Source organism: Mustelus asterias, chromosome 6, assembly GCF_964213995.1.
Source record: "Mustelus asterias chromosome 6, sMusAst1.hap1.1, whole genome shotgun sequence".
In the NCBI taxonomy this organism is placed as follows: Eukaryota; Metazoa; Chordata; class Chondrichthyes; order Carcharhiniformes; family Triakidae; genus Mustelus; species Mustelus asterias.
Genome location: NC_135806.1, coordinates 141,181 through 213,269, shown reverse-complemented (window position 1 = coordinate 213,269; position 72,089 = coordinate 141,181). Strand labels below are relative to the sequence as shown.

The 72,089-nt window shown below is 44.8% G+C and overlaps 2 protein-coding genes across 2 annotated transcripts in view; one reads left to right on the top strand and one right to left on the bottom strand.

Annotated features, from left to right (window-relative positions):
- The window catches only part of LOC144495233 (ADAMTS-like protein 1), a 425,167-nt gene extending 406,177 nt beyond the window's left edge, over nt 1-18,990 (top strand). Inside the window, exons 23-29 of the mRNA XM_078215301.1 lie at nt 3,847-4,059; nt 5,782-5,916; nt 8,570-8,753; nt 9,572-9,779; nt 13,790-13,899; nt 15,520-15,740; nt 18,800-18,990. Of these exons, the coding sequence (XP_078071427.1) occupies nt 3,847-4,059; nt 5,782-5,916; nt 8,570-8,753; nt 9,572-9,779; nt 13,790-13,899; nt 15,520-15,740; nt 18,800-18,912 (1,184 nt within the window). The 3' untranslated portion in view covers nt 18,913-18,990. The remainder of the gene's footprint in view (nt 1-3,846; nt 4,060-5,781; nt 5,917-8,569; nt 8,754-9,571; nt 9,780-13,789; nt 13,900-15,519; nt 15,741-18,799) is intronic.
- Nucleotides 18,991-26,977: 7,987 nt separating this feature from the next.
- Nucleotides 26,978-71,121, bottom strand: LOC144495232 (stabilizer of axonemal microtubules 2-like). Its single transcript, XM_078215300.1, has 6 exons — nt 71,044-71,121; nt 41,257-41,387; nt 37,526-37,704; nt 35,482-35,578; nt 28,928-29,130; nt 26,978-28,029 (listed from the first exon to the last, which is right to left on the bottom strand). The coding sequence occupies exons 1-6, from the start codon at nt 71,119-71,121 to the stop codon at nt 26,978-26,980; spliced, it is 1,740 nt and encodes a 579-aa protein (XP_078071426.1).
- Nucleotides 71,122-72,089: the final 968 nt, after the last annotated feature.

Sequence of the window (72,089 nt, the reverse complement as noted above, 5' to 3'; positions counted from 1 at the left end):
TAGTCTTCTTAGAAAGTAGAGGTGTTGGTGGGCTTTCTTAACTATAGTGTTGGCATGGGGGAACCAGGACAGGTTGTTGGTGATCTGGACACCTAAAAACTTGAAGCTTTCAACCATTTCTACTTTGTCCCTGTTGACGTAGTCAGGGGCATGTTCTCCATTACACTTCCTGAAGTCGATGACAATCTCCTCCATTTGGTTACCATTGAGGGAGAGATTATTGTTGCCGCACCAGTTCACCAGATTCCCTCTCTCATTCCTGACTCTGTCTCATAATTGTTTGAGATCTGACCCACTACGGTGGTGTCATCAGCAAACTTGAAAATCGAATTGGAGGGGAATTTGGTCACACAGTCATAGGTGTATAAGGAGAATAGTAAGGGGCTAAGGACACAACCTTGTGGCGCACCAGTGTTGAGGATGATCGTGGAGGAGGTGTTGTTGCCTATCCTTACTGATTGTGGTCTGTGGGTTAGGAAGTTCAGGATCCAGTCGCAGAGGAAGGAGCCGAAGCCCAGGCCACAGTGTTTGGAGATGAGTTTCGTGGGAATAATGGTGTTGGAGACTGAGCTGTGGTCAATAAATAGGAGTTTGACATAGGTGTCCTTGTTATCTGGGTGTTCCAGGATTGAGTGCAGGGCCAGGGAGATGGCGTCTGCTGTGGACCTGTTGCGGCAGTAGGCAAACTGTAGTGGATGCAGGCAATCTGGGAGGCTGGAGTTGATCCATGCCATGACTAGCAGCTAACAAGGATGTCTTTATACTGCCCAAAAATAGTAGTTGAGGGTCGATGATCAGTCAATAATGTGAAGTGACGACCATATAAATATGTCAAAAATTATACTCCTTCTAGCTGAGCATAGCTAGATTCAGAACTAGTCAGAGAACGCAAAGCAAAAGCTATTGGTTGTTCTCCTGAAGGCATAGCATGTGAAGCGATTGTCCCCCCCTCCATAAAGTGAAGCATCATAAGCAAACAGGAATGGTAGCTTCAGATTAAAATGAACCAATACTAAAGGCTACTGCAAAACATCTTTGGCATCCATGTTTGCTTGCTCACATTCTGTTATCTCGTCCCATTACTGTTTCACACACAGTAAATTATGCAATGGCATCAATAATATAGCAAAGTTAATCATTTACTAACCCTAGAAAGGACCTCAATTACATCACATTCTTTGGATGTGATGCTTGTAAAATACCTTCCATCTTTTTAGTAGGCCGTTACTATTAATAACATGACTGACGTCTGGAAAAAGCCACACTTTACTTTTGTGATATACAGACCATATGCTTGGAGATGGGATAAATGTTTTTTTGCTGGATTGCAAGAAGTAACTAGTGGGGAGCCACACGGTTCGGACCTTGGGCCCCTGCTATTTACAATCTATATTAATGACTTGGATACAGAGATAGAAAGCTCTATAGCCAAATTTGCAGATGACACAAAAGTAAGTGGGACAGTAAGTTGCAATCAGGAAATAAGAACCTGACAAATGGATATGGATAGGTTAGGAGAGTGGGCCAGTATGTGGCAGATGGAGTTTAACGTGGATAAGTGTGAGGTCATGCATTTTGGTCGGAAAAATGGGAAGGCGACTTATTATTTAAATGGGGAGAGACTTTGGCATTGCTGTCGATATATCCTGTATGGTCTTCGCAAATGTAAAGAAATCCTTCACCGTGCATATGGAAAACTTGCTCCAAACTGTGAGACTGTGAATTTTAATTTCACAAAATTGTATGACCTGGAATTAATTTGGAATTCCCATGTCTTTAAACACAAATACCCACCACGTTCCCACAAGCAATGAGTTATATAAAAATATTAAGTTAAATGTTAACTGTAACAATTAATTTGTGTGACAAAGTCAGAGACTAACAGCCAAATGTGAATGAATGGTAATCATTAAATGGGGACGTGGTTTGACAGCATTTTGCAACTCCTGTAGCATTGGGATCTCCTGTTAATCAGTAGGTGGGGCGAATCTTTGTGTTCATGTGTGCCCACAAAGGCTCGATGGTGTGGACTGATGGGCGGGAATTGCATCATTGTGCAAAAGGCATAATGTTCATCTGAGGCACAGGACAACAGGAATAGCCATCTGCAGCATGTTCTGTTTGTGTTTGAGCATCAACATGGAGAGATTTCCTTTGCTGATTACTGTTCCTCCAGATTGGACATCCTATTCCTTTGTTAATGATTTCTGTTCAAAATCTGCAAGAAAGTTATAAATTCAGGTGACTATGGATCTGATTTGAATTAAAATAATTTAACTGGTCCATAACTTAGGGCAGTAAATATGAACATTTCCCAAAGTGGCACCAATTCTGCTTGGAGATATTCCAGGAGAATGAATCATGTGACCTTCAGTTGCATAAAACCTCATCAAATGATGACCGCAAAGATTATTACCTGAACCTTGGAAAGTTTGGTTCGTTTGCAATTGGTTATATCTGAGTCAATTTGTTTGTAGTTTTGCAGCAACAATTGTTGTACAAGAAGCTCTGGCAATCAGGAGGTCGCTCACAATCAAAGTACTGACACACCAGCGCTGTGAGCGACTGGTCCACACCGGTGCGGCGTGCTATTGGTCCACACCAGCGCTGTGAGCGACTGGTCCACACCGGTGCGGCGTGCTATTGGTCCACACCAGCGCTGCGTGCTACTGGTCCACACCAGTACAGTGAGCTATTGGTCCACACCAGCGCTGCGTGCTATTGGTCCACACCAGCGCTGCGTGCTATTGGTCCACACCAGCGCTGCGTGCTATTGGTCCACACCAGCGCTGCGTGCTATTGGTCCACACCAGTACAGTGAGCTATTGGTCCACACCAGCGCTGCGTGCTATTGGTCCACACCAGCGCTGCGTGCTATTGGTCCACACCAGCGCTGCGTGCTATTGGTCCACACCAGTACTGTGAGCTATTGGTCCACACCAGTACTGTGAGCTATTGGTCCACACCAGCGCTGCGTGCTATTGGTCCACACCAGTACTGTGAGCTATTGGTCCACACCAGCGCTGCGTGCTATTGGTCCACACCAATGCTGTGAGCAATTGGTCCACACCAGCGCTGTGAGCTATTGGTCCACACCAGCGCTGTGAGCTATTGGTCCACACCAATGCTGTGAGCTATTTTTTTTAATACTTTTCCAATTCAATCAAATCAAATCTAATTCAGAGTCTCAACAAGTATTGGTCCACACCAGCGCTGTGAGCTATTGGTCCACACCAGCGCTGCATGCTATTGGTCCACACCAATGCTGTGAGCTATTGGTCCACATCAATGCTGTGAGCTATTGGTCCACACCAGCGCTGTGAGCTATTGGTCCACACCAGCGCTGTGAGCTATTGGTCCACATCAACACTGTGAGCTATTGGTCCACACCAGCGCTGTGAGCTATTGGTCCACACCAATGCTGTGAGCTATTGCAGAATTTGTCAGTACATCATAATTCATTGGCCCTGATAATCACATTTTAATTTGATGTTTTCAAGTTTCCTTTCTACTTTGATTTTTGTTCGGGCTGTTCCCCCTCCTTTTGGGGAGCTGCCCCTTTTACTTTGTCCTGACTTAATTTGAGTTTGTTTATTTGGTTTGATCTAAAAAGAGGTCATAATTCATTGGTAAATGGTCCATTTCGATTGGTTTGGATTTATTTCCCATCCTGTGGTCGAAGATCTGTTGGATGTAACCAAGACATTTTGGAAGTAACAATTTTAAGAAATGAATGATTTTGATGGGCTGAATAGGAATGGGAATTAAGACTGAAATATGATTGGATGGTGCCGATTTTTATAATGCCAAGACATTGGTTCTGTTAATTATCATTTCCCATTTCAGGCTGTCCTGTTAAAGGCCATCCAAAACCCAGCATCAGCTGGCTACACAATGGCAAACGCATAAACACTGGTTTAGGACAGAAATATCAAATCCTCGCTTCCCAACAGATCCTTCAGATCCTCACCATCACAAAGGGACATGGAGGTGATTACAGCTGCATTGCTCAAAATGAAGTGGGAATCCTCACACTACAGGTTACACTGGAGATAGCAGGTATGTTTCTTATATAAGACATTAGTGACATGTTCATGTGGCACTGCCCTCCCACTGGATTAAGAGGTAGATTTACAGCACATTCCCTCGAAGGCACTAGGGACATGCTCCATCTCTTCCATGCCAAACAACTACTAAAAAGTGTTGGAATTTTAAAAAACACAAAAATGTTGTCTTTTTATACCAGATTTCTGGGATGGCAGGATTGTCGTATGAGGAGAGATTGGGTTCACTGGGCTTGTGTTCACTGGAGTTCAGAAGAATGAGAGATAAAATGTAAAATTCTGACAGGGCTGGAGTGACTGTATGCAGCGATGTTGTTTCTGGCTGGGAACATGGGGAGGGTTCTAGAACAAAAGGTCTCAGTCTCAGGATGCGAGGTAGGACATTTAGGACTGAGATGAGGAGAAATGTGTTCACTCCATAATGAACCTGTGAAATCTTTTTACCACAGAAGGCTGTGGAGACCAAGTCACTGAATATATTTGCAAAGGAAATATATCAATTTCTAGATACTAAAGGTGTCAAGACGTATGGAGAGTATGGCATTAGATAGGGGCTCAGCCATGACCATGTTAAATGGTGGAGCAGATTTGAAGGGCAGCATGCTCCTATTTTCTATGTTTCTGTGGATTATGTTGTGATGACTGGTGTGAGGCTACAGCATTTAACAAACACTCTGCCTAATGTGTAGATCTATTATGACACAATCTTGTCACTTTTGACCAACTTTTCCAGTTCCAAATGTGAACTAATAAAATAATTGAGTAATAGTGTTCAATACCATTTGCAGTTCCTCACAAACTGAAGCAGTCCGTGTCCAAATGTAGAAAGACATGGACAATATCCAGGCTTGGGCTGATAAGTGGCAAATAACTTTGGCGCCACATAAGTGCCAGGCAATGACCATCTCCAATGAGAGAGAATCTAACCATATTCGCTTGATGTTGAACAGTATTACCACTGAATCCCGCGCAATTAACATACTGGGCATTAACTAGAAGCTTAATACAACCAGTCAGGTCAGAGACTGGCAATTCTGCACTGAGTAACTCATCACCTGACTCCCAAAGCCTGTCCACAATCTACAAGGCACAAGTCAGGAGTGTGGAAGATTAATCTCCACCTGCTTGGATGAGTGCAGCTCCAACAGCACTCAAGAATCTCAATACAATTCAGGAGCCCTTGATCAGCATTCCATCCACCAGCTTAAAACATTCGCTCCTTCCACCACCAACAGAAAATCGCAGTGGTGTGTACCAACATAAGATGCACTGCAACAACTCATCAAGGCTCCTTCAATAGCACCTTTCAAAACTGTGACTTCTACCATTTAAAAAGACAAGGGCAGCAGATGCATGGGAACACCACCACCTGCTGGTACCCCTCCAAGTCAGACATCATCCTGACTTGAAACTATATCACTGTTCCTTCACTGTCGCGGAGTCAAAATCCTGGAACTCCCTCCCTATAGTACTGTGGATGTACCTACATTTCAGGGACTGCAGCGGTTCCAGAAGGTGGCTTACCACCAATTTCTCGGGCAATGAGGGATGGGCAGCAAATGATGGCCAATGACGCCCTCATCCCATTATCAAACAAAACTTGCACTATATATAGGCCTTTCATGCCTGCAGGATCTTCTGATCCTCCGATGGCGCACCCTCGCTGTAAGTTTCCCAATGGCATGGGGGCACACTCAATTTGAATTCCCTTTCACAGTGGTGGGGCCAGAAGATCCAACCATCGGTGAACAACTCATCGTCTCCCATCACAAGAAACACACCACGGGAAGGCCAGAGAATTCCACAATAGTTTTTCAGAACCTCTCAACATCACAGAGCCCTTTACAATCAAGTAACTTCAATATAGATAAATAGCTGGTTACATTTTGACGGAATAAACAAAGGCAGATTCCTATGAAAATAAACAGGTTGGAGAGACCTGAGGAATACTACTACATAAATCACTAAAAGCAACTCGCAGGTAAATAAGGCCATGTTGCATTGCAAACATAACACTGAACTCATTTCTGGAAAAATTAAATTGAAATTCAGGGAGTTTATATTAAATTTGTGTAGAATCTTGACTGGAACATACTTGAACACACTTGAAGGACTGTTAAAAATCCTAACACTCCATATTCCAGAAAGAATAAATAGCTAATGGAGAGGGGACAACAAAGATTTGCAATACCTGAATAATAACCCTGGTTGAACCTCAATGTTCTTTGCCCTGTAACCCGGGACAATTAGCAGACAATCAGTTCCTGTGTATTTCTTTTCACCTAACTTACATAAACATTAATAAAATTCAGAACCAAAAGCAGAAAATGCTGGGCAAATTCAGCAGGTCAGGCAACATCAGTGGAGAGAGAAACAGAGTTAATGTTTTTGGTCTGTTTGACCCTTCTACAGTGTTGATAAAATTCAGAAATTAGAGACCAAAAGAGAAAATGCTGGAAAATCTCAGCAGGTCTGGCAGCACCTGTAAGGAGAGAAAAGAGCTGACGTTTCGAGTCCAGATGACCCTTTGTCAAAGCTAAAAGGTATAGAAAGTGGGAGATATTTATACTGCAGGGGGAGAGAATGAAAGATGAGTCATAGCCACAGAAACCAGGGGAAAAGACGGCTAATATTTGTCCACGGAGAGAATAAAGGGTGTGAATGGTCAAATGGCCATTCAGCTATTCACACCCTTTATTCTCAGATGTCAGAGAGATTGTTCAGCCTCTAACCCACTGCCATCCTATCAAAATGGTAGACTTGTGATAGGCTTCCATTCCAAGTCTTTTGGATGTGAGGCAAAAATATTGGCTGATTTATATTAAACTAATTTGATTTCAAGCTTAATCCATATCCTATTCTCTATCCAAAACTCTTGTGAGAATAATGTTCTCCCCCAAATTCTTCGCCGCTTTTGAAAAATGTTCTCAAGAATAAAATTTGGTCTGGTCCATCATTGCTACTTTTTTCTTCATTCATGGGATGTGGGTGTCACTGGCTAGGCCAACATTTATTGCCCATTCCTCATTGCATCTGGGAAAGTGGTGGTGAGCCATCTTCGTGGACCACTGCAGTCACACTGTAAGCCTAACTCTGAAGGGTGTCTAAGATCCTTGGAACATTGTATTATTGTTGGAGTATGAGACATGCATCAGCTCAATGACCAGGTACCATGTATCTCACACCATGGGACAATAACGCAGGAGCTAAACGAAAGAACTGATCAGAGAAATCTCAATGTGGGGATGCTGGCGTTGGACTGGGGTAAACACAGTAAGAGTTTTAACAACACCCGGTTAAAGTCCAACGGGTTTATTTGGTAGCAAATGCCATTAGTTTTCCGAGTGCTGCTCCTTCGTCAGATGGAGTGGAAATCTGCAGATTTCCACTCCATCTGACGAAGGAGTAGCGCTCCGAAAGCTTATGGCATTTGCTACCAAATAAACCTGTTGGACTTTAACCGGGTGTTGTTAAAACTCTTACAGAGAAATCTCACCAATTGTATGTTAGCAGCAGAGTTTAGAAATTGCTGCCTCCAACCTTATTGGAGATTTGGGTTGGAATTAAATCAGATTTGTTAGCTGATATTATGCTTTGAGAACTTGTACCTGCTTTGATTATTAAGTTAGAATCAATTTCATTTTCTTTGAGTGACTTTTCAAAACAAGTGAAATATGATGACATGAAGTATTTAATGAATGAGCCAACTATTTCTCCATTGGATCCTCAGAATAATTGGGATGAGATGTTCGTTTTATTCATTCAAGGGATATGGGCATCGGGAGCCAAACCAGCATTTATTGTCCATGCCTAACTGCCCTTGAGAAGGTGATGGTGAGCTGTCTTCTTGAACCGCTGCAGTACATGTGGTGTAGGTACACCCATTGTACTGCTAGGGAGGAAGTTCCAGGATTTTGACTCAGCGACAGTGAAGGAAGGGTGATATATTTCCAAGTCAGGAATGTGTGTCTTGGAGGGGAACTTGCACTGATGGTGTTCCCGTACATGTGCTCTTCTTGTCCTCCAAGGTGGTCGTGGTTGTAAGTTTGGAAGGCGATTATTGATTAACATTAATTTTGTTTTTTATTGTTATATTAATTTCATGATTCCATGAAGACACTTTATCAGTTTGTAACAGTATCACATATTGTGACCTTTTTTCCACCCACACAATCTTAATGCTTAGCTCTTAAACTCGTTGAATGAATGAAGCCTATGTTTTTCCAGAATAATCCCAGGTGCATTTATTTGGTTTCTGTGCTGTATATTTCTTTTTAATTTATTATTTTCCTGAATTCAGAAGCAAAGCTGTTTGAAATACTTCAGTATTTATTATTTAATAACAAGATTAAAATGATAAGTAACATCAGAAATTTTGCAAGAATATTTGATAAGTGAAAATAGTAAAGAAATCTAGAAGCAGTACAGAGAATATTCATTGTTCAGTTAGACATTGAAATGAATTCATTATTGAGGCAACCTCAGTTCCAATGTCTTTGTGTTAGATTACCAATGGTTGATCGGTGAGTTCATGCCATGCTCAGCACCATGTGGCAATAAAGGTTTGCAGTTTCCGATGCTGAAGTGTCTACGGGACAACAGCATTGAAGTTGACAAGTCCCATTGCAAGGACAAGCCTCAACCAGACATCCACGCAGTTGCATGTAATATAAGGGATTGTCTACCACGGTGAGTAAACAATCTAAATATCTGAGGGTTATAATAATTACTTTTCATAACTTTGAGAAATAATCAATAATCTGGTATTGAAAAGTGTAATTGGTCCATACGCTGTAATATAATGTAGGAAATGAATTATACTATGGGGTGAATTGCAATGTCCTAGCTATGTTAGGGGTTGGGGGTTTTAAGTGGTTTGCATGTGTAAATTCAAAGTAACACACAGCAGGTTTATTTGAGGAGCTCTGGTCCGTACAAAGCTCTTAGGGTAAAATGAAACAACACTTTCATCTTCCACTTAATTTCTTTGGTGGAACCTGAACCATTCTGCAATGATCAATGGCTTTGAAGAGTAATGCTCTTCAAGGATCTTTGTCAAGTCATTGCCGTGATTTATTATCTAGGCATTATCTAGAGTTGGGATCAGTACCTTCAAGAAGAAGTTTGAAATGCAACAGCACTGCAGTAATGTTAGCTCATTAGGTGCAAGGTGGTAAGTTCAGGCCCAAGTGTGACCTCAGTCCAGGTAACTTGCTTTAATAGATAAATATATACATTTTTGTTTGGGCTCCTTGGTAAGTTCACACATTTTGGCAAGGGAACTGAACTTCATTAAGTAGTTAAATGAAATGATGATTTATGTAGGGAGTAAATACGAAGGGATTTGGGGTGAATGATTTATTCTGCTCGCCGACAGTAATTGCAACCAGAATGTAAAATGGTGCAAGGGGGAATGGAAAGGGGTTAGACAGGGATTTAAACAGGGATTTTGTATTAGGACATCTTGCGTCTGATCAAAGATTGTCTCTTGCAATGACCATCTGTAGGTGGATTGTGAGCAGTTGGTCCCCTTGTCCTCAGCACTGTGGGGGAGGTACACAGCGGCGTCTGGTCAGTTGTCAGAAGGTAACAGCAGCTGGAATACTTTTGGATCTGTCGCCAGGCTTCTGTGCTCAGTCTGGAAAGAAACCAGCAGATTCCCAGACCTGTAACCGGCAGTCATGTTCAGAATGGTCCACATCAAATTGGGGACAGGTTCGTACCAACTGTGAAACATAATGTTAACAATGATGTCTATGCTCCATTGGAAATAGCATTTATTCATTTTATATCAAGTTTGTTCCCAAACTTGGTGCTGAAAATGTGTAATGTTTATCACCAGCACTTGTTTAACAAACTTTGTATCTTGTGTGATCTCACTGTGATCGTGTTTTAACTCTGGGAGCACAGCCAATGTTGAGAGGGTTAGGCAGCTGGACTTTGAGCAGCAGGCCTTTGGCAGTGAAGGGATATGTACCCCATTGGAAATGATTGTGAGCTTCAGGGTGAGTCACTGTCGGGACCTGGATCTAACTCCCCCATTCCGTCCAGAAAGCTGATCTGCCTGTCCCGTATCACTAAGTCACTTTAAATATGTGGCAGCAAGTTCTACACATTGATGTATTACCACTGGGTCCCTACCACATCCAGTTTATTTGCTTAATAGCTGTTGTATGTAAATAATCAAGTGCAGAATTAAAATGTACATTTATTAGCTCTGGGCTTTTTTTTACACTTTCAGCAATTAACATTTAATATTAATATTTAATATTAATCTCTCCAACACAAAACAGCCAGGTGGCCCGATCTCCTGACCAACAATCCCAGTCTCAAATGACAATCATTGAGCATCTCTTTCACAGCCAGGGTTTTTTTATGTCTCATAAAGTTAAATAAAATGATTTGCTTCCTAATCCTGAATTTCAGATTGCCTGTTCCTTTCTAAATTGAAAGCCAAGAGTTGATACTAATCCAGATTGCTAGACTTCAACAGATTTAACAGATTCCTTGTAGTAAATAAAACAGATAAATGTGGAATGATACAGGGACAAAGGGCAGCTACAGCTGCGAAGCAGCAAGAGAGGCAAATTCACACACATATCGAAACATAGAAACACTACAGCACAAACATATAAACTGCATCATTCAGCAGAAAGCCGTGTTAAATTAGGAAATTTCTAAAATTAATATCAGCCCATCAGAAGTTGGAGTTCCCGATGTCAGCGAACTTTATTTGGGGCTGTGATTGTGTCCAACTTCACAGCTCTGATATATGGTAAAGTAAAAGTAAAGTTTATTTATTAGTCACAAGTAAGGCTTACATTAACGCTGCAATGAAGTCACTTTGAAATTCCTCTAGTTGTCACACTCCGGCGCCTGTTCGGGTCAATGCACCCTAACCAGCACATCTTCCAGAATGTGGAAGGAAACTGGAGCACCCGGAGGAAACCCACACAGACACGGGGAGAAGGTGTAAACTCCACACAGACAGTGACCCAAGCCAGGAATCAAACCCGGGTCCCTGACGCTGTGAAGCAGCAGTGCTAACCACTGTGCTATTGTGCCGCCCGGGTGCTTCTAAGAAGCAAACACACTTGACAGCAGCTATGGCTGACATGAAATCATTGACCTTTCATTAACTCTTTGGTATTAACCTTATTGATGATCATAACCGGGGTTAATGATAACATGGCTGGTTTATAGAGTTTGCCAGAGCTTCACATGAAATCAGCACAATGTTACTTCTCCCTTGTGTGTTTGGTTCTGAATGGCTGGCTCCTGTGCTGAGGCCTTTCTAATTCCTCTCAGGAGTTTGAAATACTGATGATTGGTGAAGGAAATGAACAATTTGAACTGCCAAGTAAATGGAGTGAGGCTGAAACATTTAACAGTCTCTCCCCTCTCTGCCTGTATTTGATTTTTCACATCATTGTCATGAAAGAGGAAAAAAGGCATCAAAATGTACAGTTCTCAGGATAATTGTTGGTGGGGGTAGGGGGAGGAGGAATGGTTATTTTTGCCTGTAGTTAATTACAATTACTTAGGTTATCCCTCAGTAACCTAGTCTGTGGTTACCAGTGAAATCGAGTTTTCTTGTCTAAAAACTGGGAGTTGCTCCGATGCCAACTGCTGAATGTAAATTTTTATTTTAACTTTGTAAAAGACCCGAAGGCATTTCTATGAATATTTTTGTGGGCTTATCTAATTTTAATTTAAGCCTAAATCCATATCTCTTTCTGCTTTAGTTTAATCACTGTCACATCTGGGAGTAAACTTGAATTTAATCTATGGGCTTCAAACTGAAATGAAATGGCTCAGTAGTCAGTTGCAAGTTAGCTGATTGTTTAGACGGGAGTGTGATTCTCCTGGTGTTATTATTGTTTCCTGTCACATGATTTCACAGTTGAAAAACTCAGTGATTGGTTCTGATTCAACAACATGATATTGGCCGGAATCCTGCAGCCGCTGCCAGTGAGAACGGGGAATTCGGCACTCAGCCAAATCTCCATTCACTGCAGCAGGAGCACAGAACCCTAGCCGCAGGTGAGGTCAGAGAATTCAATCATTAATTCCTCTATGGAGTTTGTGAGCAAATTTGAGCAAAGTTATTCTATTGATAATGATCAATAAAACTGACCTCCATTCGATGAATTACAAAAGAACAGGAAACATTAACTTACCTCTTACCATAATTCGAACCCGGAATTACTCTGTGTGAGACTGCACCCTGGACCCTCTCACACACCGAGGAGCTCTCTCATTCTGCAAGGCAAAAGCCTAGATTCTCACGATGTCATTCATAGTGGCATTTGCGTAGGCCACAGCAATGGCCTGTACTTGAACGAAGGAGGTTTGGAATTATTTTTCTGATGCAAATGGCATCACTTTTTACTTTGCGTTGTCTGTAATTCACGTACAGGTCAAGGATAAGGTGTAAAGCTCAACAAATTGATTTTGTGTATGTAACAAAGAAGACAGAGCATTGACAAACTGAAACGAGAGGAAATGAATCAAGTGAAATTGTCCCAGTAAAACACATGGCTTTGATTAGTTTCTGCCACAGTTACAGCAACTATTTTACCTTGAACAGCTTTACAAGTCCTCAGGTTATTACAGAATTGACTGAGATTGTTTTTACATTAAGGTTAATATGTAAAATATGGGAGCCCAGGTTTCAGGTGCAATTTAATATAACCATCCACAATTTGATAAAGTTGTAAAACAAGGCAGGGCTTTGACCTTAATAAATGTAGCTTCTGAAAATAATGTCGCATAATCAAACATTCCCAAACCACCACACTTGTGAACTTTAGCACCATGCCCCTAAGGTTTACAATGCAAATGTTTTTCAATTATGTATCACATGCCTAAAATTCCCCAGTAACCAGGGAGCCTTCAGACTGAAAGATTGGAACTTTGCAATCACTTTAACACTTTTGGCTAGAAGGATGTCACTGGAACATGGGATCTTGCATGGTTGGGGTGAGGGCATTGGGAACATTAGGAGTGGGCGGCAGTGAAAGTGGGAGGGACGTTTGAGGAAATCAGTGGCTGGGATTGTGAGTGATCACTGGAGTTGGGTGCCGGGAAGAGCAGTGGGGAATTGGGTGGGGAAGGCTGAGGGGGGTGAGTGGGATCCTGGGAAGGGGGTGGCTGGAGTCCTGAGGAATTAGGGTGAGGGGTGCAAAGAGCAGGAGGCGGGAGGTCTGCTGGTGTCGAGTACAGGGGTGGGGAAAAGTGGTGCTGCGGAGTTAGAGTGGGGTATTCCTGGGAGAGGGGGAGGAGTAGTCTCGAGTTCCAGGTAGTGTAGAGAGGGACTTGGAAAGCAGGAGGGGGATTTGAGGAGAGTTAGGATGGGGGTGGGTGCCAGTTAGAACAGTGGGAATGGATATCGGGGAGAATCGAAGGGAGGAGGCAGTAATCTATGACTAATAATAATTGACTCCGAGATTCCTGTTCGTCATGGTCTGTAAGAAAACCTTTAAGTACTGAAGGAATACTGCACTGTAAGAGATGCCGAGATGAGGCCTGGACTTGCCTCTATTATCACATAAATTTCTATATTCAAACTACAAGAGATTAACTAGTCAATGGATAACTATAATCATTAACATGGAAAAATTGACTTATTGAGAATTTTGCCCGTTGTTGCTATATCCAATGAAGATTTGGGTGATGAGAATAGCATTGGATTAAACTGTGACATAAAATATTCCTTTAAATAGTGCACTAGCCACTGTGTGGGACTGAGGCTGGGAGTTCAACGTCGCCACGTATTCTGTCAGTCACAGAATGGAACCAAGTTACCTTCTCACCAATGCAGCAATAACACAAGGTACTCGACCTTTCAATCTATAATGAGAGTTTGTGACCATGTTTTAGTACTGAACTTATTATCTTATACTGAGTGAATCATTCAGTATTAATGTGATGGAACATACGAAATAGGAGCAGGAGCAGGTTACTCTACCCCTGAAGCCGGCTTTGCTATTCAATTAGATCATGGCCGATCAGTTTGTGTTGAGTTCTACATTCCCCATCTACCTGCAAGAACCTTTGATTCCTTTGCCTAACCAGAATCTATCTACCTCCACCTTAAAAATATTCAGTAGCACCATTTCCACTGCCTTCTGAGGCAGAGAGTTCCAAAGCTGCAAAACCCTCTGAGAAATACATTCTCCTCCTCTCTAATTTTAAAACAATGAGTTCTGGGCTCGCCTACAAGAGGAAATATTCAAATAGTGTTTTAATGTTATAAGACAGATTTCTGAAATGTAATGTAACTTTTACCTAGTCAGCAAAGACTCCAAATTCTAATGATCAAAGTAAGAAGCGCACAAAGCAAATTATTTTTATATCACAAGTATCATTTAATTCACATTCAATATCACAGCATTAGACGCTTTGTGACTTGGCATTACCCTGTGTGCACAAAGGTTTTCACTTATTTTGAAGAAAGTATCTTTTTATTCCTCTCTGCCGATCACACAGACACATATTTTGGTATTTTCTTACCTTTAGGTTGCTACTCCCCCAACATTTCACATTGAGAGTGTGGCGTGGGACATCTCACAGCCCGCGAATATCTCGTTCTGTTTAAAAGTGCCCCACACCTGGGATGCTGAACCTATGGCCTTGGCCACCACTGCTTCACATCAGCCCACATTTTGGCCATTCCTATTTAAAGCACTCATCTCGTCTAGACCCTGAAACAGAAATGAAAAGTTCACACAAAGTAATTGAACCTTTTAAGTAAAATAAAAATCTGAAACTCACACAAAAAATTCTGGAAATGCAATGATAAGTGGATCACTTGGTAGCTGCAAGTGAGGGTTTCAGCTGGCACCTCTTCTGTTTGAATCTCATAAATTTTAATTTCCATAGATTTGTACTATTTACATATTGAATAGAAACTCAGGAAGAGAGAGTGGGACAGTCAGCTGGACTTTTCAGCCTTAGCTCACGTCCAGCCAGACCACAAGAAGGAAATCTGCTAGAGAGGCCTCATCTTATAGAATCCCTACAGTGCACAAGGCAGGCATTTGGCCCATTGAGTCTGCAACCACTCTCCAATGGAACATTTTAACCAGGGCCACTCCGAGCCCTGTCCATATTACCCCACATATTTACCCCACATATTTACCCCGCTAATCCCCCTAACCTATACATCTTGGGACACTAAGGGGTAATTTAGCATGGCCAATCCCTCTAATCTCCACATCTTTGGTCTGTGGGAGGAAACTGGAGCACCCAGAGGGAGAATGTGTAAACTCCAAATAGACAGTTACCCGAGGCTGGAATTGAAACCGGGTACCTGGTGCCGTGAGGCAGCTTTGGTAGCCACTGTGCCACTGTGATATCCAGACTATATAAAGGGTAGCAATGCCAAGAACGCAATTGAAAATATATCCCATTATTTTATTATGCTCTCATTAACGTAGCTTGTTGCTTTTAGGCCACTCAGCAGACAGAACTGTACCTCGGATCTCTGTACTGTCCAATGGCGCAGCAGTCCCTGGACACCATGCACCTCTTCCTGCGGGAATTATGGTTTTCAGTCCAGGCGGGTGGAATGTATACATCTGCAGACAGACCAACAAGTGAGAGAACAATTCTGCTCCTGGAAGCAGAGGCCCATGAACTGGCAGAGATGCAATATCATCCCGTGTGAAAAATGTGAGTTCCAGCTTGACAGCAAGCTGAAATTTAAGAAAAAAACTTCTTGATTTCAGATTTCTGCAATATTTTGCTTTTATACTTCATCTGACGTGTATGTTGTTAATGAATTATAAACCTAAAAATTGTTGATTATGCATGTGGCGAAATAGTAAAATCTGAATTGATAACAATGACTTGTTAGAGCACAGAGTCTCTAACACCGGTCCTGCCTGCTTTCAGAGAGGCTCTGCGTATAATTGAGAAGCTTGGGACACCTGCTCTGCCCATGCGTTCAGCTGGTTTCCCCATCAATCACATCACCCACTGATGCGCTGGTAATGAGTTCCTTAACAACCTGAACTGGCCTTCAGCATAAATTGGGCAAGATCGTGGGGCCATTCACCCTCTGCCCTACTCAACATGGCTGGCAACAGGAAGAGCTTCAGGAGACTGGCACACCAGCTGATACCAGCATTTTGGACCCACCTGGCTCCAATCATGCCCCCAACAGGGACAGTGTTGTTGAGGGGAGTACTGAGATGCAGGCTGTTGGACTGGATGGGATTGATGTTCAGAAGGAGGAGGTGTTAGCAATTCTGGAAAGGGTAAAAATAGATAAGTCCCCTGGGCCGGACGGGATTTATCTTAGAATTCTCTGGGAGGCTAGAGAGGAGATTGCAGAGCCTTTGGCTTTGATCTTTGTGTTGTCATTGTCTACAGGAAAGGATAGCAAATGTTGTCCCCTTGTTCAAGAAGGGGAGTAGGGGCAACCCTGGTAATTATAGACCGGTGAGCCTTACTTCTGTTGTGGCAAAGTATTGGAAAGGATTATAAGAGATAGGATTTATAATCACCTAGAAAGGAATAATTTGATGAGGGATAGTCAGCACGGTTTTGTGAAGGGTAGGTCGTGCCTCACAAACCTTATTGAGTTCTTTGAGAAGGTGACCAAAGAGGTGGATGAGGGTAAAGCAGTTGATGTGGTGTATATGGATTTCAGCAAAGCGTTTGATAAGGTTCCCCATGGTAAGCTTTTGCAGAAAATACGGACACATGGGATTGAGGGTGATTTAGTGGTTTGGATCAGGAATTGGCTAGCTGTAAGAAAACAAAGGGTGGTGGTTAATGGGAAATATTCATCCTGGAGTTCAGTTACTAGTGGTGTACCGCAAGCATCTGTTTTGGGGCCACTGTTGTTTGTCATTTTTATTAATGATTTGGATGAGGGCGTGGAAGGATGGATTAATAAATTTGCGGATGACACTAAAGTCGGTGGAGTTGTAGACAGTGCGGAGGGAAGTGGCAGGTTACAGAGGGACATAGATAAGCTGCAGAGCTGGGCTGAGAGGTGGCAAATGGAGTTTAATGCGGAAAATGTGAGGTGATTCACTTTGGAAGGAGTAACAGGAATACAGAGTACTGGGCTAATGGTAAGATACTTGGTAGTGTGGATGAACAGAGGGATCTGGGTGTCCATGTGCATAGATCCCTGAAAGTTGGCACCCAGGTTGATAGGGTTGTTAAGAAGGCATACGGTGTGTTAGCTTTTATTGGTAGAGGGATTGAGTTTCGGAGCCAGGAGGTCATGTTGCAACTGTACAAAACTCTGGTGCGGCCGCATTTGGAGTATTGCGTACAGTTCTGGTCGACGTATTATAGGAAAGATGTGGAAGTGTTGGAAAGGGTGCAGAGGAGATTTACCAGGATGTTGCCTGGTATTGTGGGAAAATCGTATGAGGAAAGGCTGAGGGGCTTGAGGTTGTTTTCGTTAGAGAGAAAAAGGTTAAGAGGTGACTTAATAGAGGCATACAAGATGATCAGAGGATTAGATAGGGTGGATAGTGAGAGCCTTTTTCCTCGGATGGTGTTGGCTAACACGAGGGGACATAGCTTTAAATTGAGGGGTGAGAGATATAGGACAGATGTTAGAGGTAGGTTCTTTACTCGGAGAGTAGTAAGGGCGTGGAATGCCCTGCCTGCAGCAGTGGTGGACTCGTCAATGTTGAGAGCGTTCAAGTGGTTATTGGATAAACATACGGATGATATTGGAATAGTGTAGATTAGAGGGGCTTTAGATTGGTACCACTGGTTGGCGCAACATCGAGAGCCGAAGGGCCTGTACTGCGCTGTAATGTTCTATGTTCTAACAGGATCCAAAGATCCAGCCTAAGAGAGGTTTGAGACTTTTGGGGATCAGTTAGGACTTGTTCCAACCTATGCAATGAAGATGAGTACCTGGGATTCAGTAAGAGATTATTAACTGATGCAGAGAGGAAACATTTTAAAATCATAAGGTTGTAAGTGTTCAATGGTTCACTTATCTGTGAAAGTTAGCAACAGGCAGAAGTTCGAACATGAGAAAGTGCAAAATGCTAAAGTAGAATCTGGGCTGCTGTTTCCAAAGAACGTGAACTGTACTTCATTTATTGAATCTCATGATGGAAGCATCTATACAAAGCTTTTTAGTGCCGAACCAGGGGTTTAAGGTTCATCCAGCCAGGCATTTGAGGACCTAGGTCATGTCTCTTTCTATCCTATTTTTTCAGTGACAGAATTTGAATCCTGCCTCATCACTCAGATGGTTTGGGGGTTAAGATTCTATCTTGCTTTTCTCTGCACTTTCTCCAGTACATCACTACCCCTAGAAGAGCAGACAGAAGAGTCAGTCTATAAAAGCAAATTATTGCGGATGCAGATGCTTTGACAAAGGGTCATCTGGACTCGAAACGTCAGCTCTTTTCTCTCCTTACAGATGCTGCCAGACCTGCTGAGATTTTCCAGCATTTTCTCTTTTGGTAGAAGAGTCAATCTGTTGCTCCCAGTGAGAAAGAAATTCCAATCCTTATTTCCATTAAGCACAGAACCTCAGTGAGTGGATATTACTGATCCACATAATGTTGAAGTAATGACAATCACCCTGGTATTTGATCAAGTTTGTTGCTAAGAGTTTCACATTGACTGGATTCTTTCCGTGAATGATCACCTGGTGTGATTGGAACAAATTCTAATTGATTGGTATTTGTGGTAAGATGCAAAGTTTATTTTTGTGTATAATTTTTGTCTTTCCTTACCCACAGCGGAATGCAGAGACACAACCAGATACTGTGAAATGGTGAAGCGGCTAAAACTGTGCCTCCTGTCCCAGTATAAACTGCGCTGCTGTGAATCTTGCAGAAACAGCTCAAAATGATAATTCTATCATTTATCCACTCACAATGAAACATTGGGGAAAAACTAGCTTGAAATGAATGAATTGTTTTCAAATTTCAGTGCTTCCTATGTTTTTATATAGTGAGAGATAATATTTCCATGGCTGCTTGAAGCATTTGAATAGGGAAGAATCTGTCTGTGGCCACTTGGCTGTCGTAGAGCTGTTACAATATGTTTAGAGATGCAACGTTCCTTCATTAACTTTCAACTTTGGATGAGTGCTTCAGCTGTTTTGACGAGTGCTGTTGTAGCACTGACATGATGCTGGATGAGAGTCTTTGTGATGGACTAGTTCTAGAACTACCTTTTTCACCTATCAAAGTCCAAGGAAACTGTGTATATATATATATATATATATTCTACTTGGACTGTTTCGTGGGAATTTCTGCTCAGACCTTTTATGGAATATTGCAAAGCATCCAATTTTCTTACAGGCTCACAGCAATCACATTGCTGTAACCTTGAAGAGGAAATGGAAACAAATAGACTTAAACATGACAAGTGGTGTTGGAATATACCACTTATATTTGAAAGGAAATGCAGTATTACTGAGAGGAAGGGTCAGGAGAAGAACCAATTATTTACTTTGTTCAACATCTATCATAGATCTAAGCCAACTGGTCAAGTAAGCATGATCTATCAGCAACCTTGGATCAGGATATTAATCTCATCTGAATGATATCAAAATCACAGACAATACTTCTGTCAAAACAAAGCCCTGAATTCAGTCATTTCCCACTGAAATTAGGTCAGCAAATTGGAAATTCAGGAGGAATTTAATAAAATAAGAAGCAAAAATCAGTAAAAATTAATCATTCAGTTCCAAAATCTGGGAATGGGATGAACAGATGATGCGAGAAGCAGCGCATTTATCCACATGCTTTTTCTTGAGGAAATATGTTCAGATGGTTTCTGGGGAGTGTTCAGACAATAAACATGACCCTATTCCATTACTTCTCATTACTCATTACAGGTTTATTGTGAAGTCTTTTTCAACTGCAATTATCCAAGGGTTCCCTCTCCCATTTGGAAAATATCCCTGCCAACATTTGTGATTTCCCTCTCTCATTTCCTATTTTATTTTTGGTTTCTGATATTTTGTGTCAGGTTATATATAGCTAACCTGTGACATTGAATTTATGATCTGAATTTTAAAATTGAAGCAGCATAGTTCATTTATTTGAAGCTGTATTTCCTCTGAGACTTTTTCCCTTCTCAGCATATTATGGTACCAACCTTCTCTGGTCCCTTCCTCCAGCCAACCAACTGACCATTCCCCCAACCAACTGTTCCTGCAATCAACTGTTCCCCATTCACCAGGGCAGACTGATTATTTGTCCTGAACTCTCTTATTGACATTAAGCATCTAAGTGGTGTCCAGTCAGAGTCCTTGTTGACTTTCTACTGTACACCTGTCCTAAGATTCAGTAATGCAGGAGCAGTAACAGAATGCTAATATTACAGCATCAAGTATAAGTTTTAGATAAATCCTCCATCCACTGATCTATTCTGAGAAATAAAGAGAGAGGTTAATTATTCATCAAGTTTCCAGCTGCAGCATGGTTATCACAATCCATCATTAAAAATCATTTACATTGTTCCAGGGGCTTGGGTTCAGCAATGAAGCAAGAGTGCTTGACACTGACCTCAAAGAAAGGTTTGCTGAGAAGTCCAGTGAGCTCTGTTAGCCCTCCAGCTGATTGTAGCCTTATCTGACGTGGATTCCCTGCATGCAGATCCAGTTCAAGCTGTCTTAACAACCACTCACATTAAATACAATAATTCTCATAGACAACCAATCAGGACAGGAAAGGGAGTATATAAAATAATTTTAATACATTTTACACAGAGCAAAATAAAAATTAGGACATAATTGTGAGGTGAAGGTGGAAGCTTAAATATCATAAAACTTTAAAATATGTATTTAAAGCTCTAGTTTAAATAAAAGTGAGAATTAATTCTAATGGAGACACTTAACAACATTTCACTCCTTCAGGGGTAGCCCTATCATTCAGCAATATTTATTACTCATCAGCATTAAAAATCCCATTAAAATCGATTGAAGAATGTATAATATTTTAACAGCGATTATGCGATCAGAAATGAAGAGATCTTGTGCATCAATTGATTGGCTGATTCCCAGCTCTCTGAGTAGGTGGGAGGTGACTTCCATAGCCCTGCATCTCACGGATCAGTGAGTTAGACACTCAGGTGTCAATCCGCACTTGTGCTAATTCCTGAAGTTGTGTTCAGTGTGCGAGGATTAATGTTAGTGAACACTAATAGTTCACCATCAAAAACACAACAAATTTTAAGCATTTATATTTTTGTCCTCACTTTAAGCCTCCCAAACCACATACCATTTCCTTGCACAGAATATGAAGAGGTACGCTGGTGATTGTATTTCGAACTCTGTAGGGAAGTGCCTTGCTTTCACTCACCACCTTTCTACAGAATAAGAATTCACTTTAAGCGAAAACATGGGTTCTAAGCCATGTCCAACAATGTCTTGGTACAGTGGCTGATATCACCAGCGGCATCGTATTGCCTTACAGCAATGCTCATGGGCCACCTGTAAGTCCCAGGAAATATATATTGACGGATAATCCATGTACATAATCAAGTGATTCAGATAACGTTAAACAATATAGATAAACAATGGCTTCTGAATCTATATGACACAGCTGCTGTTCTTTTCTATAATGTATGCATTTCTAAAAAATGTTAAATACTGTTTACTTACATAATGGAGAGAATTGTCTTGCTGTTTAACAGTTATTGTGAGATAGGTATATCCAATACAGGAGGCATCTTGATGTGATCAAGTGTAGGTTAATAATTATTAACCAGTTAAAGATGCTGAGCAGGCCATTTGCTGCACCATAATAATTTTTAAATTTTAAATTACTATAACTTTATACAGAATACAAGAGCAGATCTCCTTTCAGCAAAGTGGGTCTGAAATCTGAGCAAGATAGATCTCTAAATTTATGTATAATTTAAGATAAGATCTTTGTAAAATAAGCTGTATCTATTTATTAGAAAGTTGTGTTGAACAGTGCAATATACCTCTTTATCTGTACATTATATTGTCCAGAAAATACTATTTTGGGGAACTTTTATTTTCTTATTACCAAAGCTTTTTTGTTGCTTATTTTTGCAAATGAAGTTGATTTTGTCATTTGAATAGCATTTCCATTGAATACGCCTTCACTTTTCCTTTAATGCTGCACTGTCAGGAGGTTTGTCCCCAGCCACTGGGATGTGTGAAATCAATGACATTTTCCCAATATGGTGTGGCTGGTGTATTAAAATCAGGATGATTTTTCCAATCCTCCTCCCCTAATAAATATCATTCCGGTTTCAATCCTTCCAATGACTGATTTGCCAGACTAGTTGCTGTATACATAATGTGTTTATTCTATGTTTCCTCTAGGGCGATCATTTACAAATCAGTAAAGAGTCTGTGTTAGGTAGCATTCCCTGATATCATGGGAAGAATTTGCTCATTTCACTAATCGATTTTGAATTTAATTGGAGCATTTGGTAGTGTTTTACTACATGCTAATGGTAGAGGAAACATAAATTAGCTGTCCAGTTTACTATTGTTTTGTGTTTAATATTCAACTGTATGTCCCATGTCTGGTTATAGATTCCAAGTTCATTTGATTATTTCCTCCTGGAGCTCATTGCGAATGTACATTTAGTTTTATCCTGTGACAAAGACCCGGTGACACGTCTTCTACGACAATGTTGCTGGATAAAGTCTGATGTTATTTACCAGAAGCCAATTAATGTAATTTCTTTTGTACCAACTCTATTCATGTACAAATATTTATTTAATTCCAATGTTTCATTTTTTTCTCTGATTTACATGAGACCATGTAAACACTGATGTGGGAGTATTGTTGATGCTCTGTCAGCATTCTTCCCATTATTTGATTCTTCAAGAGCACAAAGCAGGTAGTCTGAGGGCAGGTCAATGGTTAAAATTGTAAAAATTTCAAATTTGACCCCACCTGCTTAATTTTTCAGGTTTAATGAAGGCAGGAGAAGGGTCATGCAGCACATACCCTCCCAGGAGATGGATTGGCAATTTATGTACTTTGATGTGTTTGTTTTAACCCGTGGAACAATACTGCCACACCCTGGAATAAAGTTATACTCCAGCAGGAGCTGAACATTGCAGGTTCTGGAGCCTGATATCCCGCTGATTTCTAATATCAGGTGCACTGGGGTGGGTGGTATTGGATTCTGGATCAGTTATCACCACGTATTTGGAGGAGAAAAAGGAAGAAAACAAAATTGGACAGGGAAACTCAAAGGCTCTCTCACATCTGCAGAGTGGTCCAGCATTGCTGCACCATGGTCGAGAATGGTAAAGGGATAAAGGCAGTGATTGCCTTCAGAGAAAGACAGACAGTGTCAAAAAATCTCATTGTCCTGATTTCATTGTTTCTCCACATGGCTCATTTCTGACCAAATGGAATATGGAGAATATTTAGTTACTGGCAAAGTAATAGTTTGGTCCCGTGGACAATAAATTCAATCTTGTCAATCGATTGTCCATTTATAAATAGAACATAGGAATTTAGGTTTACCAGGCTGATTCCAGGGAACAAAGAAAATTACAGCACAGGAACAGGCCCTTCGGCCCTCCAAGTCTGCACCAACCATGCATGCCTGACTGAACTAAAACCCTCTACCCTTCCGGGGACCATGTCCCTCCATCCCCATCCTATTCATGTACTTGTCAAGACGCCTCTTAAAAGTCACTACCGTATCCGGTTCCACTACCATGGGATGGCGGGATTGATGTACGAGGAGAGATTGACTAAGTTAGGATTGTTTTCAACTGGAGTTCAGACGAATGAGGGGGATCTCATAGAGACTTATAAAATTCTAACAAGACTGGACAGGGTGAATGCAGGGAGGATGTTCCCGATGATGGGGGGAGTCCAGAACCAGGGGTCACAGTCTGAGGATTCACGATAGACCATTTAGGAAGGAGGTGAGGAGACATTTCTTCACCCAAAGAGTGGTGAGCCTGTGGAATTCATTACCACAATGTGAAATTAGAATAGGAAATTCTGTGATAGTTTTATGATTAGCCTGTCTGTGTAAAAAAAATGCCAAAACATTGAATGTATTCAAGCGGCGGCTGGATATAGCACTTGGGGGCGAATGGGATCAAAGGTCATGAGGAGAAAGCAGGATTAGGCTATTGAGTTGGATGATCAGCCATGATCGTAATCAATGGCAGAGCAGGCTGAAAGGCCCAAATGGCCTCCTCCTGCTCCTATCTTCTATGTTTCTATAACACGGTTTCAACATAATGAAACGGTCAAAGAAATTTACAGGGAAAGGGCACTCTTCACATTGCTTCAATCGAAGCCAGTGGTGTCCAAAGATAGATGGCATTGTCCAGTGATAAGTTTATTTCTGCATTCTGTGCTGGATAATTGCGCAAGTAGGTTTTTAATGACAAGTTTCTAACTATTAAAAGAGTTAGTAAACTCCTATCATTTATTAATTAACTAGATGAGTGGTGTTAAATAAAATTGGAACCAGATCAGATGAAGTTGAATGCCTACAGAATAAAAGTCTCTACTTCGAATTGAATATAATGATTGCAAACTTTTTTTTATTAAACAGATCATTTGGATTGGGGGCAAGGGACAAAAGGGTTTGTCCAGTTCCCTACACTTTTGATGGAACGTGCCATTCACTCTGCCCTTTAGTTGATGCCTGGTATTTTTGGTCAAAGCTAACTTGATAAAATTACAAGTAATGGGGTAATGCAAGAGAGAGAAACAATGCGAAATTAGAATAGGAAATTCTGTAATAGTTTTGTGATTAGCCTATCTGTGTAAAAAGATGTATTAACATTCAGAATCACAATCAGGGCTGGAACGAATGGGCTGGAAAACTTTAAAAGAATGACCAATATAAGTTCACAAAGGGACAGATGAGTGTAAGAGTTACATTGGCACAATTACCAGTTGCTCGTTGGAAGTCACAGTCCATTTCTAAGAGTTGGGGAGTGTCACAGCATGTGACATTTATTAGATTGCAATTGACAGTATCACCAAGAACCAGCCAGAAATCTTTATAAATTGAAACTAGAAATTTCACAACATAAATTCAAAATACAACAATAAAATATCTCATTCTAAATTTACAAGATGACAAAACAGAGGTGCATTTCATTGATTTCAGAAGCCAAGTAGAATATTCAGGAATCAACATTGCTCTTTTTATAAAGTTTTTAAAGTTATTCGACATTGACACAGCTGCAAGCTGATCTCCAATATTAAAGTCAGGCTGTTAACATCATTGACAGTAATAAAATCATGCACTTGTAAAATTCAGCTCAAAATTTAAAACTGACAGGGGAGGGGCATTACTGACCAAAAACCCTGTAAAAAGTGACAAATCCACCGGATGTATATCATAAAAGGAATTTTAGCCACAATATTAACAAGATAATAGGAAACTTACAAACATTCCTGAGAATATTGTGTGGAAAAACATTTTGTAGCAAGACAGATTATTCTTGGATTCTTTATTATAAGAGTAATGGAATTACAATATTGATTGTAAATGTAGAGAAAGTGGGCAAGACTAAAAGCAAATCTGAGTTCTGAAGGTTCTACAGTTACCAATAAAACCATTCTTATTAAAATGCTAGAGCATTTTTCTGCACAAGATGATTGACGGCAAATCAAATTTGTTGGGGATGGGGTCATTTGATATGGTTCCTATTTCAGAGTTTATAATGTAATATTTTATAATATAAAAGAAAAACTTTGATATATAGCATGTTTATCTCTTTTTCTTAAACGAGATTACTGAAGTAAGATATTTTGAGTTGAATGTTTAATCAAATATAGGCAACTAATTGAGGGACTGAGGAACTGTTAATTGGGTTGAGACAAATAAGGAAAGGAAATCTGTAGAAATCTGGTTTAAAGTTACAAGGATTTTTTGTGACATCAATCAATAATTTCTGCACAGGTCACAAAAACTAGAAGTAACTACCACTTTTCAGAAAATACAAAGTCTAAATACAAAAATATTTATCTTTGTGATTTATTCTTAGATTGAAGCAACAAGATTAAGTTGAACAGTAGGATAACATTTATATGTATCACTTCAGGTATCATTATTACTAAGAAGCTGGTTTCCTTCCTGGCCAAATTCCCTTTGATAATGTTTCTCTTCAAACGTTTGAGCATTTTGTGCTCCTCTTCCACATTTCCAAATTTGAAATATTTGTTCAAATGCAATTAAACTGACTTCTAAGTCATTAAAAAGCAACTACTGGAAGTTTTGAACCAAAAAACTGCACATCACATAAAAAGGCCACTAAATAGGCTTAGTAACATAGGAAGAGGAGTAGGCCATTCAGCCCATCAAGCCTGCTCTGCCATTTAATATGGCCATGGTTAATCAGACACTTTTACCCACACAATCTCCATAACCCTTTATCATTGTTAATCAGAAATCTTTGCTTCAGTGTAGCTCATCCACACAGGAAAATCCACTTCCTGAAATGATTTCCAGATCTCTGCCTTCACTATCCATATTCCAATAACATGGGAAATTGCAATGAGATATAGAGCCACATTTAATATTTTGCTTCAAAGCAAATATTAAACATGAATCCTCAGAATAAAGTATGAAGCAGTGCCACTGAAGGCAGTAGAATTAAAATTCATTTTACGGAGTTGCCAATAGAAACTTTCAGCCAAGTTGATGAGAGGAGACATTGAGCAGGTCGGACCCCATTCTGAAGGGGGAATGGAACCAGGAGCTGAACAAGAGTTATTGCCAAATCAAAATCATGCTGTTTCTGTCAGGGAGGGAGTCTGCTTGTGTCTTCAACCATAGGAACTACAGATTTGCTGAGACTTATACAGGAGTAAAATTCAAAACCAGTGCCACTACATAAAACAAAAGGCGGCATATCTTCATTCAGGCTAAAGAAGTTCTAAAGATGATTTAAAATTTCCAATTAATAAGTTGATGGTGATTTTCTTTCTTCATGCTGCAACTATTCCATCAGTTGGGAAACCTGTTTTCAACTCATTTGTGGCTTTGTGATGAGCGTGAATATTTGAAATCAAATCCATGGAGTTGTTTGACAATCTGGGCTGGACATTCTCCCTTTCAGATACAGGACGATACAGTTTATGACCACGAGGATCCGTCTCCACATATTCATAACCAGGAGGTACTGCAAATGAGGCAAGGCACACGTCAATCGCCTTTGGTGTAAAACTGTACTTATAGGTGGTTCCATTATCTAGTGGTATTGTGTTAGGAATGTAGGTGTTCCGGGGTTTGAAAGAGTGTACCAGGTTAGTCTGGTGAGGTACATAATGAGCCCTGAATGTTGTCATATCATCAAACTGACCAGTTGCTTTCTCTAGTTCTTGACGTGGCTTGATCATAGGTTCCCGTGTGGAATCCCAAGGTTTGTAGTCTGCCTTCATGGTGGACTGACCTTCAAATGAAATGCTGTGCTCACTCATCTGGGGCAAAGGCCGAGCTGGAACCAAAGGCTGGACTTTGTGTTGAATGTAGTCTGTGTGAGTAGTGGTGCTCAGATTCATTTTGCCTTCAGGGGCCACAAATTGTACAGCCTTATGAATTGTTGGTGGGTCCACAGTCCAAGTTCGGTACTTATCACGAAATTCAGTCAAGTCATAAAACTGCCTATTGGTGTTGATTTTGGTGCATGGAGGATGAATAGGTACAGCCAGCTCTCCTATCTGCCCTTTGAAATCTCTCCTGTGAGTAGTAAGATCATCAAAAGGGTCATCATTTGGTTTATATTGCTCATGTTCACGTCTTTTCCTGGGCTCATGTGTATATGGTATGTAATGCTGCCGGTAGTTGGTCATGTCATCAAAGGGCATGTCTGATAACCTGGTTGCATTTGGAGGTTTAAAGCTCTCTTTGGGAGCTGGGATTTTGACAGAGTAGTCATCTTGAAAAGTGGTTGTATTTGCAAACTTGATCAAAGGTATTTTGAAAGTATATTCTGGTTTAGATGATTCTCTTTTAGAAAGTTCCCATTGTTTATAATGATCTGAAAGAGAAAGATATTGTTTATAATTCTTAATAAAAACACAATAGAGGACACTCCAACCTGATAGTTTTAAATGTCACAGAAGATATTTTGGAAGTCAAATCAATAGAGAAGAGAACATTCTGCCTACCAGCTCCAAATTATTCCTTTTATCCAGTTATGGTAAGTAAATAGCAACCATTTTATCTGCTGCAGTTTTTAATCTGGTTCTGTTAAGAATACAGGCAGCACTGGGAAGAGCACTGTTATTGCCTGTACCTTTGTGGTGGACCTCAGTTGTGCCTTTGTCCTATATGGACCACCGTTGTGTGTGTTTGTCATACCTGGACACATCCCCTTCCAGTTTGGTTCCTCCCCTCAGCACCTAGTATAAAGGTGGCTGTCTCCTCCCCCTTGTTCAGTCCAGGTCGGCTATTTGTTGGGATCTGCTCCTGATTCTGTTGTGAATAAAAGCCTACACTTATATTGGCATATCGGTAGTCTTTCGCCTTATTGATAGCGCATCAACCTTGCTGCCCAGAAGGTTGTGTTGTGTAATTGTCCTGATGCTGCTCCCATGTCGGTGTTAGGCCAGAAATGCCTCCTGATCTCTGAACCTTCTCCAACTGCACAACCTTTGGCTTCCTGAGCATTCCAGATTTTAACTGCTCCACGATTGGTGGCTGCACCTTCAGGCTGCTGAAGCCCTAGACGCTGGAATTCCCTCCTTAAATCTCTCCACCTCTCTCTTCCTTTAAGAAGCTTTTTGACACCTACCTCTTTGTTCATTGGCACTAATACTTTTTGTATGGCTCAATCTTAAATTTTATTTGATAATGCATCCAGCACTTTGAGAGATGTCATTACGTTAAAGATTTTATATAAATGCAAGTTGTTGTTACATTTTTCATTGACATACCTCTGTAAGTAGGGATTGTTTCCATCTTTGCCGTTGAGATAATCTTTTGTTCTAATGGTCGAGCTGGAGCTACCGGTTGAATAGAGTGCAGGTTAAAATCTCGTTTGTAAGTGGTATCCAAATTCATCGCTCCTTGTGGTTGTCTGAATTCTTCGCTAACCTTTCCTGGCCTAGGCTGGATATCGTGTGGTTTATAATCAGCCCTGTGGATAGCAGAGGGTAAGCTCAAATAATGACAGAAATATGACACTGATTCAGAATAAACAGTCTGATTTTCTCTGGTGTTCTGGCACAGAGACAATGCGAGCTGGAATGACAGTATTTTGTTTTGCTTTAGTTAAGTGCCAAAAAAGTAATTGCAGCAGACTTGTTATTTCCCTCCCAAAAACACGCAGAGAGAGCTACTGCAAAGACTCATCACAAGTAAGGAGTTCAGTCTCCATGAGAGACAGGTTACATACTGCGCAAGAAATCTTACCCAGTGTGCTGCTGTGATCATACTCTGCAGGCTAGTCCAAATAAAAATTCATTATGCCATTTCAGAAAAGGTGAAAATTCACAGGATGGAAAATATTTCATCTCTCAAACAACAAGAATCAAATGGGAGACAAAATCTAAAATAGTAACTGACTTCTTGTACATAATTCACCCTAAGACCTTTATTCACCTCACACAAATGCTCCACTCCTGCCCCCACCAGCCCCCCCTTCACTCCAATCCCAGCCCCAACACCCTCTCCTGCAATCTTGTACTACTAACTGGCTTGCCATAGTCAGGTGACTCTGCCATGAGGCAAGCACTGCAGGCTGCCACTTCAAGCAGTTCAATAAAGCCTCATGCAGCAGCAGATACTGATAAAGACTGCTATCCTTGTACATGAAACAACCCAACCCCAACACCCTCCACCTTGTCCCTGACACCCTCTCCAACACCACCCCAACACCCTCCACCTTGTCCCCGACACCCTCTCCAACACCACCCCAACACCCTCCACCTCGTCCCCGACACCCTCCCCTCCTCCACCCCAACACCCTCCACCTCGTCCCCGACGCCCTCCCCTCCTCCACCCCAACACCCTCCACCTTGTCCCCGACACCCTCTCCAACACCACCCCAACACCCTCCACCTCGTCCCCGACGCCCTCCCCTCCTCCACCCCAACATTCTCCACCTTGACAGATGATCAATTGGATATTTTTTGCTAACAGGACAATGACATGATGCACAATTGTTGAATGTACTGAAAGCTTTGATATAAAGGTTATTGCCATTGCAAGTGTTAGAATGAGAAATGTATGAACTCAGTAATCTATGACTGAGGCTGGATGGACATTCCCCAAATCTCAGCCAAAGCTACAGAGTCACAACGTTTGACCTTTGCAATGCAGAACCACTGGACTGGTGATTAATTCAGAAAATGCCAAGCTAATTTTAAAAAAATACAGAATGTTACCTGATTTTTGTCCCTGCTTTTTTCAGGAATGATAAACTGTGAGAATAGTGTCACATGGACAATTTACATCTTGTTCTGCACTGGCCTCAACTCCTTTGTGACTGATTTGTGAATTACCCCGCACACTGCATGTGAAATATTAATGTGAAATATTAATGATTTGGTTGAGAATATAGGAGGCATGGTTAGTAAGTTTGCAGATGACACCAAGGTTGGTGGCATAGTGGACAGTGAAGAAAGTTATCTCCAATTGCATCGGGATCTTGATCAATTGGGCCATTGGACTGACGAATGGCAGATGGAGTTTAATTTAGATAAATGCGAGGTGATGCATTTTGGTAGATTGAACCAGTGCAGGACTTACTCAGTTAATGGTAGGGCGTTGGGGAGAGTTACAGAACAAAGAGATCTAGGGGTTCATAGCTCCTTGAAAGTGGAGTCACAGGTGGACAGAGTGGTGAAGAAGGCATTCCGCATGCTTGGTTTCATCGGTCAGAACATTGAATACAGGAGTTGGGATGTCTTGTTGAGGTTGTACAAGACATTGGTAAGGCCACACTTGGAAAAATGTGTACAGTTCTGGTCACCCTATTATAGAAAGGATATTATTAAACTAGAAAGAGTGCAGACAAAAATTACTAGGATGCTACCAGGACTTGATGGTTTGAGTTTTAAGGAGAGGCTGGATAGACTGGGACTTTTTTCTCTGGAGCATAGGAGGCTTAGGGGTGATCTTATAGAGGTCTTTAAAATAATGAGGGCACAGATCAGCTAGATAGTCAATATCTTTTCCCAAAGGTAGGAGAGTCTAAAACTAGAGGGCATAGGTTTAAGTTGAGAGGGGAGAGATACAAAAGTGTCCAGAGGGGTACTTTTTTCACACAGAGGGTGGTGAGTGTCTGGAACAAGCTGCCAGAGGTAGAAGAACACAGAACAAAGAAAATTACAGCACAGGAACAGGCCCTTCGGCCCTCCAAGCCTGCACCGACCATGCTGCCTGACTTAACTAAAACCCCCTACCCTTCCGGGGACCATATCCCTCTATTCCCATCCCATTCATGTACTTGTCAAGATGCCCCTTAAAAGTCACTACAGTATCCGCTTCCACTACCTCCCCCGACAACGAGTTCCAGGCACTCACCACCCTCTGTGTAAAAAATCTGCCTCATACATCTCCTTTAAACCTTGCCCCTCACACCTTAAACCTATGCCCCCTAGTAATTGACTCTTCCACCCTGGGAAAAAGCTTCTGACTATCCACTCTGTCCATGCCTCTCAATCTTGCAGACGTCAATCAGGTCTCCCCTCAACCTCCGTCACTCCAGTGAGAACAAACCAAGTTTCTCCAACCTCTCCTCATAGCTAATGCCCTCCATATCATAGAAATCATAGGAACCCTACAGTACAGAAAGAGGCCATTTGGCCCATCGAGTCTGCACCGACCACAATCCCACCCAGGCCCTACCCCCATATCCCTACATATTTTACCTGCTAATCCCCACATCCCAGGACACTAAGGGGCATTTTTTTAGCCTGGCCAATCAACCTAACCCGCACATCTTTGGACTGTGGGAGGAAACCGGAGCACCCGGAGGAAACCCACGCAGACACGAGGAGAATGTGCAAACTCCACACAGACAATGACCCGAGCCGGGAATCGAACCCAGGTCCCTGGAGCTGTGAAGCAGCAGCGCTAACCACTGTGCTACCGTGCCGCCCCCAAGGCAATACCAGGCAACATCCTGGTAAATCTTTTCTGTACCCTCTCCAAAGCCTCCACATCCTTCTGGTAGTGTGGCGACCACAATTGAAAACGATATTCCAAGTGCGGCCTAACTAAGGTTCTATAAAGCTGCAACATGACTTGCCAATTTTTAAACTCAATACCCCGGCTGATGAAAGCAAGCATGCCGTATGCCTTCTTAATTACCTTCTCCACCTGCACTGCCACTTTCAATGACCTGTGTATCTGTACATCCAGATCCCTTTGCCTATCAATACTCCTAAGGGTTCTGCCATTTACTGTATATTTCCTATCTGTATTAGACCTTCCAAAATGCATTACCTCACATTTGTCTGGATTAAACTCCATCTGCCATCTCTCCGCCCAAGTCTCCAACTGATCTATATCAGTAGCAGTAGAGGCGGGTACAGTTTTGTCTTTTAATAAAAGTATTTAGATAGTTACATGGGTACGATGGGAATAGAGGGATATGGGCCAAATGGGGGAAATTGGGATTAGTTTAGGGGTTTAAAAAAAAGGGTGGCATGGACAAGTTGGGCCGAAGGGCCTGTTTCTATGCTGTAAACCTCTAAGACTCTATGACTCTATAATATTTCCCTAATCTTCACATATTCAAACATTGGCCACATTATAATCAGAGTTTGACTCTAATTTTACCACCCCGTCTGCTGTGGGAATTGGGGTGGCCAAGGGAAGGACAATGGGAAGGACAATGGGAAGGTCCATTTACCTTGGATGGGATTTAACGGTTTCAGGACGAGTGAGGCTGTGAAGTCCTGCCCTTTATATCAGCGCATATACGCTGGAGATTCTGTTCTATGTATTTAATCAACTTGTTGACAAATAACAAAATATTCTTACTTTTTTCTCACAGATAATAATACAATTATACAACACAGAAAGAGGCCATTCAACACATTGTCACAATACTAGCACTTTGCTAACCAGTTACTAATCCCCAATCCCCTGCTCCAAACCTATAGTCTGAAAATATTTTCTCTTTATTCAATCAATTTCCTTTTGAAAGATATGATTGAATCTGCTTCCACTATTCTTGTAGGCAGCCTGTTCCAGATCCCAACTCGCTGTTGTAGTAATTTGGCTGCAACAGTTACAAACAAACTAAAGATGTTTATTAATTAACAACAACTATTTACAGGGTGATGCAAATTCAATGCTTTCAGACATGACTCTAGGATCTAACTGCTGGGACAAGCCCTGACAAGTTTGAGTGAAATCCCAACTCTATTCCCAATTGGTCAGCCCGAATCATATGACCTTTTCAGAAGATCACTCCTACCGGGCGTGGTTAGCACGCCTCACAGTGCCAGGGACCCAGCTTCGATTCCCAGCTTGGGTCACTGCCTGTGCGGAGTCTGCATGTTCTCCCTGTGTCTGCATGGGTTTCCTCCCACATTCTGAAAGACATGATGTGGAGTTGCTGGTGTAGAACTGGGGTAGGCACAGTAAGTAGTCCAACTGTAGTCCAACGGACTTTAACCTGGTGTTGTGAGACTACTTATTCTGAAAGATGTGCTGGTTAAGTGCATTGGCCATGCTAAATTCTCCCTCAGTGTACCCAAACAGACGCCGGAGTGTGACAAGTAGGGGATTTTCTCAGTAACTTCATTGCAGTGTTAATGTAAACCTATTTATGACAAATAAATAAAAAGGGGTCAGACACCACATCCCTCCCCCTCGAAGTTCCTTTATACACAGAATAATAGTTAACTTATACAGTTCCCCACAATGTACAACGATGAACACTTTTAGTCAGTCAAGCAAAACTCTCTCTGGTGGCTCCTGCTTCATTGTAGAGCGGCGTAACTCCACTGACTGGGGTGCTTCTGTTGGGGGACTTTCTGTAGAAACTGTCGGCCTTGCTCTCTCTTTGGGTACAGATGCTTCAATCTCCCTGTTTCAGTCAGATCAATGTCACAGGCTAATTGGACGTTTCTCTTCTCGGGCAATAATGAATCAATCTGTAACACTGGCTCTCGGGACAACTCACGTCCACATAAAAGGTCCAAATGTTTCCTTAAAATCCTGTCTTTTACACTCAATTTATAGGATAATGGTCCTGTCACAACAATTCCTAGAACCCAACTTGGATCACTTCCAAAATTTTTCACATAAACTGGGTCATCTATTTTGAATGATCTTACATCTTTAGTCGCATCATGGTTCTTCTTTTGATTGCACTGTCTTGCCTCTACCCTCCTCACTTAATTTGGGAAACCAGGCTTAGCCTGATCCTTAGATGTCGACCCATCACTAGTTCTCCTAGAGACATACCAACGACTGAATACAGAGTGGTCCTGGATGGTAAGAGGAACCGAGCTATTTCTGTTGTCAAACATGCAGCTGATCTTTAAACTGACCTTGAGAGTCTGGATTGTCCTGTCAGCCAGTCCATTGGATGAGGGACAGTAAGGTGCAGGCTTGATGTGCTTTATTGAAAAACATGAAACTTGGAATAGCTTTCACAAGCACCAAATTTCAGTTATCTGATACGAGTACTTCAAATACTCCATGGGACACGGAGCACTGGCGAATGTTCTTGACTGTGGCATGTGTAGATATGGGTCTCATCTCAAATACCTCCATCCATTTGGAGTGAGCGTCTACCAATAGTGGAAACATGGTGCCCAAAAATGGTCATAGAGTCACAGAGCATGGAAACAGGCTCTTCGGTCCAATTGGTCCATGTCGTCCTTTTTTTTTAACCATTATTTTATGTGGATTCACACCCATGGCCAACCTGGCCATTCCCAAGGATGCAAAGGGACTGTAGCCAGTGACCTTTGCTGTAACTGATACTGATTGCAGTGCTTCACTGTCGCCATAAATACCCGGCCACCAAACACAGCTTTTGGCAAACATCTTCATTGTTGACATGTCCGGATGGACAACTCTGCAAGAAGCATTTCTCTCACTGGCACAGGGACGACTACTCTCACTCCCCATAGGATGATGCTGTCCTCACAGCTAAGCTCGGCTTTCCCAATGTGGTATGGTTTATCATCTTCAGAAATCATTTCATTCTGCAACCTGCTAATATTTTGTGTCTTATTGTTGACAATAGCGGCTCTCTGCTGGTCCAAATTTGATTTGTTGTGCTGATATTGGCAAAGTGTCCAGAAAAATCGTTGCTATCATGATTTTTGTGGTAGCGGGGGGTGGGGGTGTACTCTCCGACAGTGGAAGATCACTGAGGGCATCAGCGTTGGCTATTTGTGTCCCTAATCGGTGTCAGATCACTCTGGGGAGTGATTTCCCCCACACTGTAACAATCTGTGCCATTTCAGTGGAAAGGATTCACTCTCCAAGTACAGACATCTCTGCAGCTCTGTTCTACTTTGCAAGTTTGACTTTTATTGGTTTTGTGCTGATGATCTTATAATTGTACTTGCTGCTTTTTACCTCGTTGCCAAATGCAGTAACTTGGCTCCACCCTTTAAGAACAAACTATAGGCATTTATTAACAAACAACTATTTACAGGGTGATGCAGATTCAATGCTTCTGGACATGACTCTAGGATCTAGCTCCTGGGACAAGCTGTAGTGAAGCCCCAGTTAGGTTACTGATTTGTCAGCCTGGGTCATGTGACCCTTTCAGACGGTCACCCTTTAAAAGGACCAAACACCACAGCTGTCATCTCTGGTTCTCTTTTCTGGCCTTTCTACTGTGGGAATGTATTTGTCTCTATTGATTCTATCAAAACCCATCATAACTTTGAACACCTCTCTTTCCAAGGTGAACCATCCAAGCTTTTCCAGTCTCTTCCTATAACTAAAATCCTTCATCCTTGGTATCATTCTCTTCCATATCCTCCCTCAAATTTTGACAACTCTCTGAAAGTTTGCTGCCCAGAACTGAACACAATACTCCAGTTGAGACTTAACTAGCGTTTATCAAGCTTTAGAATAATTTCCTTAAGGCAAGGATCCCGAATTTAAGTTGCTTTTAAACAGTTGTCTAATGTTTGCATACATACACCCTCATAACTGTCTGTTCCTACACCTCCTTTACAATTGCACCATTTTGTTTATATTGCCTTTCTTCTTTCTTCCTACCAAAAACAGGTATCACTTCACACTTCTCTGTGCATCTGTCCTGTCTACACATTATGTAATATTTTTAGCAATCTTTCAAAAAATCATTATTAATTCATTATTCATTAATCCAATATAACACATCTTGGTAGAAATTGAGATTTCCCAATTGTTTGTTTTAAAGTGTAGGCTTAGAAATAAAGATATACAAAAAAAGAACATCCAAAAAATATGTCCCAGCCACCATAATTCTGGTGGATAATTGGAAGCAGAAATGCCTGGAATTAAGTTTCATTCCACAGAATCTATTCCCAAAAATAACACTTCTTTTAAATTCTTCGACTTTCAAATAATCAGTAAATGATGCTAAGCGTTCAGATTTTTCCCCCATTTCAATTTAACAGTAAAAAAGGGATTGGAATAAAGTGCACCTGAGAAACATATCTTCATTATTCATCAAGCAACTTGAACCCAGTAGATTACATTAGAATAGTTATAATTGTAAATCAATAATAATTCAAATTTCCAGCAGAATTGCAATATTACTGTCACAAACAAATTCTGAATGCTTGAATTCCCATTATTTTCACATCTCACTAACCTGCAGGTCGATTAACAAAGTTATTAAAAATTTAAATCTCTCTAGTTCCCCACGCGCCCCCCCCACCCCCCCACCCCCACCCCCCACCCACCCCCCACCCACACCCCCCCACCCCCCCCACCACCCCACCACCCCCCACACCCCCCCACCCCACCACCCCCCACCCCCCCCACCCACCACCCCCCACCACCCCCCACCACCCCCCCCCACCCCCCCCACCCCCCCCACCCCCCCCCCCCACCCCTCCACCCCCCCACCCCACCCCCCCACCCCACCCCCACCCCACCCCCCCCCCACCCCACCCCACCCCCCACCCACCCCCCCCCACCCCCCCCACCCCCCCCCCACCCACCACCCCACCCCCCACCCCCCCCCACCCCCCCCCCGCCCCCCCACCCCCACCCCCCCACCCCCACCCACCCCCCCCCACCCCCACCCCCACCCACCCCCCCCCACCCCCCCCACCCCCCCCCCACCCCCCCCCACCCACCCCACCCCACCCCCCCACCCCCCCCCCACCCCCCCCCCCCCCCCCCCCCCCACCCCCCACCCCCCACCCCCCCCCACCCCCCCCCACCCCCCACCCCACCCCACCCCCCACCCCCCCCCCCCACCCCCCCACCCCCCCCCACCCCCCCACCCCCACCCCACCCCCCACCCCCCCCCCCCCACCCCCAAGGAGGGTTTAGTGCACTCAATCTGAAAAGCTATTTTTTCCACCTTAAGCAGAATTAGGATAAAGTACCGGAATGTGGTGATGCTTTGCATTTTGTCTTGGTGCCGTTGATAGTTCTCCCGTGGTTTGTAGGATCCTCGGGTTGAACATCATTATATGGAGCATATTTTTCCACATACTCAGTAATTAAGCATGGCTTATTAATCTTCTCAAAGATCGCAGTGGGAAGATGCGGACAGCGATGGCGCCTGTTGCAAAAAGACAATATTCAAATTCAAGTCATAATCACTCCCATAAACCTTTCACCATTTAGCCAAAGGCATTTGCCTTTCTATTGTCTTTTGGAGCCCTAATTTATTGGTCATTAATGTTTGTAAATGACACAAATATTAAAAATGCCTATTCACTGGATGGAAATGCATGAGAAAGTCTGACACTTCTATATTGGAGTCTACTCTAAAGATGAAATGCTAGACAAGAGATATATGCTGTGCAAGGTCTAGTGGCACAGTGGGTAGTGCTCTGGCCTCTAAGCCAGAAGCTCTGAGTTCAAGTCCCACTCAATCACTTAGCAACATTGCCAAGCAGATTGTCAATCTTTTCAATCCAGCTCTGACGGGCATTAAGAGCAAGAGAGTTTCCTGATCAGCCAGAAACATGTTGGCAGCCCAACAGCCTCCCCATGTTAAAAGACCCCACATGCAAGTTCTTCCCATGCACTCTGTTGCAAATGTCCTCCTTGCTTTGAAGAGCTGGTCGGGAGAGAGAGAAATGTTGCAGACCTCCCAACAATAAATATTGTGGTCTGATAATGTTATAAAAATACTAAAACATACAAAACTGCCAAGACATCCTCCCTCCGAACATCTATTTCCTCCAGGCTAATAGGCTGGAGGAAATAGATGTTCGGAGGGAGGATGTCTTGGCAGTTTTGAATAAACTGAAGGTCGATAAGTCCCCTGGGCCTGATGAAATGTATCCTAGGATTCTGTGGGAGGCAAGGGATGAGATTGCAGAGCCTTTGGCGTTGATCTTTGGGTCCTCGCTGTCCACGGGGATGGTGCCAGAGGACTGGAGAATGGCGAATGTTGTTCCTCTGTTTAAGAAAGGGAATAGAAAGGACCCTGGTAATTATAGACCGGTTAGTCTTACTTCGGTGGTTGGTAAATTGATGGAAAGGGTCCTTAGGGATGGGATTTACGACCATTTAGAAAGATGCGGATTAATCCGAGATAGTCAGCACGGATTCGTGAAGGGCAAGTCGTGCCTCACAAATTTGATAGAATTTTTTGAGGAGGTAACTAAGTGTGTTGATGAAGGTAGGGCAGTTGATGTCATATACATGGATTTTAGTAAGGCGTTTGATAAGGTCCCCCATGGTCGGCTTATGATGAAAGTGAGGAGGTGTGGGATAGAGGGAAAGTTGGCCGATTGGATAGGTAACTGGCTGTCTGACCGAAGACAGAGGGTGGTGGTCGATGGAAAATTTTCGGATTGGAGGCAGGTTGCTAGCGGTGTGCCGCAGGGATCAGTGCTTGGTCCTCTGCTCTTTGTGATTTTTATTAATGACTTAGAGGAGGGGGCTGAAGGGTGGATCAGTAAATTTGCTGATGACACCAAGATTGGTGGAGTAGTGGATGAGGTGGAGGGCTGTTGTAGGCTGCAAAGAGACATAGATAGGATGCAAAGCTGGGCTGAAAAATGGCAAATGGAGTTTAACCCTGATAAATGTGAGGTGATTCATTTTGGTAGGACAAATTTAAATGTGGATTACAGGGTCAAAGGTAGGGTTCTGAAGACTGTGGAGGAACAGAGAGATCTTGGGGTCCATATCCACAGATCTCTAAAGGTTGCCAGTCAAGTGGATAGAGCTGTGAAGAAGGCCTATAGTGTGTTAGCTTTTATTAACAGGGGGTTGGAGTTTAAGAGCCGTGGGGTTATGCTGCAACTGTACAGGACCTTGGTGAGACCACATTTGGAATATTGTGTGCAGTTCTGATCACCTCACTATAAGAAGGATGTGGAAGCGCTGGAAAGAGTGCAGAGGAGATTTACCAGGATGCTGCCTGGTTTGGAGGGTAGGTCATATGAGGAAAGGTTGAGGGAGCTAGGGCTGTTCTCTCTGGAGCGGAGGAGGCTGAGGGGAGACTTAATAGAGGTGTATAAAATGATGAAGGGGATAGATAGAGTGAACGTTCAAAGACTATTTCCTCGGGTGGATGGAGCTATTACAAGGGGGCATAACTATAGGGTTCGTGGTGGGAGATACAGGACGGATATCAGAGGTAGGTTCTTTACGCAGAGAGTGGTTGGGGTGTGGAATGGACTGCCTGCAGTGATAGTGGAGTCAGACACTTTAGAAACATTTAAGCGGTTATTGGATAGGCACATGGAGCACACCAGGATGATAGGGAGTGGGATAGCTTGATCTTGGTTTCAGATGAAGGTCGGCACAACATCGTGGGCCGAAGGGCCTGTTCTGTGCTGTACTGTTCTATGTTCTATGTTCTATTTTCACAGGGAGGTACCTACAAATGGCACTGAGATAGAGGGTTACACAGGAATATCAGCACCAGTCTACTGAAACCTAGTCTGGTTCTGATTGGCACAATTTTCTAATTCAATGTATAGGTACATAAACGCAGGACTAGGTAACTGGCCCCTAGAGCCTGCTCCACCATTTAATTTGACCATGGCTGATCTTCTATCTCATCATCATCTTCCTACACTACCCCGTATCCCTTAATGTCATTCTGTATCTAGGAATCTATCAATATCTGTCTTGAACCTGCTCCATGACTGAGTCTCCCCATTCCTCCAGGGTAGAGAATTCCAAATGAAGAAATTCCTCCTCATCGCAGTCCTAAAAGGCCTGCCCCTTATTCTGATGCTGTGCCCTCTGTTCTAGAGGCCTCAGCCAGAGGAAACATCCTTCCTGCATCTACCCAGTTGAGCCCAGTAAGAATTCTGTACACTTCAATTAGGTCACCTCTCATTCTTCTAAACTCCAGAGAATACAGACCTAGTTTCCTCAATCTCTCCTCATAGGCAAATCTTGCCATCCCAGGGATCAGTCTGGTGAACCTTTGTTGTACTCCCTCTATGCCAAGTATATCCTTCCTTAAGTAACTGTACACAATACTCCAGTTGTGGTCTCACCAAGGCAGTATACAACTGCAGCAAGACATCTTTACTCTTGTACTCAAATCCCCTTGCAATAAAGGTCCTTGTTGCACCTGCATGTTCGCTTTCAGTGACTTATGAAAAAAAGACCCAAGTCCCATTGGACATCAACACTTCCCAATCTCTCCTCACTTATTCTGCACTTCTATTTTTCCTACCAAAGTGGATAACATCACATTTTCCCATCTTATTCTGTCTGCCATGTTCTTCTTAGCAGGTTTGCAGATCCCAGTTTTCCCTCTTCTTCTTTTCTTAAACAGTATGGTTACATTTGCTATTTTCTAATCCACGGGAACCTTTCCAAAATCTACAGAATTTTGGAAGATGACTGTCACTGTATCTACTATCTCTATAGCTACCTCTTTCAACTCTGGGATGTAGTTCATCAGGTCCGGGGATTTATCAACTTTCAGTCCCATTAATTTCTTTCAATCTCATTAATCCTTTGGCTTCCTAATATTTCAGGGAGATTTTTTGCATCTTCCTCCATGAAGACAGACACAGTGGCAAACTTTTTCCATTCCGCCTCACCGGCAAAATCCAGCAGTAAACCCGCTGGAGTAAAAACAATTTGAAATTCTCCCAATGACTGGTTAAAGGTGGCTTGGTTTTCCCACTGTCTGCTGGAATGAATGTCATTTGCATTCATTAACATCTCATGAATGCTTATTATAACAGTTGCTCGCCGGAATCTCTTCACGCTTTCCAATCTTGCGTCACGGCAGCGGAAAATTACGTCAGATTCAAACTAATTTGAAAATGAGCAGCATCCACAAGTCAGACCTCAGTTTGCTACAAAGTGAGTACAGAAAACACAGCCTGTCTGCCATAGTGCTGCACTACTCCTGTTGCATTCAATGCCACACTGCTGGGACTGTACAAATGTTCTAAGCCAACATTGACTGTAAGGTCAATGCAGCCAACTCCAGAATTGGGAGGGGGAACCATCCAACCCTCCCGCACCCCCCTGACCTATCTAACCGCCCCAGCCAACCTATGCCCCCATCTCCTCACGCACCAACACCGCCCCAAACCTACCCATTTAGCTGATAAATTTAACCTCTCCCTGCCTCTGGAAGGGAGCTGGATGTTTAACCTTATGGCAGCCAGTGCCAAAACAAAAGTGCATGGCTTTCTTACATCTAACCCTCCAGCCTTTGACCCAAAGCCTCAGGGATGCAATGCACTGGACAGTTTTCACTCAGCCTGAGTCAGGTGAGAAAAGGGCAATTGGACTTCCAGGTAAGAAGTCCAACTCCAATCGGCCACTCCACAGGTGTTCAATCCCAAGATTTATTTTCAATTCCTTCTGTCATGTCATTAAAATAGTTAATTAGTCAAACAAAGCAGGTGATGCCTTATTGAAAACTCAAACCAAGCATAGCTAAAATATTCATCGGCCCAAATCGTCCAGTCGACATCAGAGCCCGGGCTGTGCACCTGCTCAGGCTACAAACCAGCCATTTGCCTACAGATGATTTTTCTGCCCCAGTGTACAACGGGAGATCCTGTAGAATTGCCTCAATGCAAGAAATCTATGGAACATCAAAAAGAATCTGCCCAGAAGCCATGCCCCCTTTTTGCAGCAGTATTGTGGCCAGTGTTAAAAGGTCTCGAAGCTTCTCCAAGTTACTGAATGAGTGAGTGTGTGGATGTGAAAGTTGGTACGATGATAAGGTAAGTGGGTAGGGTGGTAGCTGGGCAGAGTGGGCGAGTAGGTGGGTTGGGAGGGTAGTCGGGGGGGAAGGGGGGAGTCAGTGTGAGCGATGCATTATCAGATCTGTAGTTACTCTGGGGTTGGACTAGATTGTTTCTGTCTTACATTTCCAGGGTACTGGGAGAAATTGCATTTCAGAAGTTCAATCTTCCAGCATAATTCCCACAAAGTCAGTACATTGGGATTTACACAGGATCATACAGCCCACCTTGGGTCTTACGTCCAATTTTTGACGACCCAGAGGCTAGAAGGTCTGGGCCATCATCTTAGCAACAGAATTTTAACATTTGATGGTGAATCACCAAAGACAACCATTGCATTCGACATTTTAATCAGCGTTTGATCCCAAATATAACCACAGCATTGATTCCAGCTAATTGAAATGCCCATAATTCCTATATCCAAATCACTTGATCTTGAAGTGTGATGTTAAAATGTTACGAAGCAAAATCCAGAGTTGAATTTTCCATTTGGAAATCTGCCGACTGCCGAATTTTCCAATGGATTTGCTACTTCTACCCAATAAATAGTGTTTTTGTTGTTAGCTAGCCTCATGAACAAATTGTTATTGATAAAGTGCACTGATCACCACAGCACCAATATCATCCACTCAAACGCGTTTGGTCTCCAGCAGGATGGGAGGGGTGAGGGGGGATATGATGGTGTGCTGGGGGAGGTGCATTGTTTAAGTCAAATCAACATGTCAGTTCAGATAGTGACGCCTACTTTAGTCAGCGTATTGATTGTGTGTGACAGATCAGATGTTAAATAGTTCAATTTTACCAAGACTAACAGAAGAGAAATCTGGTAAGTGTCACTACTGTTCACACAATGCTGTCACACATCATTCAGGTCAAATTTACTCATTGCTAATACCAAACTTTCCCTTTTCTCCCAACTTTTCATTCCCTCACCTTGGATTGGGAATACTTCAAAATACTGTCGTATGAAATGGAGAAATTGCTTCATTCTCCAGTGGTGCCAATTAACCAACAAAATAAAACAACACTGACATATATGATGGATGCAAGGCACAATGTAATTATTGAGTTCCCGCATTATCCGAAATGTGGGTTTCCTCCGGGTGCTCCGGTTTCCTCCCACAGTCTGAAAGACGTGCTGGTTGGGTGCATTGGCCATGCTAAATTCTCCCTCAGTGCACCTGAACAGGCGCTGGAGTGTGGCGAATCAGGGATTTTCACAGTTACTACATTGCAGTGTTAATGTAAGCCTACTAGTGACTAATAAATAAACTTTACTTTTAAACTCATTGGAATTCAGAAGAATGAGGGGAGATCTTATAGTAACATTTAAGATTATGAAGGGAATAGATAAGGTAGAAGCAGGGAGGTTGTTTCCACTGGCGGGTGAAACTAGAACTAGGGGGCATGGCCTCAAAATAAGGGGGAACAAAGTTAGGATGAGTTAAGGAGGAACTTAAGGAGAACTCATTGTTCTACTGGAGCAAGCAAAGAGGGAGTGATTTGTGGCAGGAGTGCTGGTGAGAGATTTATTTATTTATTTAGTCAGTTGGTGTGTTTTTTTTGCCTTTATTTTTGTAGTAGTATTTTTCTTAATTTTAAACTGAAAACCGGAAGTGGGCTGCTAAGGAGTCTGGGAAGGATTTTTTAAGCACGCAAAGTATAAAAGGTAGGCTGCAGTATACAGCAGGCAGCATCCGGAGCGGGCAGCGTAGTGAGTAGGGAGCAGAGCGTGAGCTATAAGGGCTTTGGCTCACAGGGCTTCGGGGGACAGGGCGAGCAGGGATAAGTTTTTAATTCTTATTTACTTTTCTTTGTGTACCTTGGTATAAAGGAGCAAATATGAGTGTGAAGCCAGTGTGTTGTTCCCAGTGTAGGATGTGGGAGGTCCTGGAGGCACCTGGCCTCCTGGACATCCACATCTGTGAGGGGTGTGTCGAGCTGCGGTTCCTGAGGGGCCCTGTTAAGGAGCTGGAAGTGCAGCTCCAGGATCTTAGGCTGTTAAGGGAGAATGAGGAGGTGATAGACAAGAGCTATCATCAGGTGGTCACACCAGGGCCACGGGTGGAGGCCAAGTGGGTGACAGCCAGGAAGGATAAAGCTCGGGTGATTGAGAGCACCCTGGTGGATGTGCCCCGACACAACAAGTACTCCTGCCTGAGTACTGCTGGGGGGGACAGCCCACCTGGGAGAAGCAGCAGGGGCCGTGTCTCCGGAGTGGAGTCCAGCCCTGTTACTCAGAGGGCTAAGGAAAAGGGGAGGAAGGCAATGTTAATCGGGGACTCGACAGTAAGGGGGTCGGACAGGCGTTTTTGGGGAGGCAGGCGGGAGTCTCGCATGGTAGTCTGCCTCCCTGGGGCCGGGATCCAGGATGTCGCTGGTCAAGTCCCAGAAATCCTGAGGGGGGAGGGAGAGGAGCCGGAGGTAGCAGTACATATTCGTACCGCTGATGTGGGAAGGAAGGGGGAAGGGGTCATGAAAAGAGAGTCTAGGGAATTAGGGAGACAGCTGAGAAGGAGGAAAGCAAAGGTCGTAATCTCAGGATTGCTGCCTGCGCCACGGGAGGGTGAGGGCAGGAATGGAGTGAGGTGGAGGGTGAATGTGTGGCTGAGGGACTGGTGCAGGGGGCAGGGATTCAGGTTCCTGGACCATTGGGACCTCTTTAGGGGCAGGTGTGACCTGTACACAAAAAACGGGTGGCACTTGAATCCCAGGGGGACCAATATCCTGGCGGGAAGGTTGGCTAAAGCTACTGGGGAGAGTTTAAACTAGATAGATTGGGGGGAGAGGATCAAGACGAGGTGACTGGGAGCGAGGAAGTTAGCTTGCAAACAGAGAAGGGTTATGGACGGTGCAAGAAGGAGGATGGACGGGGGATAGAGAAGGGGAGAGCTCGGACCAAAGGATTGAGATGTGTTTAGTTTAATGCCAGGAGTATAGTGAATAAAGGGGATGAGCTCAGAGCGTGGATTGATTCCTGGAAGTGTGATGTGGTGGCCATTATGGAGATTTGGATGTCTCAGGGACAGGACTGGATACTACAGGTGCCGGGATTCAGATGTTTCAGGAAGGACAGGGAGGGAGGCAAGAGAGGGGGTGGAGTGGCACTGCTGATCAGGGATAGTGTCACAGCTGTAGAGAAGGTGTATGCTGTGGAGGGATTGTCTACAGAGTCTCTGTGGGTGGAAGTTCGGAGTGGGAAGGGGTCGATCACTTTGCTGGGAGTTTTCTATAGGCCGCCCAATAGTGACAGGGAGGTGGAGGAGCAGATAATGAAACAGATCCTGGAGAGTTGCAATAACAGCAGAGTTGTTGTGATGGGAGACTTTAATTTCCCAAACATAGATTGGAATATCCCAAGGGTAAGGGGATTGGATGGGGAGGAGTTCATTAGGTGTGTTCAGGAGGGTTTCCTGACACAGCATGTGGACAAGCCTACAAGAGGAGAGGCTGTACTTGATCTGATACTGACCAATGAGCCTGGACAGGTGTCAGATCTCTCGGTGGGAGATCATCTTGGGGATAGCGATCATAACTCTATCTCCTTTATGCTTGCATTGGAAAAACATAGAACATAGAACAGTACAGCACAAAATAGGCCCTTCGGCACACGATGTTGTGCCGAGCTTTATCTGAAACCAGGATCAAGCTATCCCACTCCCTATCATCCTGGTGTGCTCCATGTGCCTATCCAATAACCGCTTAAATGTTCCTAAAGTGTCTGACTCCACTATCACTGCAGGCAGTCCATTCCACACCCCAACCACTCTCTGTGTAAAGAACCTACCTCTGATATCCTTCCTATATCTCCCACCATGAACCCTATAGTTATGCCCCCTTGTAATAGCTCCATCCACCCGAGGAAATAGTCTTTGAACGTTCACTCTATCTATCCCCTTCATCATTTTATAAACCTCTATTAAGTCTCCCCTCAGCCTCCTCCGCTCCAGAGAGAACAGCCCTAGCTCCCTCAACCTTTCCTCATAAGACCTACCCTCCAAACCAGGCAGCATCCTGGTAAATCTCCTCTGCACCCTTTCCAGCGCTTCCACTTCTTATAGTGAGGTGACGAGAACTGCACACAATATTCCAAATGTGGTCTCACCAAGGTCCTGTACAGTTGCAGCATAACCCCACAGCTCTTAAACTCCAACCCCCTGTTAATAAAACCTAACACACTATAGGCCTTCTTCACAGCTCTATCCACTTGAGTGACAACCTTTATAGATCTGTGGATATGGACCCCAAGATCTCTCTGTTCCTCCACAGAAAAAGAGAGGATCAGGCAAGCTAGGAAAGCGTTTATATGGAGTAAGGGGAAATTAGAGGAGTAAATTGGAAGGAGGTATTCTCGGGGAAATGTACTGAAGAGAGGTGGCAGTTTTTCAAGGAATGTCTGTCGAGGGTTCTACAGGACAATGTTCCAAGCAGACAGGGAGGAGTTGGTAGGTTAGAGGAACCGTGGTGCATGAAAGCTGTGCGGGACCTAGTCGAGAAGAAAAGGAAAGCGTACAAAAGGTTCAGAGAGCTTGGCGAAGATAGGGATCTAGATGAGTATACGGCTTGTACGAAGGGACTAAAGGAGGGAATTAGGAGAGCCAGAAGGGGTCATGAGAAGGCCTTGGCAAGTAGAATTAAGGAAAACCCTAAGGCGTTCTATAAATATGTGAAGAGTAAAAAGATGAGACGTGAAGGAATAGGGCCTATAAAAGGTGAAGGCGGGAAAATCAATACGGAACCAGTAGAAATGGCAGAGGTGCTTAATGAGTATTTTGCCTCGGTTTTCACGGAGGAGAAGGACCTGGGTGGATGTACTGTGGTCTTGCGGTGAACTGAAAAGATTGAGTATGTGGACTTTAACAAAGAGGTTGTGCTGGAATCTTTGAATGGCATCAAGTTAGATAAGTCGCCGGGTCCGGATGGGATGTACCCCAGGTTACTGTGGGAGACGAAGGAAAAGATTGCAGAGCCTCTGGCGATGACCTTTGCGTCGTCGATGGAGATGGAAGAGGTGCCGGAGGATTGGAGGATTGCGGATGTGGTTCCTATTTTCAAGAAGGGGAATAGGGATAGCCCAGGAAATTACCGACCGGTGAGTCTAACCTCAGTGGTTGGTAAACTGATCGAGAAGATCATGAGGGACAAGATTTATGAGCATTTAGAGAGGTTTAGTATGCTCAAGAATACTCAGCACGGCTTTGTCAAAGGCAGATCGTGCCTTACAAGCCTGGTGGAGTTCTTCGAAAATGTGACTGAACACATTGACGAAGGGAAAGCGGTAGATGTGGTTTATATGGATTTTAGCAAGGCGTTCGATAAGATCCCTCATGCAAGGCTTCTAGAAAAAGTGAGAGGGCATGGGATCCAAGGGGCTGCTGCCCTGTGGATTCAGAACTGGCTTGCCCAAAGGAGGCAGAGAGTGTGTATAGATGGGTCTTTTTCTAAATGGAGGTCGGTCACCAGTGGTGTGCCCCAGGGATCTGTTCTGGGACCCTTGCTGTTTGTCATTTTCATAAATGACCTGGATGAGGAAGTGGAGGGATGGGTTGGTAAGTTTGCCGATGACACGAAGGTTGGTGGGGTTGTGGATAGTCTGGAGGGATGTCAGAAGTTACAGAGGGACATAGATAGGATGCAAGACTGGGCGGAGAAGTGGCAGATGGACTTCAACCCAGATAAATGCGTAGTGGTCCATTTTGGCAGGTCAAATGGGATGTAGGAGTACAATATAAAGGGAAAGACTCTTAGTACTGTGGAGGATCAGAAGGACCTTGGGGTCCGGGTCCATAGGACTCTAAAATCGGCCCCGCAGATGGAGGAGGTGGTTAAGAAGGCGTATGGTGTGCTGGCCTTTATCAATCGAGGGATTGAGTTTAGGAGTCCGGGGATAATGATGCAGCTATATAAGACCCTCGTCAGACCCCACTTGGAGTACTGTGCTCAGTTCTGGTCGCCTCATTACAGGAAGAATGTGGAAAAGATTGAAAGGGTGCAGAGGCGATTTACAAGGATGTTGCCTGGATTGAGTGGCATGCCTTATGAGGATAGGCTGAGGGAGCTCGGTCTTTTCTCCTTGGAGAGACGTAGGATGAGAGGAGACCTAATAGAGGTATATAAGATGTTGAGAGGCATAGATCGGGTGGACTCTCAGAGGCTTTTTCCCTGGGTGGAAATGGCTGCTACGAGAGGACACAGGTTTAAGGTGCTGGGGGGTAGGTACAGGGGAAATGTTAGGGGGAAGTTTTTCACACAGAGGGTGGTGGGCGAGTGGAATCAGCTGCCGTCAGTGGTGGTGGAGGCGAACTCAATAGGGTCTTTTAAGAGACTCCTGGATGAGCACATGGGACTTAATAGGATGGATGGTTATAGGTAGGCCTAAAAGGTAGGGATATGTTCGGCACAACTTGTGGGGCCGAAGGGCCTGTTTTGTGCTGTGGTTTTCTATGTTTCTATATTTTCTATGTTTCTAACTCCTTCATCCGAAGGGTTGTGAATCTGTGGAATTCCCTGCCCATGAAGCAGTTGAGGCTACCTCATTGAATGTTTTTAAGACAAGGATAGATAGATTTTTGAACAGTAAAGAAGTTAAGGGTTATGGAGAGTGGACGGTAAGTGGAGCTGAGTCCATGAAAAGATCAGCCATGATCTTTGATGCACCATCAATCAAGCAAAGACTAGTTTGTATGCAAGAACAAATAGGCTTTTATTTGCAAAAGACTTGGAGCACACCCATGCCGATGAACTGGTCCAGAGACTGAGGCAGGGGGTGGGGAGCAGTCACCCTTATACCTGGACCAGGGGGAGGAGGAGTCCCGGGCAGGGCCGGCAGGGACGTGTCCAGGTATGTCACACACACACACAGGCAATAAGCTAACAGTGGTTTACCACATTCACCCCCTGTTTTAAAAAAGAGTCCGGCGGGGGTGAGGTGGGTGGAACGATATTTACAGAAGTACAAATTTACAAATTTAGTCTCTCTGGGGGCTTGATCTGCCGCTGCGACCGCCGTAGTGCCGGTTGTGGTGTCGGTTCCGGTGACCGCGGTGTTGGTTCAGGCGCCAGGCCGTAGTCGCTTGAGTCGTCTGTGGTCCCTTCCGATTGTCGGGTGCATGGTGGCGGCTCCTGGGGTTCAGGCATGCTGTATACGGGGGTTGGGGGTGTGGGTCGTAGTGGTTCCTGGGGCACCTGCGGGTGCCAGGTCTCGAATAGAGACCGTGTCCTCCCGCCCGTCGGGGTACGCCACATAGGCGTATTGGGGGTTGGCGTGGAGGAGTTGGACCCTTTCGAGCAGGGGGTCCGACTTATGGGTCCTCACGTGCTTCCAGAGCAGGACAGGGCCTGGGGACGTCAGCCACGACGGTAGTGAGGTCCCCGAGGAGGACTTTCTGGGAAAAACAAACATTCTTTCATGAGGGGTAGCATTGGTGGCTGTGCAAAGGAGTAATCTATTCGAGTGTAGTGCATTAGGGAGGACCTCTTGCCAGCGGGTGACTGGAAGACCTTTATATCTCAGAGCTAGTAAAACGGCCTTCCAGACTGTCGCGTTCTCCCTCTCTACCTCTCCGTTCCCCCTGGGGTTGTAGCTGGTGGTCCTACTCGAGGCTATGCCTTTGGAGAGCAGGTACTGTCGCAGCTCATCACTCATAAAGGAGGATCCCCAATCGCTGTGGATATAGCTAGGGAAACCGAACAGGCTGAAGAGGCTGTGCAGGGCCCTGACGACCTTGGCCGAGGTCATATCCGGGCAGGGAATAGCGAAGGGGAAACGTGAATATTTGTCAATGACGTTGAGGAAGTATATGTTGCAGTCAGAAGAGGGGAGGGGACCATTGAAGTCGACGCTTAGGCGTTCGAAAGGGCGGGTGGCTTTTATGAGGCGTGCTCTGTCTGGCCGATAGAAGTGTGGCTTGCACTCTGCGCAGACCTGGCAGTGTCTGGTTATAGACCTGACTTCCTCAATGGAGTAGGGCAGGTTACGGGCTTTAATGAAGTGAAAAAACCTGGTGACCCCCAGGTGGCAGAGGTTGTTGTGGAGAGCCTGCAATTGGTCTATTTGTGCACTGGCACATATTCCCCGGGACAGGGCGTCTGGGGGCTCATTGAGCTTCCCGGGCCGGTGTAAGATGTCATAATTGTAGGTGGAAAGCTTGATCCTCCACCTCAATATTTTATCATTTTTGATCTTGCCCTGCTGCGTGTTATTAAACATGAATGCAACTGACCGTTGGTTTGTGAGTAGGGTGAATCGTTTACCAGCTAAGTAGTGGCGCCAGTGCCGTACAGCTTCCACTATGGCTTGGGCCTCCTTTTCGACAGAGGAGTGTCCAATTTCAGGGCCTTGGAGGGTTCGTGAGAAGAAGGCCACAGGTCTGCCCGCCTGGTTAAGGGTGGCGGCTAGGGCGAAGTCAGACGCATCGCTCTCCACCTGGAATGGGATGGATTCGTCTACAGCCTGCATCGTGGTCTTCGCGATGTCTGCTTTGATGCGGTCGAAGGCCAGGCGGGCCTCTGCCGTCAGGGGAAAAAAGGTGGATTTGATGAGCAGACGGGCTTTATCTGCATAATTGGGGACCCACTGGGTGTAATACGAGAAGAAGCCCAGGCATCTCCTCAGTGCTTTGAGGCTGGTGGGGAGGGGGAGTTCCAGGAGGGGACGCATGCGGTCAGGATCGGGACCGATGACCCCGTTTTCCACAACACAACCAAGGATGGCGAGGCGGCGTGTCGGAATATGCACTTCTCCTTATTATAGGTCAGATTTAGGAGTGTGGCGGTGTGGAGGAATTTGTGGAGGTTGGCGTCATGGTCCTGCTGATCATGGCCGCAGATTGTGACGTTATCCAGGTACGGGAAGGTATCCCGCAGCCCGTTCTGGTCTACCATTCGGTCCATCTCACGCTGGAAAACCGAGACCCCATTGGTGAAGCCGAAGGGAGTGATAGAGGCGGCCATCCGCCTCGAAGGCAGTATATTGGCGGTCTTCCGGGCGGATAGGGAGCTGGTGGTATGCATATTTTAAGTCGATGGTGGAGAACACCCGATATTGCGCAATCTGATTAACCATGTCAGATATGCGGGGAAGGGGGTACGCGTCCAGCTGCGTGTAGCGGTTAATGGTCTGACTGTCGTCAATGACCATGCGATGTTTCTCCCCAGTCTTAACAACTACTACTTGGGCTCTCCAGGGGCTGGTACTGGCCTCAATGATCCCCTCCCCGAGGAGCCGTTGTACTTCAGACCTGATAAAAACTCTGTCTCCAGCACTGTACCGTCTGCTCTTGGTGGCGATGGGCTTGCAGTCGGGGGTGAGATTTTCAAACAGTGAGGGAGGGGCGACTTTAAGGGTCGAGAGGCTGCAGGTGGTGCGCGGTGGGCGATCTAGGAACTGCTGATTGCAAACGGAGAGCGGGGGAAAAGGCCCATTATACTCCATGGTGACGCTCGGAAGGTGACTCAGGAAATCTAGCCCCAGGAGTACTGCAGCGCAGAGTTGTGGCAGCACGAGGAGCCTGAAATCTTTGTACACTGTGCCCCGTACAGTCAGGGTCGCCACGCGGTACCCGAGGACATCCACCGAGTGGGACTTTGAAGCCATGGAGATCGTTTGCTTCACTGGCAGTACTGAAAGGGCGTGGCTACTCACTGTGTTAGGGTGAATGAAGCTCTCTGTACTCCCACAGTCAAATAAACAGTTCGTAATGCGACCGTTTACCTCGATGTCCATCATGGACCTGGCGAGTTGGTGAGGCCTGGATTGGTCCAGCGTTACCGAAGCCACCATTTGGATTTTGCGGGTAGTCACATGCGGCTGACGGCGTCCAATTTGGCGGCCCGCACGCGGCTGGTGGCGTCCAATTTGGCAGCCCGCACAGCTCACACGCGGCTACCGGCGCCCAAGATGGCGGCCCCCGCGGGTCGCACGCGGTGCTACTGGGCTTGGAGGTCGATTTCGCTCTGCATACCTTCATGTAATGGCCCTTCTTTCCACATCTGGAGCAGATCGCATCCTTCACCGGGCAGCGTTGTCGGGGGTGCTTCCCCAGGCCGCAGAAGTAGCAGTTCGGGCCTCCGGCGACTGCCGCAGCGGTCAGGTCATTGGTGGGACGTGGCGTGGCGTAGGCCTGCGGCCCTCCCGAGTACAGAGGTGGCGGCGGCCACGGTGTCCACAATGCGCCCCCGTGGTCGGAGGTGTAGGCCTCGAGATTACAGAAGGCCACCTCTAACAAGTCGGCAAGCGCCACAGTCTTTTGTAGGTCCAGCCCACCCTGTTCCAGCAGTCGTTGTCGGATATAGTTTGACCTGATACCCGTGACATAGGCATCTCTGATTAAGTCCTCAGTGCTTTGGGCGGCTGTTACGGCCTTGCAGTTGCAGGCCCTGCCAAGTGCTCGCAACGCACGCAGGAATTGATCGCCCGATTCTCCTGGCTGTTGTCTGCGAGTAGCCAGAAGATGTCTGGCGTAGATTTCATTAGACTGTTTGTTGTACTGGCCTTTTAAAAGTTCGATCGCATCCTGTAAGTTTCAGTGTCTCTAATCATCGAGAATACTTGATCGCTTACCCGGGCGTGGAGCACGTGTAGCTTGTCGGTTTCGGTCCGGACGACGGAGGCGGAGGCGGTGAGGAAAGTTTCGAAACATCGCAGCCGTGATCGAAGCTGTTAGAGGCTCCTACAGCTTGAGTGTCCAGTTCTAGTTTATCAGGTTTTAGTATCTGCTCCATCCCAAAACTTTTGCCCATAAAATTGATGCACTATCAATCAAGCAAAGACTAGTTTGTAGGCAAGAACAAATAGGCTTTTATTCGCAAAAGACTTGGAGCACACCCATGCCGATGAACTGGTCCAGAGACTGAGGCAGGGGGTGGGGAGCAGTCACCTTTATACCTGGACCGGGGGGGGGGAGGAGTCCCGGGCAGGGCCGGCAGGGACGTCTCCAGGCATGTCTCACACACACAGGCAATAAGCCAGCAGTGGTTTACCACAATCTTATTGAATGGCGGAGTAGGCTCAAAGGGCCAGATGGCCTATTCCTGCTCCTAGTTCTTATGTTCTTTTAACTCAAAACATATTTCAAAAACAGCAGTGATCCTCGTACAAAAGCTGGGAAACATCACTGTATGGCTGTCTCCAATCTGAAAACAGCCATTCACCATAACTCTATCCCTTAGCGAATCTGTAACCTTGCTACCACAGCCCCTTTTATTCCATGAACTTCAATATTAGCTGGCAAGTTGATCACATGGCACTTTATCAAACACCTTTTGGGAGTGCAAATATGCTTCATCAACCAGATTACCCTCATCAATCTTTTCATCGAGAAACTCAATCAAGTTAATTCAACATGATTTGATCGCTGTCTTTCCGTGCTAGCTTTTATAAAATCAATCATAGAATCATAGAATCATAGAAACCCTACAGTGCAGAAGGAGGCCATTCGGCCCATCGAGTCTGCACCGACCACAATCCCACCCAGGCCCTACCCCCACATATTTACCCGCTAATCCCTGTAACCTACACATCCCAGGACTCTAAGGGGCAATTTTTAACCTGGCCAATCAACCTAACCCGCACATCTTTGGACTGTGGGAGGAAACCGGAGCACCCGGAGGAAACCCACGCAGACACGAGGAGAATGTGCAAACTCCACACAGACAGTGACCCGAGCCGGGAATCGAACCCGGGACCCCGGAATTGTGAAGCAGCAGTGCTAACCACTGTGCTACCGTGCCGCCCTACACATGTACATATGACTGATAATTTTATCATTTCTAAAAGCTTCCCCAACACCAATGTTCAACTGACAGAATCATGAAATTGTTACAGCACCAAAATGCAACTTAACGGGCTGACCCTTGAATGCTGAAAGTTGTCTCCCTCAACAGGTTCTATTCTCTCAATTGTGAGTTTTGCAGGGAGGACAAAGGAAAAAAACTTCAAAAACACTCTGAAGCTGTCCTTGAAGGACAGCAGCTCGAAGGAGCTGGCTACCAGTTGCTCAGAATGGTGACAACCTGTCCATTGAGCTGCAACACTCTTGAAGTACCAATGTCTTAATAATGAGACAGAGCAACAGCAGAGGAAGCAAATCCTGCACCTGAACCACACTCTCAGTGCTAAAGGTCTCTGATCTGTTGAGTCACTTGAAGACCCAATGGTGAAACATGCAATCCTGAGTGGGTATCATCCTCCAACTGAGGGACAGCCAATGATAACAGCAGAGGAGGAGACAATTTAACCTTGTGTCTGTGCTGATTCTCTGAAGGAACAACATGGCTGACCTCACTCCCTGTCGTTTCCCAAGAATCCTTCAAATCTTTTTGCTTCAAATAATTATCCTATTTTCTTTTGAAAGCCTTGATTGAATATATCTGCATCACACTCTCAGACAGTGCATTCTAGATCCTAACCACTCGCTGTGTGAATCTGTCTCCACCACACTCTCAGACAGTGCATTCTAGATCCTAACCACTCGCTGTGTGAATCTGTCTCCACCACACTCTCAGACAGTACATTCCAGATCCTAACCACTCGCTGTGTGAATCTGTCTCCACCTCACTGTCAGACAGTGCATTCTAGATCCTAACCACTCACTGTGTCAATCTGTCTCCACCACACTCTCAGACAGTACATTCCAGATCCTAAACACTCACTGTGTCAATCTGTCTCCACCACACTCTCAGACAGTACATTCCAGATCCTAAACGCTCTTTTCTACAGTTTTCCTCATCTTGCCTTTGTTTTATTTGGCACTCATTTAAATTGATGTTCTTTGATTCTTAATCTTTCTGCCAATGGGAACAGTTTCTCCCTAGCTACTCCACCCAGCTGCCTCATGATCTTCTCCTGGCCTGCAGTTACTAGGTTTATCCTTACACCCTGCTTTGAACAAGGGCATAGCATTTGCCATGCTCCAGTCCTCTGGCACTACTCCTGAATTTAAGAACAATTAGAAGATTATAGCCAGTACTTCACAATTTCCACCCTTACTTCTCTCAGCCTCCTTAGACGGATCTCAGGCAAATCTGGTGATTATTCCATTTTTACGTACTGCCAGCCTTTCGGGTATATTATCATCATTTATTTTTATTCCCACCACTGTCCCATTAAACACACTGTTTACTCCGTAGCTTGGGCAAAGTCTACTTCCTTGGTACGTAGCAATGCAAAGTAATGGTGTCTAATCAGTCCATGCTCCTCTGAAAAGCTCTTGTTGGCCACCAATCTCATGCAGTCTCTTATTTCCTTTTTCACTTCTCTGCTTTTAAATATTCAACCTGATTCTCCCTTGTGACATGTGATATACACATTTCACTGCTTTCACCGAATCTCCAACTGTCAGTAAGCGAGTTCTGACTTTTGTTGTCTTCCATTTCTCCCTTGTAGACATGTGTTGAGATGGTACCCAAACCTTCTCCTCATTAGAGGCTGCTGAACGTTCCATTGCATTTCAACATGCTAACCTTAACTCCAATTTACACATCAGACCCCTCTTCAATTCACTGAAATTAATCCTTCCCTGGTTAGATATTTTTATTCTTGCCTTCTCCATAACTAATCTAAACCTTCTGATACTATGATCACTATTTCCAAAATGTTGCAAGTCTGTGACATGCTTGTCATGACCGGCCTTATAGATTAAACAATGCCTCCTTTCTTGTTAGACAAGAAACAAACCCATCAACAAACTTCTCCTGAACATGTTTCAGAAATTCTTCCCCTTCTCTGTAAATTCTTCCCCTCTTCTTTTAAAAACAATTACCACCCCATCCAACACCAGAGTACGTTAAAGTCTCTGATTATCACTATTGTATCATAGAATCATAGAATCATAGAAACCCTACAGTGCAGAAGGAGGCTATTCGGCCCATCGAGTCTGCACCGACCACAATCCCACCCAGGCCCTACCCCCACATATTTACCCGCTAATCCCACTAACCTACGCATCTCAGGACTCTAAGGGGCAATTTTTAACCTGGCCAATCAACCTAACACGCACATCTTTGGACTGTGGGAGGAAACCGGAGCACCCGGAGGAAACCCACGCAGACACGAGGAGAATGTGCAAACTCCACACAGACAGTGACCCGAGCCGGGAATCGAACCCGGGACCCTGGAGCTGTGAAGCAGCAGTGCTAACCACTGTGCTACCGTGCCGCCCTCTCTGCAATTCTCATGCAAACCTGCCCTTCCAATTCTTCCAGTGTTTTGTTGCCGAGAAAATATACCAAATAAAGTAATAGCTGGTATATTTATGAGGGTAATTGTTGCTTTCACAGTTGTGGGAAAGGCTACATTCACCATGAATTTGTTTCAAACTTTTGACAAGAAATGCTTGTTTTGACAAGCCAGCAGTTTCTAAATCTGAGCCAAAGTATCCACCGAGGAGAGTTCATGTTCTTCCTCCTGGCTCAGGAAAATTAACATTCAAAATGGGCCACGTTGACTGGTTTCATCCTAGATCATATTCAAATATTCTGGGCATGGAAATGAATGCCAATGAGTTTCAGGACGATGCAAGTTTAACAGAAAACCTGATTCATGTGCCATACATTCAGGCAGGTTTCGTGAAACTTCCTAGTTAATCTTAGACAACATGTTGATTGGCATTTCTCTGGCCAGACAGAGTAACAGTTACATTTCAGACTTCAACAATGTATGAGCACTTGGGAAAGATTTTCAGTTACACTAAATTAGAGTGGAAAATTCCAAATGCAGGTTACACTCTTAATGAATGAATTAGCAAGACAAAAATGGCACTGTACAACTACTTTGTAAATCTGCAAATACTGAGGGAATATTATTGCTTTTGCAAATAACTAAAAGCTAGATAAGATCTCATCCTAGTCCAGGCTTCAGCTTTCAGCAAACATAATTCTGCCAAGTGCTCTCTTAGGGAAATTTACAAGGACAAGGACTATTTCAACATCAGTAAAGATACATATTCATGATTGTCACTGTGCTACCATCCATGTACCTCTTATCATAGAACATAGAACATAGAAAGCCACAGCACAAACAGGCCCTTCGGCCCACAAGTTGCGCTGATCATATCCCTACCTCTAGGCCTATCTATAGCCCTCAATCCCATTAAATCCCATGTACTCATCCAGAAGTCTCTTAAAAGACCCCAACGAGTTTGCCTCCACCACCACCGACGTCAGCCGATTCCACTCACCCACCACCCTCTGAGTGAAAAACTTACCCCTGACATCTCCTCTGTACCTACCCCCCAGCACCTTAAACCTGTGTCCTCTCGTAGCAACCATTTCAGCCCTTGGAAATAGCCTCTGAGAGTCTACCCTATCCAGACCTCTCAACATCTTGTAAACCTCTATCAGGTCACCTCTCATCCTTCGTCTCTCCAGGGAGAAGAGACCAAGCTCCCTCAACCTATCCTCATAAGGCATGCCCCCCAATCCAGGCAATATCCTTGTAAATCTCCTCTGCACCCTTTCAATGGCTTCAACATCTTTCCTGTAATGAGGTGACCAGAACTGCGCGCAGTACTCCAAGTGGGGTCTAACCAGGGTCCTATAAAGCTGCAGCATTATCTCCCGACTCCTAAACTCAATCCCTCGATTAATGAAGGCTAGTACGCCGTACGCCTTCTTGACCGCATCCTCCACCTGCGAGGCCGATTTAAGAGTCCTATGGACCCGGACCCCAAGGTCCTTCTGATCCTCTACACTGCTAAGAATGGTACCCTTCATATTATACTGCTGCTTCATCCCATTGGATCTGCCAAAATGGATCACTACACACTTATCCGGGTTGAAGTCCATCTGCCACTTCTCCGCCCAGTCTTGCATTCTATCTATGTCTCGCTGCAACTTCTGACATCCCTCCAAACTATCCACAACACCACCTACCTTGGTGTCGTCAGCAAACTTACCAACCCATCCCTCCACTTCCTCATCCAGGTCATTTATGAAAATGACAAACAGCAAGGGTCCCAGAACAGATCCCTGGGGCACTCCACTGGTCACTGACCTCCATGCAGAGAAAGACCCCTCCACAGCCACTCTCTGCCTTCTGCAGGCAAGCCAGTTCTGGATCCACAAGGCAACAGCCCCTTGGATCCCATGCCCTCTCACTTTCTCAAGAAGTCTTGCATGGGGGACCTTATCGAATGCCTTGCTGAAGTCCATATAGACCACATCCACCGCTCTTCCTTCGTCAATGTGTTTGGTCACATTTTCAAAGAACTCAACCAGGCTCGTAAGGCACGACCTGCCCTTGACAAAGCCGTGCTGACTACTTTTGATCATACTAAACTTCTCTAGATGATCATAAATCCTGTCTCTCAGGATCCTCTCCATCAACTTACCAACCACTGAGGTTAGACTCACCGGTCGGTAATTTCCCGGGCTGTCCCTGTTCCCTTTCTTGAATATAGGGACCACATCTGCAATCCTCCAATCCTCCGGAACCTCTCCCGTCTCCATCGACGATGCAAAGATCATCGCCAAAGGCTCCGCAATCTCCTCCCTCGCCTCCCACAGTAACCTGGTTTCTGAAGAAACCAAATTTCAACTATTTGGTGACCTAGCAAATTCCTAAAGGTGATTAATAACTGGTGTATTTTATGAGGGTAATTGCCTAGTGCAGGAATTGTGGGATTTGGTCTGAGGGAATGAAGTGGGTCAAGTGGAGAATTTCGCAATGGGGGAGAAGCTTGGAAATACTGAATAGATATCCCAAGAACCCATCAGAATAATGTCTCAACTTTACTTCAGCTAATGCAGGTACCTAAAGGATATCAATAAAAAAAAAACAACTGAACTTCAGACTTCGAAAGTTAATGCAGGGAGATTGGGTGAGGGGAGGTAGACAACTAGATAGATGAGGTTGGAAGTTGACTCTTGCCAGACACAATCGCTTAGAGACCAGAGTAGAATAAATGGCCAAGACCTGAAACTTGAAGTTACAGACTACTCAAAATGTAGATCTTGCTATAGTTACATTGATGATCCATTTTTTTCTTTCAGACCCTGCCGTAGCCTTAATCAATATATCCACCTACACACAGTTTTATTAATACATTTTCAATACTGTATGGGCTCTGTGAAATTCATAATATTTTCCAGCCCCTATAACACAGTCAGTTGGGGTGCAGCTACAAACATACAAACAACTCTATCTCCTTTATGCTTGCATTGGAAAAAGAGAGGATCAGGCAAGCTAGGAAAGCGTTTATATGGAGTAAGGGGAAATATGAAGACATAAGGCAGCAAATTAGAGGAGTAAATTGGAAGGAGGTATTCTCGGGGAAATGAACTGAGAGGTGGCAGTTTTTCAAGGAATGTCTGTTGAGGGTTCGACAGGACAATGTTCCGAGCAGACAGGGAGGAGTTGGTAGGTTAAAGGAACCGTGGTGCATGAAAGCTGTGCGGGACCTAGTCGAGAAGAAAAGGAAAGCGTACAAAAGGTTCAGAGAGCTTGGCGAAGATAGGGATCTAGATGAGTATACGGCTTGTAGGAAGGGACTAAAGAAGGAAATTAGGAGAGCCAGAAGAGGTCACGAGAAGGCCTTGGCAAGTAGAATTAAGGAAAACCCTAAGGTGTTCTATAAATATGTGAAGAGTAAAAGGATGAGACATGAAGGAATAGGGCCTATAAAAGGTGAAGGCGGGAAAATCAATACGGAACCAGTAGAAATGGCAGAGGTGCTTAATGAGTATTATGCCTCGGTTTTCGCAGAGGAGAAGGACCTGGGTGGATGTACTGCGGGCTTGCGGTGGACTGAAAAGATTGAGTATGTGGACTTTAACAAAGAGGTTGTGCTGGAATCTTTGAATGGCATCAAGATAGATAAGTCGCCGGGTCCGGATGGGATGTACCCCAGGTTACTGTGGGAGGCGAGGGAAGAGATTGCAGAGCCTCTGGCGATGACCTTTGCGTCGTCGATGGAGACGGGAGAGGTGCCAGAGGATTGGAGGATTGGGGATGTGGTTCCTATTTTCAAGAAGGGGAATAGGGATAGCTCAGGAAATTACCGACCGGTGAGTCTAACCTCAGTGGTTGATAAGCTGATGGAGAAGATCCTGAGGGACAAGATTTATGAGCATTTAGAGAGGTTTAGTATGCTCAAGAAAACTCAGCATGGCTTTGTCAAAGGCAGATCGTGCCTTACGAGCCTGGTGGAGTTCTTCGAAAATGTGACTAAACACATTGACGAAGGGAAAGCGGTAGATGTGGTTTATATAATAGAAGTATATAGATGTTGAAAGGCATAGATCGGGTGGACTCTCAGAAGCTTTTTCCCAGGATGGAAATGGCTGCTACGAGAGGACACAGGTTTAAGGTGCTGGGGTGTAGCTACAGGAGAAATGTTAGGGGGAAGTTTTTCACACAGAGGGTGGTGGGCGAGTGGAATCGGCTGCCGTCAGTGGTGGTGGAGGCAAACTCAATAGGGTCTTTTAAGAGACTCCTGGATGGGAGTACATGGGACTTGATAGGTTGGAGGGTTATAGGTAGGCCTAGAAGGTAGGGATATGTTCGGCACAACTTGTGGGGCCGAAGGGCCTGCTTTGTGCTGTAGTGTTCTATGTTTCTTTGTTTCTATGTTTCTAAGGAGCAAGAGTAGGCCATTCAACCCCTCGGGTCTGCTCTGTCAATTAATAAGATCATGGCAAGATCTGATAGTGACCTCAAATCTAATCTCGTCTATCCCTGATAACCTGTCACCCCCCCACATCTCCGGGCTTACTTAGAATCTATCCACCTCTGCCTTAAAATATTTCGAGATTCTGCTTCCACTGCCTTCCAGAAACTCACGACTCTCTGAGTGAAAATATTTCATCTGATCTCTATTTTAAATGAACAAACACTTATTTTTAAACAGTGACCCCCTAGTTCTAGATTCTCTGACAAGAGGAAATATCCTCTCCATATCCACTCTGTCAATACCCTCAGGATCTTTCAATCAAGTCGCCTCTCACTCTTCAAAATTCCAGTGGATACAAGCCTAGCCTGTCCAATCTTTCCTCAAAAGACAACCCACCCATTCCAGGTATTTGTCTGTTAAACCTTCTCTAAACTGTTTACAGTGTATTTACGTCCTTCCTTAAATAAGGTGACCAATGTTGTGCACAATACTCCAAATGTGATCTTACTAGTACCTTGTATAACTGAAGTATAATCTCGCTATTTTTGCAATCAATTCCCCTTGCAGTAAGTGATAACATTATATGTACTTGTAACTAACCTTTTGTAATTCAAGCACTAGAACACCCGGATCCCTCTGCACCTAAGAGCCTTGTAATCTATCACAATTTAGATAATATGCTTCTTTTTATCCTTGTTGCCGAAATGGACCGTTTTACATTTTCTCATATTATACCCCTCATGCCAGATCTTTGGCCACTCAATTGACCTACCCATATATCTTTCTGTAGCCTCCTTATGTCCTCATCATAACTTACTTCCCTATCTATCTTTGTATCATCAGTAAATTTGGCAACTATCCCTTCAATGCATTTATCCAAGTCAAATATATAGACTGTAAACAGCTGAGGTCCCAGTACTGACACACCACTCATTACATCCTGCAAACAGAAAAAAACCCATTTATGCCAACTCTATTTCATGTTAGCTAACAATATTCCATCCATGCCAATATGTTAACCCTAAAACCATGAGATTTTATTTTCCACAATAACCTTTAATGTGACACCTTATCAAATGCCTTAAAGAAATTTAAGTACATCCACTGGATCCCCAGTGTTCTGAGTGAAGAAGTTCTTGGAATACTTGGAGCACTTGGAGTACTGCGTACAGTTCTGGTCGCCGCATTATAGGAAAGATGTGGAAGCGTTGGAAAGGGTGCAGATGAGATTTACCAGGATGTTGCCTGGTATGGTGGAAAGGTCTTATGAGGAAAGGCTGAGGGACTTGAGGTTGTTTTCATTAGAGAGAAGAAGGTTAAGAGGTGACTTAATAGAGGTATACAAGATGATCAGAGGATTAGATAGGGTGGATAGTGAGAGCCTTTTTCCTCAGATGGTGATGGCTAACACGAGGGGACATAGCTTTAAATTGAGGGGTGAGAGATATAGGACAGATGTTAGAGGTAGCTTCTTTACTCGGAGAGTAGTAAGGGTGTGGAATGCTCTGCCTGCAGCAGTAGTGGACTCGTCAACATTAAGAGCATTCAAACCGTTATTGGATAAACATATGGATGATATTGGAATTGTGTAGATTAGAGGGGCTTTAGATTGGTTTCAGAGGTCGATGCAACATCGAGGGCCGAAGAGCCTGTACTGCACTGTAATGTTCTATGTTCTATGTTCTTCTTCATTTCAGTCCTGAATGGCTTACCCCTTATTCTGAGACTGTGACCTCTAGTTCTGCACTTCCCCAACATCGGGAACATTCTTCCCGCATCCAGCCTGTCCAGTCCCATCAGGATTTTATATGTTTCTATGAGATCCCATCTCATTCTTCTAAATTCCAGTGGGTACAAGCCCAGTCAATCCAGTCTCTCTTCATATGTCAGTCCTGCCATTCCAGGAATCAGTCTGGTCAACCTTCGCTGGACTCCCTCAATAGCAAGAATGTCCTTCCTCAGACCAGTCAAGGGTGCAGAATGTACTCTGGCTGGGCAACTTCAATGTCCATCACCAAGAGTGGCTTGGTGGCACCACCACAGACTGAGCTGGCTGGGCCCTAATAGACATCATTGCTAGACTGGGATTGCGGCAGGTGGTAAGGGAACTAATAAGAGGGAAAAGTCTACTTAACCTCATCCTCACCAACCTGCCTGCTGCAGATGCATCTGTCCATGACAGTATCGGTAGGAGCGACCACTGCACAGTCCTTGTGGAGACAAAGTCCTGTCTTCACATTGAGGGATACCCTCCATCATGTTGTGTGGCACTATCACCATGCTAAATGGGATAAATTTTGAACCAATCTAACACCTCGAGACTGGGCATCCATGAGGTGCTGTGGGCCATCAACAGCAGCAGAATTGGACTCAACCACAATCTGTAACCTCATGGCCCAACATTTCCCCACTCTGCCATTACCACCGAGCCAGGGGATCAACCGTGGTTCAATGGAGAGTGCAGGAGGGCATGCCAGGAGCAGCTACAGGCATACCTAAAAATGAAGTGTCAACTTGGTGAAGCTACAACACAGGACAGTGTTCTGGATTATAACATTGAAGTTCAGCCAGAACAATCAGGCATGTTGAAACAAGTTTTTCCAACTTGACTTCAGTGATCCCGATCAGGACAATTGATTAACCAAACAGCATAAGCAGCGAGTGATAGACAGAGCTAAGCAATTCCACAACCAACAGAACAGATCTAAGCTCCGCAGTCCTGCTACATCCAGTCATGAATCGTGGTGGACAATTAAACAACTCACTGGAGGAGGAGTCTCCACAAATATCTCCATGCTCAATGATGGAGGAGCCCAGCACATCAGTGCAAAAGATAAGGCTGAAGTATTCGAAACAATCTTCAGCCAGAAGTGCCTGAGTGGATGATCCATCTCACCTCCTGCAGAGGTCCCCAGCATCATGGATGTCAGTCTCCAGCCAATTCGATTTACTTCACGCGATATCAAGAAATAGCTAAAGGCACTGGATACTGCAAAGGCAATGGGCCCTAACAATATTCCAGCAATAGTACTGAAGACTTGTGCTGTATAATTTGCCATGCCCCCAGCCAAGTTGTTCCAGTACAGTTGTAACACTGGCATCCACCCAGCAATGGGGAAAATTGCCCAGGTATGTCCTGTACACAGGAACAGGACAAATTCAACCCGCCAATTACCGCCCCATCTCATAATCAGCAATAAATTGATGGAAAGATTCACCAGCAACACTTTAAAGCAGCACTTTGTCAACAATAACCTGCTCATGGATGCTCAGGTGGGGTTTTGCCAGGACCACTCAACTCCTGACCTCATTACAGCCTTGGTTCAAAAGGCTGAACTCAAGGGTGAGGTGAGGGTTGTTGCCCTTGATATCAAGGCAGCATTTGACCGAGTGTGGCATCAAGGAGCCCTAGCAAAACTGGAGTCATTGGGAATTGGGGAAAACCCTCCACTGGTTGGAGTCACACCTGGCACAGAGGAAGATGGTTGTGGTGGTTGGAGGTCAATCATCTCAGTTCCAGGACCTCTCTCCAGGAGTTCCTCAGGGGAGTGTCCAAGGCCCAACCATCTTCAGCTGCTTCATCAATGACCTTCCCTCCATCATACGGTCAGAAGTGGGGATGTTCACTGATGACTGCACAATGTTCAACAGTGGCAGTTCATTGACTTGCCAGTGTGAAATTGACTTCTGGAGCCAATCATGGGTGAGAGTGGATTTGACATTCACGTCCTGCTGCCAATCACACTCACATCCTGGACTGAAAATCGGGACATGGATTTAGCAAATTATAAACGGATAATGTGCAGCTTCATGGTGTTGTCAGAATTTCCCGCGGCAGAGGCACGGTAGCACAGTGGTTAGCACTGCTGCTTCACAGCTCCAGGGTCCCGGGTTCGATTCCCGGCTTGGGTCACTGTCTGTGTGGAGTTTGCACATTCTCCTCGTGTCTGCGTGGGTTTCCTCCGGGTGCTCCGGTTTCCTCCCACAGTCCAAAGATGTGCGGGTTAGGTTGATTGGCCAGGTTAAAAAATTGCCCCTTAGAGTCCTGGGATGTGTAGGTTAGAGGGATTAGCGGGCAAAATATGTGGGGGTAGGGCCTGGGTGGGATTGTGGTCGGTGCAGACTCAATGGGCCGAATGGCCTCCTTCTGCACTGTAGGGTTTCTATTCTATTTCTTATTCTATTCAGAGCAAAACCCACAAACACTATTCCAGTCTGCTAAAGCATTGGAAAAAATAGTTTTTAGCAATGCAGAATTGGTCTAGCTACAGAGAAATCCTCAAAAGTCAATCCAACCCCTGGCAATAACTTCAAAATGTTCTTAACTGGGGAGTGAATTGGAAAAACCTGGCCTGGAATTACTGTAAGAATCCCAAGGTGGAGGAGATCTGAATCCTGTGTCGAATGTTCACTCCATTCCTGGTAATTATAGACCGGTTAGTCTTACTTCGGTGGTTGGTAAATTGATGGAAAGGGTCCTTAGGGATGGGATTTACGACCATTTAGAAAGATGCGGATTAATCCGAGATAGTCAGCACGGATTCGTGAAGGGCAAGTCGTGCCTCACAAATTTGATAGAATTTTTTGAGGAGGTAACTAAGTGTATTGATGAAGGTAGGGCAGTTGATGTCATATACATGGATTTTAGTAAGGCGTTTGATAAGGTCCCCCATGGTCGGCTTATGATGAAAGTGAGGAGGTGTGGGATAGAGGGAAAGTTGGCCGATTGGATAGGTAACTGGCTGTCTGACCGAAGACAGAGGGTGGTGGTCGATGGAAAATTTTCGGATTGGAGGCAGGTTGCTAGCGGTGTGCCGCAGGGATCAGTGCTTGGTCCTCTGCTCTTTGTGATTTTTATTAATGACTTAGAGGAGGGGGCTGAAGGGTGGATCAGTAAATTTGCTGATGACACCAAGATTGGTGGAGTAGTGGATGAGGTGGAGGGCTGTTGTAGGCTGCAAAGAGACATAGATAGGATGCAAAGCTGGGCTGAAAAATGGCAAATGGAGTTTAACCCTGATAAATGTGAGGTGATTCATTTTGGTAGGACAAATTTAAATGTGGATTACAGGGTCAAAGGTAGGGTTCTGAAGACTGTGGAGGAACAGAGAGATCTTGGGGTCCATATCCACAGATCTCTAAAGGTTGCCAGTCAAGTGGATAGAGCTGTGAAGAAGGCCTATAGTGTGTTAGCTTTTATTAACAGGGGGTTGGAGTTTAAGAGCCGTGGGGTTATGCTGCAACTGTACAGGACCTTGGTGAGACCACATTTGGAATATTGTGTGCAGTTCTGGTCACCTCCCTATAAGAAGGATGTGGAAGCGCTGGAAGGAGTGCAGAGGAGATTTACCAGGATGCTGCCTGGTTTGGAGGGTAGGTCATATGAGGAAAGGTTGAGGGAGCTAGGGCTGTTCTCTCTGGAGCGGAGGAGGCTGAGGGGAGACTTAATAGAGGGGTATAAAATGATGAAGGGGATAGATAGAGTGAACGTTCAAAGACTATTTCCTCGGGTGGATGGAGCTATTACAAGGGGGCATAACTATAGGGTTCGTGGTGGGAGATACAGGACGGATATCAGAGGTAGGTTCTTTACGCAGAGAGTGGTTGGGGTGTGGAATGGACTGCCTGCAGTGATAGTGGAGTCAGACACTTTAGAAACATTTAAGCGGTTATTGGATAGGCACATGGAGCGCACCAGGGTGATAGGGAGTGGGATAGCTTGATCTTGGTTTCAGATAAAGCTCGGCACAACATCGTGGGCCGAAGGGTCTGTTCTGTGCTGTACTGTTCTATGTTCTATGTTCCTCAATTCTCTATCCGTGAAAAAGTAATCAGAGGCAGCACCAGATAAAAGGCAAAAGTCAAAGGATATATTGTAGTTTCAGCACCAATCAAAATACTGAAAATAAATAGAAAATGCTGGAAATTCTCAACAGGTAAAGCAGCATCTGTGAACAGAGATAAAGAGTGGAATTCTCCGTGTTATCCCAGGTGGGAAAGCAGCCCGTCAGCTCTATTCCTGGGTTTTCCCGCCATATTTTCAAACACGGAGAAAGAAATGCTGGAGACAGATCCCATGGCATCACACTGATGGACGGAATCTTCCTGAACAACATCAGGCTACCAGAGATTGTGGGGGGGGGGGCGATGTAACCAAACTAAAGGTAGAAACAGAGATCCCCCACAGACATGGAGAGCCGCCCACACACATGGGGAACCTGTGGCCCATCCACCCACCACACCCCCCTCCCCTTCCCACAAATACTCCTCTGCCACAGACACAGGGAAACCCCCAAATGGACCTCCATGAAGGAAGCCTCCCCGGCACTGCCCCTTGGATTGCCCCGATTCTGCCACATAGTGCTTTAACTCTCGATTCCCAGACTCTATTACAATGGCATCAGAGGTTTGATTTACCTCTGAAGTCTGCTGTAACACTTTAAACCTGCTTCCTGCAATTGTCTCTTTGACTTAACCAACCCCCACACATACAAACAACTTTATCCATCATGAATCTAACTTTAGGTTTTACCCTTTCAGGCACTTAAAAGCCACTTAAAATTACACCTTATTTCTAATGTTTACCCATACAAATATAAATCCCTTAAAACTATCTTTGTTTTTCTGACAGTGTGTACCATTAGCACTATGTACCATCTACAAGATGCATTGTGGGAACTCACTGAGGTTCCTTAGGCAGCACCTTCCAAACTCATAGCCTCTACCATCTCGAAAGACAACGGCAGCAGATATCTGGAAACACCATCACTTGGAAGTTCCCTTCCAAGCCACTCACCATCCTGACTTGGAAATATATCAGCATTCCTTCGCTGTTGCTGGGTCAAAATCCTGGAATTCCCTCCTTAACAGTGCTGTGGGTGTACCTATACCACATGCAAATGGAAAGTTGTTTCAAGTGATGTTCCACAGGGCTCAATGTTGGGATCCTTATTGTTTGTGTCATATATAACAATATATATTTTGGATATGAAAATGTGGGGTACGATTGGGAAATTTGCAGATGGCACAAAATTTGGTTGAGTGCTGGATAGTGTAGAGGATAGCTATAATCTACAAAATGATATTGATCGGTTGGTGGAATGAGCAGTAAAGTGGCAGATAGATTTTAACACAGAGAAGTGTGAGGCAATGCATTTAGGGAGGTTAAATAGTTATAGGGAATACACAATAAATGGGAATATGCGAAGAGGTGTAGATGAAGTGAGAGATTTTGATGTACGAGTACACAGGTGGCCTAGTGGTACTATTGCTAGACAACTAATTCAGAAACGCAGCTAATGATCTGGGGACCCGGGTTCAGAACCCACCACGGTAGATGGTGGAATTTGAATTCAATAAAAAATGTCTGGAATTAAGAATCTACAGATGACCATGAAACCATTGTTGATTGTCGGAAAAACCCATCTGGTTCACTAATGTCCTTCAGGGAAGGAAGTCTGCCGTTCTTACCTGGTCTGGCCTACATGTGACTCCAGAGCCACAGCAATGTGGTTGATTCACAACTGCCCTCGGGCAACTATGGATGGGCAATAAATGCTGGCCAACCAGCGACGCCCATGTCCCATGAATGAATGAAAGGGTAGCAGTACAGATAGATAAAGTTGTGAAGAAGGCATATGGAATGCTCCCCTTCATTGGTAGAGGTTTGGATATGAAAGTAAGGACATAGAGTGCAATTGTCCCGACGCCCTGCGCTGCTCGAGTAACGCAACAGGCCGGAAAATGTCAACCAGGGGCCTGAAGCAGGAGTTGCAACTGGCACCCAGCCGATCGTGACTTTCCCAGGCCGGAAGTCAACGAGAGGCTGATTACCATGTGGAAATTCCAATTTTCATATCATTAGCATGCCCAGGACGGTATTCTGCAGGTTCGCTAATGCTTCCCCTCCTGCTGGGAGAGGTTCCCACCAGCAGAGATTAAAGTTGGGAGTGGAAAAGTGAATCGTGTGGAGGACGGAGAAGATCTGCAGAGAGATTTGGACAGGCTGAGTGAGTGGGCGAGGATATGGCAAATGGAGTATAACGTTGAGAAATGCGAGGTTATACACTTTGGAGGAAATAATAACAAATGGGATTACTATCTCAATGGAAACAAATTAAAACATGCTACCGTGCAAAGGGACCTGGGGGTCCTTGTGCATGAGACGCAAAAGCCCAGTCTGCAGGTACAACAGGTGATCAAGAAGGCAAATGGGATGTTGGCCTATATCGCGAGGGGGATAGAATATAAAAGCAGGGATGTCTTGATGCACCTGTACAAGGCATTGGTGAGGCCGCAGCTGGAATACTGTGTGCAGTATTGGTCCCCTTATATGAGGAAGGATATATTGGCATTGGAGGGAGTGCAGAGAAGGTTCACCAGGTTGATACCGGAGATGAGGGGTTTGGATTATGAGGAGAGGCTGAGGAGATTGGGTTTGTACTCGTTGGAGTTTAGAAGGATGAGGGGGGATCTTATGGAGACTTATAAGATAATGCGGGGGCTGGATAGGGTGGAGGCGGAGAGATTCTTTCCACTTAGTAAGGAAGTTAAAACTAGAGGACACAGCCTCAAAATAAAGGGGGGTCGGTTTAAGACAGAGTTGAGGAGGAACTTCTTCTCCCAGAGGGTGGTGAATCTCTGGAATTCTCTGCCCACTGAGGTGGTGGAGGCTACCTCGCTGAATATGTTTAAAGCGCGGATGGATGGATTCCTGATCGGTAAGGGAATTAAGGGTTATGGGGATCAGGCGGGTAAGTGGTACTGATCCACGTCAGATCAGCCATGATCTTATTGAATGGCGGGGCAGGCTCGAGGGGCTAGATGGCCTACTCCTGCTCCTATTTCTTATGTTCTTCTGTTCTTATGTTCTCAACAGGGACCAGGTGTGATCACCTTGCTGGTGGGGACAGAGGCCATTGAGGCCCCCCCGGGAGGGGTGCCCCTTGGGCACTGCCAGCATGGCACTACCAGCAAGGCATCCTTGCATTGCCCACCAGGCACCAAAGGGGAGGAGCTTAAGGGGGTGGGGCCAATTGGTGGTGGTGGTGGGAGGGGAAATTGCTGACACTCTGCATTAAAGATCGGAGGGGGGAGGGAGGGTGGGGGTTGGGTGGGGAGGGGGTTTTGGGAAGCCGGCGATTGGGAGGAGGGTTGGGAATGACATCAGGAGGCCAGTGATCAGGAGGCCAGTGGTCGGGAGGCTGACAATGGGGCTAGGAGAGGGGAGGGGGGGTGGGGGGGTGGGGGGTTGGGGGTGCAGTGCGCATGCGCATGTGCAATCTCCTCACTGACAGATCAGTGCATGTGGAGTGACCCACTCAGTACCCTGATGACAGCCTTTTGGGCAGGATTAAGCCACGCTCCCCCCCCCCCCCCCCCCCCCCCACCCCCCGCCCCCCGCCCCCCCTTAACAGCACGAATCCCCTGGCGGATTCTGTAAATTCCAGAGTGCCCGAAGTCATCCATCTAAATACGCCCAAAAAACATGCATGACAATCTCCTGTTTTCCTGCCTTTTTGGCGCTTTTTTTTGTAGGATAATTGTGCCATAATGCTGGAATTGTATGAAACACTGGTGAGGCCACACCCGGAGTTCTGGTCACCATATTACAGGAAGGATGTAATTGCTGTGGAGAGAGTGCAGAAGAGGTTCACAAGAATGTGGCCAGGGCTGGAAAGGTGTAGCTATGAGGAGAGATTGGAGAGGTTGGGGTTATTTTCTTTGGAACAAAGAAGGCTGAGGGGTGACTTGATTGAGGCATTACAGAATTATGAGGGGAAGAGATTCAGTGGACAGGATAAAATTGTTTCTCTTGATGGAGAATTCTAGAACCAGGGGACAAATAATTTAGGATAAGTGGCAGTAGGGGTAAAGGGGACATGAGGAAGAACGTTTTTATGCAGAGGGTAGTGGGTGTCTGGAATTCACTGCATGAGTTGGTAGTGGAGGCAGAGACACTAAACTCTTTTAAAAACTACCTGGATTTACACCTTAAGTGCTGTAAAGTACAGAGCTATGTGCTGGGAGCAGGAAGGTGGGATTAGAAAGGCATCTGGGTGTCTTCGGGGCTGGCATGGACAAGATGGGCTGAATTACCTCCTTCTTTGCTGTAACTTTGCTGTGGTTCTTTGGTTCTATGGGCTGCAGTAGTTTAAGAAGACAGCTCATCACCATCTTCTCAAGGCAATGATGGGTGGGCAATAAATGCCAGCCAGTGATGGGCACACACCGTGAATGAATAAAACCAATTCTGTGATCCTGTGCGTATCTAATTTTATGCAGAATACCCTTACCCACCCTAGCCTACACCTCCACCCCACCACAAACACACCACCACACACACACCCCCCACCACACATACCCCCCCCACAACCCCCCAACACCCCCCCCACACACACACCCCCCCCACACACACACACACCCCAACACACACAACCCCCCCACACACAGCCCCCACACACACACCCCCCCCACACACACACACACACAGCCCCCACACACAACCCCCTCACACCCCCCCCACAAACACACCCATCACACACACCCCCCCCCACAACCCCCCGACATCCCCCCCACACACACACCCCCACACACACACAACCCCCCCCACACACACCCCCACACACACACACCCCACCACACACAAACCCCCCACACACGCCTCCCCACACACACACCCCCCCCACACACACACACCCCCACACACACAACCCCCCCACACACACCCCCACACACACACACCCCACCACACACAACCCCCCCACACACGCCCCCCCACACACACACCCCCACACACACAACCCCACACACACACACACACACAACCCCCCCACACCCCACCACACACACACACACACACACACACCCCACCACAAACACCGCCCCCACACACACCCCACACACACACCCCCCCCCCAACCACACACACAACCCACCCCCACACACACACACACCCCCCCCACACAAACATCCCCGCCCATACACACACCCCCCCCAACACACACACACCCCCCACAAACACACACCACCACACACACCTCCCCACACACAAACCCCCCCCACACCACACACACACACCCCACACATACACAAACCCCCCCCCACACACACAGACCACACCCCCCACACACACACACCCCACC

What these genes read in the sequence shown, in the direction of transcription:
- LOC144495232 (XM_078215300.1), bottom strand. Translation starts at nt 71,121, where the DNA reads ATGGTGATGAGCTGTCTTCTTAAACTACTGCAGCCCATAGAACCAAAG. An exon ending in AAGTTACAGCAAAGAAGGAG is followed by an intron (nt 41,388 to 71,043) that starts GTAATTCAGCCC and finishes TTTTCAAATTAG; the next exon opens with TTTGAATCTGACGTAATTTT. An exon ending in GACATTCATTCCAGCAGACA is followed by an intron (nt 37,705 to 41,256) that starts GTGGGAAAACCA and finishes TTTTTGCAACAG; the next exon opens with GCGCCATCGCTGTCCGCATC.